This window comes from Poeciliopsis prolifica, unplaced genomic scaffold (genome assembly GCF_027474105.1).
Source record: "Poeciliopsis prolifica strain line A6 unplaced genomic scaffold, Auburn_PproV2 SCAFFOLD013, whole genome shotgun sequence".
In the NCBI taxonomy this organism is placed as follows: domain Eukaryota; kingdom Metazoa; phylum Chordata; class Actinopteri; order Cyprinodontiformes; family Poeciliidae; genus Poeciliopsis; species Poeciliopsis prolifica.
This window is the reverse complement of record NW_026562388.1, coordinates 11,839,192-11,900,139: the sequence shown is the minus strand read 5'-3', so window position 1 is coordinate 11,900,139 and position 60,948 is coordinate 11,839,192. Positions and strand designations below refer to the sequence as shown.

The following is a 60,948-nucleotide window of genomic DNA, read 5'->3' as shown; positions in this document are numbered from 1 at the left end:
TCATCTCCATCATCCTCTAAATTAAAGGCTTCAAACTTTTTGACAAAGCATTTCAAAGCCAGAAGCCCTTTACGTTCCACATGTGCATTGTGCGTTTTTCTGTGTACCATAATGCTAAAAACAAAATGTGTTGCACACTCAGCTCAGGATCAAAATTAAACATAGATTCAAATATAAGCAAGCAAGTTGTGAAGACAACACACTTTCTATTGGCACAGTCCACAACAGGTACATTTTTGTTATGGTTGTCCTGGTGGAACACCAAACCAAGTTTCAACCATCTCACCCCAAACTATAATATAAAAAAATATGACATGACAAATATGACAAATCTTTGTTGTCTTATTTGTTAATTTCCTATTAATCTCAGGAGTCTTTTGTTTCTCATCCAGCTATTGTGGAATGTAAGTTGATTTATTCAGTTTAGAGAATGTGCATCAAAGTGTAGCAGCATTTCATAACTTAAATATTATGACAATTATTATTTTCATACCCACAAATAGTTTTGGTTGCATGATTAACTATTTTTCCATTTATCTTTGCCAAACCAATTGACAAAGTTAACCATTGGGCCTTGACTTAAGTCTTGATCTTGCTCTCTGTAGGTGTGGTCTTGGCTCCAGCCCTGTTTACAGATATCCTGGGTTGGACACGATGCTGTTAGGTACATCCTTATTGTGACATGACTACATTTTAAGTGTTATTTTCAAACCAAATTGGAGTCACTTTGGTATATTTGGTGGCTTTTGATTACATATAGGTCTGCTCTTCTGTGGTTTTGTGCTAATTCTTACTGCTGCTGTTAGATGGCTTTGATCAGTACTGAATTGGGCTTTAGATGTTTTTGCTTGCAGTTCAGTTTTGGAAGAGACTCTCCCACAGGCACTATTTACGATTTGCAGCCAGATGCTAAATTACCCTGGACAGTAAATCTGTCCCTGAGCCTTTGGAAGATGCTCTTTTTCTACCCAATCCTGACAGCCTGATGTGTCACCAATAAATCTATTCGCTGCAAATTCTCCCAGAGATGTGTTTTGTGAAGTTCATCTCAGTTTTTATGATGTGTGAATGAAAATAGCTTTTAGATGTACATCATAGGGTGATTAGTGAAAACGCAATCATTTAATTTAGGTTTAATGACCAAACTAAAACTCTAAAGAGAACCACAAAAACAATACATTTTACATATTCAAAAGTCAAGTTTGCAACATGTATTACTCATGCACAAATACAAATGTATAAAATGTTATTTTTATTCAGTTCTAAAGATTTTGAGAATATAAAGTCTGCATGATTTGTATTTTCATAATTTATAGGTGTACATCCTAAACAATCACGACCTTGGTGTTCGTTGTGACATGAATCATTTTTTAAAAACAGTGTTGTTTTCTAGTGGAGAGACCACAAAAACTCAGCTCTTCCTGAACCTTTTTGATCATGGCATTTCTTCCCCTTTGGACTTCACGCTCTTGTCTTCCACATCTTCAATTTTCTTCCCGTCTTCTACATTTTCCTCCCTAAGTCAGATATTTTGGGTTAGAAAATGCCTATATTATAATTACGTCGAACTTTTACTTGGCTCTGATGGGTTTTTTTTTTCTATTCTCTGGCGACTGCAGGGAGAGCTCAGAAAATTATGTAATGTAATATAACCAAACCACAGGAAGTCCTTGGCTCTCAGGCAGCAGTGCTATTCATATTTTTACCAGATACAGTTGTACTGCACAGTGGAGGAACAAAGTTTGTAAAAAAAAAAAACTCTTTTACCTGCTTTGAATTTCCTTTTAAGAGCTCGTATCAGCATCATCAAATCTGAATGATTCCCCAGTTTCTTCAACAAACTGCTCTTTTATCCCAGCTTTCTCCAGCTTTCTCCTGAAAGTCTGCTCAGCATGGGTCTTTGCATTATTCTGTCAAAACCACTCAAAGTTACATTGGAGAAGAGCCACATTATTGCACTTTGTAATAAAGTGTTAGCTATCAGTAACATACCTGTTTCACCTGTTCAAACAAATAAGGCCTCTCATGAACTCGGGCCTTCATGTCTCTTAATTCTCTCATGTAATCTTTCATTCTTTGCAGATCAGCTTCCCTTTAAGTAAAAAAAGATTAGTTTTAATTACCCGCATGTATAACTGTTGCAAGGTGACATTCAGAAGTTGAAAGTTGTGAAACTCACCTATGGCGCTGTGCATTTCCATTCCACACGTCTTTCAGGCTACTGTGGGGATCCAGCAACTTTGCATGAAGCACTACAGTCTTCTTCAAAGCTTGGGATCTCAACTGGTATCTTTTTAACCATTCTGCACTCTCTTGGTTTTTACTTTCTCTGATTTCCATTGATTTTCTGTATAGTTAATAATAACGAGATGTGATTTCAGATCTTTTCATGTGTTGAGCAACCCAGATTATAGATCTAATTTGGAGACAAAATGTCTGACAAAGATTGGAAAAGTCTAAAATTTGGTTTTTAACATTTCTAGGTCAGGATAAGTAACATTTAGTATGAAAACATGCTTAGTTATCCTAAATAAATAGTTTAGTTATCCTAACAAAAGTCCTGGCCCAGATTTTATTAGTTCTCCTCTTATTCCATTTTCTAAAATAACACATTTTCAGTGCCAGTATTTTCAATTTAGCTTAAAAAAATAAGGTTACATTCTTTCCAAAGTAAAAGATGAGTTATTTCTCTGATTTTTTTATGAAAAATGTTTTGTAACTATGAACAACGTGATGGGAATTATAGAACTTGAAAGATACATTTTCGTACTCAAATGTCCAAAATGTTCTAAAAAGTTTGGATAAATATGACACTTAAAAATGTGTAAGAACTCTGTTTGTAGTTAACTGCTTAGCAATGCAACTCACCTGATGGCGACACAGCGCTGCCTCACTGCATCTGTGATGTATGTGGGAAGAGTGTCTGTAGATACTCTTCCCAGGGCACCAAGTGACTTACTCCTACCGAGATTATTCATTTTAGGAACCTGTAGAAGAATCAGAAACAACAGGGTCTGTGATCAGCTGGCTGGAAACTAAATTAAAACTAAAAATTTTAATTGCTTCAGAAAACAAAAGATATCTAACCAGCGCTATGTTTTTGCTTTTATTTTTTTATGTTTGTTATTATTAACAACTAATCACTTTTAGAGCACTGTACATGAGAAATATGCAAAATTTAAAAGGATGTTTCCAAGAATCTTTTTTCCACTAATCCGAAACATTATCCACATTAAGTATAACGTCACTTTAAGATAATGTCAGACAATCTTTTTAGACCTCCTGAAATGTTTAGTATGTTACCTGTACTCTCTAATTGCAATTTCAGTGAATTCAATAAGATGCTTGATCGGCAGAAAAAGTTCAGTGATCACAAAGTTTAATCACTGATGCTATATGAAAACATTCTCCACACCATACCAATTACTCCAAAGAAATTATTTTTTGTGCAGATTTTTATCACTATGTGCATTTTGGCCTATTTCTTGTCAAGTAGTTAAAATTTGACATCCAAGACTTGACATATTCTTACTCTCAGCCTCACTACACATTATTTAGTGAACACAAAAATGTTTTTTAATTTAGTTAGAGAATAACAGTGCCACATTCATAAGGGAGATTCTTGTTACATAAAAGTGAAAGGCAAAGGAGGAGAACAAAACTGAAATGATTTGCTTCCAGAAATAATGACAAAGATTAAATAATGAATTTAAGGGACTAAATGATCCCAAAGTTAAGGAAATCTGAGGTCAGAAGCATGACATCTGAGAAGCTCCAAACTAACTGAAAATAAAAATGGTTCAGGCTTGATAACATGGTGGGTGGATATGTTTCAAACTATCCATCAAGCAGAGAAGGTGTGAGAGCCTTAAAAAAAAGTGGTGCAAAACTATAACATGAAACCATCTGGTGTGCTCAAGGTCTAAAAGTCCTCTGCTAATCCAGTTATTTTTATACATAAAACCTACAAGATGAAATTGATCATCTATAGTTACTTTAAAGGATTAAATGAATCACTATAATTTCTATGTAATCAGATTTTAAAAATATACTTTTAAATAATTCACTCCACATAAAACAGTTTTCTCTAAAAAAAAAAAAAATATATATATATATATATATAAAAAAAATTCCCTTCTCACCCACCGCGGGTGGTTCTTATCCTCTGAGCTCGGGTCCTCTACCAGAGGCCTGGGAGCTTGAGGGTCCTGCGCAGTATCTTGGCTGTGCCAAGGACTGCACATTTCTGGACTGAGATGTCTGATGTTGTTCCTGGGATCTGTTGTAGCCACTGCTCCAGTTTGGGGGTTACTGCCCGAGGGCCCCGATGACCACAGGCACCACTGTGGTCTTCACCTTCCAGGCCCTCTCCAGTTCCTCCCTGAGGCCCTGGTATTTCTCTAGTTTCTCGTGCTCCTTTTTCCTGATGTTGCAATCACTTGGTATTGCTACATCTACCACAACGGCTTTCCTCTGATGTTTATCCACTACGACAATGTCTGGTTGGTTCGCCATTACCATTTTGTCTGTCTGGATCTGGAAGTCCCACAGGATCTTAGCTCTGGCATTCTCCACCACCTTTGGGGGTGTTTCCCACTTTGATCTTGGGGTTTCCAGTCCATATTCTGCACAGATGTTTCTGTACACTATGCCTGCCACTTGGTTATGTCGCTCCATGTACGCTTTCCCTGCCAGTATCTTGCACCCTGCTGTGATGTGCTGGACTGTCTCAGGGGCCTCCTTGCACAACCTACACCTTGGGTCTTGTCTGGTGTGGTAGATCTGGGCCTCTATTGCTCTGGTGTTTAGGGCCTGTTCCTGGGCGGCCAGGATGAGGGCCTCTGTGCTGTCCTTGAGTCCAGCTTTTTCCAGCCATTGGTAGGATTTACTGATATCAGCCACTTGGGTTATTTGCTGGTGGTACATCCCATGTAGGGGTTTGTCCTCCCATGATGGTATCTCTGGCACCTCAACCTCCGTTCCCTGTTGTCTGAGACATTCACTGAGCACATTGTCTGTTGAGGCTTTGTCCCTGATGTATTTATGGATCTTAGTTGTTTCGTCCTGGACAGTGGTTCTCACACTCACTAGTCCTCTGCCTCCTTCCTTGCGGCTCGTGTACAGTCTCAGGGTGCTGGATTTGGGATGGAACCCTCCATGCATTGTTAGTAGCTTCTGGTCTTAATATCTGTGGCTTTTATCTCCTCCTTTGGCCAGCTAATTATTCCAGCAGGGTATCTGATTACTGGCAAGGCATAGCTGTTTATCGCACGGATTGTTCTTGCCATTGAGCTGGCTTCTCAGGACTTGCCTTATTCGTTGGAGGTATTTAGCTGTGGCTCCTTTCCTTGTGACCTCATCGAGGTTGCCATTTGCTTGTGGTATACCTAGGTACTGTAACTGTCCTCTATGTCTGCTATTGTTCCTTCTGGGAGTGAGACCCCTTCTGTGTGGATGACCTTCCCCCTCTTGTGACCAGCCGACCACATTTCTCTAGTCCGAATGACATCCCAATGTCAGTGCTGTAGATCCTGGTGGTGTGGATCAGTGAGTCGATGTCTCGCTCACACTTGGCGTACAGCTTGATGTCATCCATGTAGAGTAGGTGACTGATATTGGCCCCATTTTTGAGTCTGTATCCGTAGCCAGTCTTGTTGATAACTTGGCTGAGGGGGTTCAGGCCTATGCAGAACAGTAGCGGGGACAGAGCATCTCCTTAGTAATGCCACATTTGATGGACACTTGTGCAAGTGGTTTGCAGTTGGCTTCAAGGGTGGTTTTCCACAGCCTCATCGAGTTTGCAATGAAGGCTCTCAGAGTCCTGTTGATGTTATACATCTCTAAGCATTCAATGATCCAAGTATGCGGCATTGAGTCATAGGCTTTCTTGTAATCAATCCAAGCCATGCACAGTTGGTGTGTCGGGTTTTGCAGTCTCGGGCAACTGTGCGGTATACGAGGTTGGTGTTTGGCTCCTCTATTTACACCGATACCCTTCTGTGCCGTGCTCATGTGTTATCCATGTTTTGCTTATCTTGGCCGCTATGATGCCTGACATGAGCTTCCAGGTTGTGGAGAGGCAGGTATGGTCGGTAGTTGGGTGGGACTGGACCCTTTGATGGATCCTTCTGGATTAGGATTGTCCGCCCTTCAGTTAACCATTCAGGGTGAGTCCCACTTTGTAGCAGCTGGTTCATTTGGGCTGCCATTCGCTCATGGAGAGCAGTGAGTTTCTTTAGCCAGTAGGCATGGATCATGTCAGGCCCTGGTGCTGTCCAGTTTTTCATACCTGAGACTCTTTCTTGGACATCTGTCACAGTGATGGTTACCGGGGCTTGCTCAGGGAGGTTGCTGTGGTCCTCTCGTAGAGAGATCAGCCACTGTGCATTGCTGTTGTGGGACGCCTCCCTTTCCCATATGCATTTCCAGTATTGTTCCGTCTCCAGCCTTGGTGGGTCTGCTCTGTTGTTATTGTTACCCTGCCATTGAGAGTACACCTTAGCTGGTTGAGTGGAGAAGAGCCGGTTAATCCTTCTGGATTCATTCTCCTTGTGTATCTCTTTAGGCGGCTGGACAAGGCTTGGAGCCTCTGTTTGGCAGTCTCGAGTGCTTCAGGTATGGGCATCTGCCTGTACTTTCTGGGTACTGGTCTTTTCATTGCACCCTTGTGAGCTCTGACAGTTGGCTCACTTCCCTCCTTGTTACCTTGATTTAGCCTCTAACCGTCTTTTCCATGGTGGGTATTGGGTTCATGGTTGCTCTTATAGCCAAGTATCTCAAGGATCACTGATGCTGAGTTGTAGATCAGCTCATTGGTTTCTGTTATGGTGATGGTAGGGATCGTTCTCAATGCTGCATTCACATTCTCAATGAGACTTTCAGATGGTACTTCACTCAGCCGTTGTAATTGGCGCCGGGGAGGCCTGGTTGTCATTCGGGTCATGATTCTCTCTCAGGTCAGCAGCTGTCTCGTTCAGCTCTGTTTCGCTCATTGGGGCCGTGTATCCCCTCACTGGGTGGGGACTTGTAGTTAAGTCCCCACAGTCTGACATCGGGTTCCTCCTTTTGCCGTAGCATTTGTGTTGTATCTCGTCAATCTCAAGTTGTGATAGCAGTTGCCGTTTGCGGATGTTGGAACACTGAGCTACTAGTTGTTTAGCGCTTAGTGTTGACTGGGGATGTCGAAGTAACCATTCCTTCCCAGTCTTTGCATGTAAACCTCTCTCACTAGGGTTACTTGAGTAGTAGCATTCCAACAGATCCACATTTTCATCTCTCGCCCATTTCCGTCTTGTTCCAGTAGCCCATTTGTCATCAAGGTGCTCTGGTTCCCCAACACCTGACGCAGACCTTGTTTGGCCGGGCGACGTCTGAGCCGGCATGTTATGCAACTTAGTATCTCTCATGGTATGAGGTAGGCAGTAGCTTGAAGGGTCTTGCCTAAGGACCCAGACTGGATTCGAACCCTGCCTCTCGGGTGATATACTGATGCCTTATGTATTGAGCTATCCAGTCAGCTATATTATATATATATATATGTATATATATATATATATATATATATATATATATATATATATATATATATATATATATATATATATATATATATATATATATATATATAAAATAAGCATTCCTGGTTTATGAAATTGTCTCAATTAACAGAATTTCTCATCTTCTTAAAAAAGGTTCACCTGTGAGGTTTCTGTGGGGGGTTTATGTTTCCTTGCAGGTAGAGCTGATGTCCTCAAGAAGAAGGGCTGACATCTTATCACATCTTGACTCTGCTTTTTCTCCAGTGCTTCGCTTTGCAAAGCCTTGTGCAGACTTTTAAAATCTGGGACCTCAGGTAGAATTTTCGGCTTGAAGCTCGGCTTCACATCCAAGAAACCCAGCTTTTTTTTTCTGGTATGATCGGCGCTGCGAAGTTTCAGGCAGCCAGCCTGAGCCGGATTCTGTTGTTTCGAAGCTATTTGTGTCTGGACGTTTCTGCAAACGTCCTGCTGATCTGTGCAGAGATATGAGCCCCATTACCTGCATGTCTTTGTCAAATGTTAATTAAAAGGTACTGAATAATTGTTACATTTTTTTGTCATTTAAAAAGGGATCTCAGCAGGAAACCACTAAGTGATTCCCAGAAGGGAAACCTTATTTCATCCCAAACCAAACTTATTACCAGAAGGTGGCATTATGTTATGATAATCTTCAGTTAAAACTTTCCTGTTTCACGGTATCTCCTCGATTGCAATTTTTTAAAATAAAATGTAAAATATAATAGATTTTATTAGAAGTAGATATGAAATAACTATTTCTATTGTTAATAAAATGATACACCACGTTCATTATTAATGTTGTGCTATAAATTTTGGATTTACTGCAACAAATGTAGCTGACTCAATATAGACTGAAAAAGCATGGAAAATTTTGAGTAACTCCAGGCATTTTTGGCCTCTCATCAAAAGAAACGTTTACTACAAGATTGGTATGACGGAAAAATCATCTGGTTTTAAATTGGTACTTTTTGTTGATCGAGAACACGATGCATCTCATCGCTGTGCTCAAACAACTTTACCTTGTTTGGTATTGGCATAATGCCAAGGCTCTTTTCGGACTTATTACTCCTGGGATTTTATGTGTGAAACTAAACAGGCCAGAGCTATGCTTCCTCATTTTCATGGAATTTTTATGCATGGAAAAATGCAAAATGCAAAAACAATGGAAAATAGGACAAATCAGGCCAATCAGTGTGACGATACGTCTTAAAAAAACGAGGCCTAAATTGCATCCAGCTTCCATCTATCTGGATAATATTCAATCAGGCCAACGTTATGAATTTGTCTGATTACAAAAATGCATGTCTTATGACCTACAGAGAAACTTGGCTCAAAGCTGATGATTTTGATTCTGACCCGGCTAAAACTGGCTTTGGAGAACCTGTCCATTCAGACAGAGATGCAACAAATATGGGAAAAGTTCAGGGCGGAGAGGTCCATCTGTATATAAATCAAAGGTGGTGCAACCTTTAACAGTGGTGTATAATCATCCTAAGGTTAATGTCAAAAACCCTGCTGAAGTAATACCCACAGTTCTAAACAAGTTATACTCTTACCTCAGATGACTCAAACTTTATTATGGCATACTTTAATCACTGTAACGGGAAGAAGACTTTTAATGTTTTTTTAGCAATATATCACTTGCCCAACAAGAGGAAATAAGATCCTAGATCTAGTATATGGAAAACCACCATTAGGAGCATCAAACCACAATACTATTCACTTAGTCCTGGTATGTAGACCAGTCTTGAAGAGAGAGAAAAAGACTTTCCAAAACAGTCAAGGTTTGGACTGAGGAAGCTGTGAGCTGCCTCTGGAGTCAGGACTGATGTCATTTCAAACTATGTTGTATTTTGTTAAAATGCCATGGTCTCGACGAAGAAAGTGAAGCTGTATGCAAATAGTAGGCCATGGGTCACTATTACTAACAATGTAAAACAGCTTTTAGTAAAGAAACATAAAATGTATCAAAATGGTACAGAAATAGAGAAAGAAAACATAATGAAAGAAGTTGGATCAGAAATAAGGAAAGCAAAATTTACATATAAAACTACATGCACTGGCATGAAATCTATGGCACACTGTAAAGGAAAAAGAGAAAGTCCAATTAGGCTGAATACTTTTAGTTCTGACTAAAAAACTTGGCAGAGGCACTTGATCACTTTTATCTGAGATATGAGAAACCAATCTCTCCCCTTTCTGGGCCTTCAACTGTCAGTGAGACAGTCAATATATTATTTGATTCAGCTGATATGAAAAATTTCCTCGGGAAAAGCAAACCCCATAAAAGTCCCGGCCCAGATTTTATTTTATTTTATTATTTTAAATTTTCTCGAAATCAAGCCAATTTCAGGACTGATTTCAGGCCTGAGACGCACCATCATTCTCCTGAATCTACTCTATAAACATCTGGAAGATTCAAAGACTCATGCAAGACTTTTGTTCAAGGACTTCTCAACTGCTCTCAATACAGTAACACTCTAAATTCTGCAACATAAACATTTAACTCAATTAAACATTGGTCCTGGTTTAGCAAGATGGATTATGGATTATGCTGAGGTATGCATAGACCTCAGCAGTTCAAAGTAAATGGTCATATATCTCTGTCTCTAGGGAATAGGAGAAGGGTGTGTTTTGTCCCTTCTCTTATATGTTCTCTACACTGTATTAGCACCTACCAAAACAGACATATTCTGAAATTTGCTGACGACGCAGTATTTGTTATTCTGTTGCAGAATATAGAAGCCCTGCTGTCGATGACTTTGTTTAGTGGTCCATTTAAATGAATTTAAAACTGAACATTACAAAAGCAAAAGATATGAACATTGTCCTCCGTAAAGCACATTAGCCCCCATTCCTGGGACCTTTAATATGAGCACTGTTCAAATCTGTAAAAAGGGGCAGGAGAGACCAGACTTTTTAAGGACGCTAAATATTTTTAGAAGGATTATAAGCCTTTTTTATAAGTCTTTTATTGAGTCCCTTTTTGGAAACTTAAATGTCCAAAATAAAAACTGTCTACACAAAATCGTTACTGTGGCAAACAAGATAATTGGGATAGCCCAACCTCTCCTGAATGACATGATTTGTCATACTGCTCCTAAGGCAAGGCTCATCCTACACTGTCCAGACAATCCTTTAGATTTGGACTTTCAGCTTCTTCCCACTGGATGAAGGTCCAGGCTTCCCAGGATTAAAAGCAACAGATGGAAGAACTCCTTTGTACCCGCAGCAATCAGGCCCCTAAATTTGTGAGTTATAATTTCATTTTACATATTTATGAATTGGTGCTTGTATCCTTTGCCTGTTTTTAACATTGTCTATGTATGTTTTGTTGTTTTGTATGTTTGAAATATCTGGCTGCAAAACAAATTTCCCCTTTGGAGGGATAACAATAACACAATTGAAAATCGTTCTGTATGTTGATACAGGTCACCGACCCAGGCCTGCTGATAGGGAATTTATTGTTAATCTCTTAGAGTTTAGAAGGCAACAAAGTACAAGTCAAAGTCAAGGATAAAAACACTAAAAAATTTGGTCCAAATGAGCTACTTGCACTATTTCTTCCGGCGATTATCAGTATGTACCTGAAAACAATAGAACCCAGTGAAAATGAAGGCCCACCTTTCTGCTGTCTTGAACTCTTCATGTTTCTGTGGAATGTTTTCTGAACACGAACACTGTTTTTTGGATCCTCAGAGACTCGATTTATCACTGCCGTGTCCTTCTCTCTTCTGTTTTTCTCTCTTTCCTCAAAACTGAAAGGTTTCTGAATGGAGAGCAGGAACTCCTTTCTCTGCTCATGGCCTTGTTTCCTCTCCTTCTCTCTAACCTCCATCATCTCCTGGTAGATGGGCTGAATAAGATTGCCTGGAACAGGAAGAGCGCCAAACTTCTTCTTACACTCAGCCTCTTCCTCCTCTTCTTTCTTTTGCAGTGTTGTTTTAGATGAAGGACACCTTTCACAATGCTGCGCTCTAACAGAACAGTGCTTTGAGTTTGTTGAAGGTACCAGAGATAGAGAAAACATATTAGGTTTTTGTTTGTGATACTGAAAAGCCTTTTTGTCTGACTTAAGAGCAGATGCAGGGGTGGCTTTCCTTTCTACAAATCTGAAAAACAGTAAGCACATTTTAACGAGATAGATTATTATTTAATAAAACAAAATAGACAACTGTGTGCTTCACGTGCTCTAACCTTTCATCATCATACTTCTGATTTTTGTCTTTTGACAAGAGAGTGTTCTGATGAATTCTTTTATCAAGCTCTTCTGCCTGTCTGCTCTTTGTTTCCTGCAGCTGCAGCTGAAGGGTCGTTCTCAAAGCCTTGAGGTCAGCCTTGAGCATCAGCTCTGTTCGAAGTCTTTCCACAAGCAAAGTGTCACATTCTGACATTTTTATTTTTCTGTTTTATAGCACAAAAACAAACAGATAAAAACAGACAGAAAAATATAGTGAGACAAAGCCTAAATAAATGTTAAGTTGGATTACTGACTGAAAAAATAGAAAATAACAAAAATAAATAGGGTTGAAAAAAAGAACAGAAGGTTAGAAATAATTAGCCCATAGCTTTCAGAGTCAGATCTAACCGTTACTCAAGACAACCTTCACATTTTGTTAGTACCAAATTGTTGAAGAAAGAATCATTGTGATTTGCATTCTGTCACATTCAAACCCCAATGAGTTTTGCTGGGATTTTAAGTGTTGCAGACTAACACAAACTACCAAAACGTTGTGAATGAGACAGAAAAGATACGTGTTGTTCAGCAATATAAAGCATCTGTGCACATATACATAAGTAAGGGGTCTATGCCTGGGTTAGAAGAGTAGGTGATTGCAGTAAGAGAGTTATGAGTTTGACTTCAGCCTCTTCCTGCTGGCATGTGTCAAGCCCTTGAAGGTGCAAACCAATCTTTGTATCAGTGTAGCAATGTGTGTGCAGCTCAAGGATAAAAACACTAAATAAAGACCATACAACTGCCTTCATGAGAGGAAAAAAGTAAACAATCAACTACTGCCTAATTCACTTTTCAAATTAGTAAACAATCAATAAAATATGTTTTGAACCACTGGCTAATCCAAAGAATAATAATCAAAATGGGGAGCATATTCTTTTCTTAAGATTTTGGAAAATTAAATTAAGGTGCACTGGACCAAAATTAAACTGTTTGGCCTAAATAAGCTGAAATCTAAATTATGCCCTACCTTGTGTCGAATAGGTTTGTTTGCAGTGCTCTACGTCATTTTTTTCTCAGTTTGATTGCTCTAAATTGTTTAATTGTCTAAGTGTCGTCGTTGGAGCCACGTGACTAACAAAACAAGAAGATAAACAGGCAACGTGTAAAATATTACAACAGACAGGACTCTGAAAAAAAGTCCAGCGCCATTTCTGTGTACGCTGCCATGGCAACAACACATAGGCGTTCTCAGCTGAATAGAATAAATTCGGGTCAGAGAAGCTGGGTTTTTCTGTATTTATGCATAGGCTACATGTGTGGAAACTTTTTCCTATAAGTTTCAACGCTCTTAGGCGGAAAATAAGCAAAACTAGTCGATTGTATTTACAAACCAACAATGAGCCACTAACCTGGAAACAGATGACTTTCAGGAAGTGTTTTCCTCTTTCCAAACGTATTCCAAACCTCATGTAAAGCATATCAGTTGAGTCATAAAATACATTTATTTTTAACACTCTTGAAGCGAGCCAAATGCGTGTTTTGGCAGCATTAGCGCTGCCTGTGGACAAAAGTGAAACGTCGCTTATTGGAGACGTAAATTACGTCGATTGTGATTGGACGGCAAGCCGGAAGCAGTTCTTTTTGGAGCGCTTGCTTGTCAATAAACATGGCTGGATTACAGAGAGGACACAGCTGTCTTTATTAGGACATATTCAAGGAGAGCCTTTCTCTCTGGTTGCTCTATGACGGCGTTCAGACGCCCGAACTGTTCTTTTTACTTTTCTTTAATGTGAAATCAGACCGAAGAGAAAATAATGCACAAGCTCACAAAGGCGCCTCTAGCCCTAAACGGACTGGGTCGATGTCTTATAACAGAGAAGCATTTATCAGCTGTAAATATCATCAGGAGAGGATTGGTGTGTTCAGAAAATAGGACAGATTCTTCTAAAACTGAGGTATATGATGTGATTATATCCGGGGGAGGGATGGTTGGATCTGCAATGGCTTGCTCCCTAGGTGAGTCTGACTTGTTATTAAACTAATTTAGGCTATTTGCTTTTAAATGCTCATTAAAGATCTACAAAATAATGACCGCATTGGGAAAAGTTTCTGCACCACATAATCAAACAGACTTAAGCAAATGTGAAGGCTGTTATTTTCATGCAGGCTCTATAATTAATATGTTACAATTCTCATAGGCATGGATCCCAACTTGTCAGGAAAGAAAATTCTGCTCCTAGAAGCTGGCCACAAGAAAGTAATGGACAGAGTTCCGGACACTTACAGCACCAGAGTCAGCTCCATCAGTCCAGGATCAGCCACACTCCTCAGCGGTACAGTAGACAGTTTAAAAGATTCAACCAAACCTGATATTTTATATCTTATTTGTCTTATTCTAAATATGTTGTATGCTGTGGGTGTGTGTGTGACCTTTAAATGGCCCCACATGGTAAGTTAGGGATCAGACATTCGGTTACTCAGGCTTAGCAGGGATCAGCCTCCTGACAGCCAAGGCAATAAAAGCAATAAAAGATGTGCAGTTCCTTCAGTGCATTTAGGCCTACCCTTTAGTCTCCTCAAATACAAAATATTCTAATATAATTATATAATAATAATGAATGTGTTCAATTTTTATGTTTTAATTGAAACAATTAGACTGTTTTAGACAGTTTTATAAATTATTGTGGTAATACTGTGATAACTTGAAAATGTGATAAATTTACAAAAGGTTATCATCAACATGTGAGAGTCCCATATCAACCAATGAATCTTAAACAATCTCCACATTTCTCCAGTATATTAAACATTTAATGCAGCATTTTCTTTTCCCAAAATGATCCTTTAAAGGGTTGTTGGCATCATATTTGATTTGTTTTGGACTACAAAATGTCACTACAATATTTGGCATAAGCAGAGTTCTACAAGGTGGAGGAATAAATACAAAACATTGTGTTTAGCTTTGACCTCAATCCCTCCACTGGCATTTTTGCAAAATGTAAAAGGTTAACCAATAAATTGTTTATGGAGCCACTATTCTTCTGGCTTTTTACTATGAACATCATAAAGTAATTATGAATACAATTTAGATGTTCTGCATCACCACTTCTTTATGATGTAGCAAAAGAAAACTTTATAACTGTTATAAAGTTTTCAACAAGGTTGTAGAGTTTTGGTATCAAATTTAAACTTAACCCTGTGGCCCTACTGTTACATTTTTATTTCTTTTTGATAGGTCTCATATTTTTAGTTACAGATATTTTCAGGAGTACTTTCTAATGTAAAAAAATGTGTTGCAGGTATTGGAGCATGGGAGCAAATCACAAGGATGAGATGCAAACCCTATAAAAGAATGCAGGTACATTTATATGTTAATTACGAGAAAACATTGTTGATTTTATTTATGGAAGAAAATGTTGGAGGCAGTGTCCTGGAAAAGTGCTTATTTTCTTGAAGTCTTTCTCATTTTATTACTCTAAAATTACATGTTTCTTTGTATTTCACTGCAATAGACCAGAGATCTGTGGAGCCTTTTGGTCCAAAATGACATAGCATTGAGCACTTAAATCTAAAAGTAGTAAAAATGGAAATTTTCACAGCCTTGCAATGTATTTTAATAGTGTAAAGTCATACAAATTTAAGATAAAGGTGAAGAACTTCTCTTTTGCACAAGTTTAATATGTTTCTACGTTCTGGAACTTCAAAACAGAAATAAAGTTATGACTCTTTACCAATATTAAATATTATATGTTGTAAGTATTTATAAAACATAATATTTTTACATTTTTTATATTACATTTGTTTGTCAAATGGTCGTGTTGGACCATTTGCAGCTCAAGGTACATTTATTTAGCATGAGTAATAGCATAAATGGCTCTTTGGATACTAGAGGTTGCTGATTCATGGAACAGAAGAACACAATGAAACATATAATTGTGAAGTGGAGAGAAAATGACATTGTTTTTCAAATAAAAAAAGCTGTGGTGTCATTTGTTTTTAACTCTTTACCCTGATACCCATAAAATCCAATGCAATCAACATCCTGCTGTGTAATTAATAAATAAAGTTCTTCTGTGCAATTTAATCCAAGTACAAATCCAACTCTCGGTAAAGATCTCAGAGTTTTATAGAGAACATCATGGAACAAACAGCAACATGAAGACCAAGGAAAACACTAGGCACATTAGGGCCAGAGTCAGGGCCACAGTGAAATGCTTAAAGGATGGTTGAGTTATAAAATAATATCCCAAGCTTTGAAAATCCCACAAAGCTTGTATTATGCCACCATGTGAGAATGTAAACACTGTGACACAATTCCAAAGCCCATGAGACATCTGTGAGTGGTAGATAACTAACCATGTACTGAAGTTACCACCTTGTAACATGGTGGTAGGAGAATGATACTGTGGGGAAGCTGGTTAGGGAGGTAATGCTGGACGAAAACAAGATCCGCCCTCTAAAACACATTTTGTCTGTAGAGACTCAGATGGAGGTTCACTTTCGAGCTGGACAATGGCCCTAAACATACAGCCAAAGTAACACTATGGCTTTATGTGTCACAGCCACAGTAACATATGGGGAGTGGGGACGTTATATGTTACCAAGACTGTAACATATAACACATGGTACATGTGTTTAGTAATCACAAAATACTATCTGGGAAAGTTGCAGCCAAATGTAGAAATGCTGAACACAAGAAATGATTATAATATTAGGTTATAGTCATAACGGATTGGTGTACAAAACTACAGTTTTGAGCACAAGCCTGTGTGAGACAGACTTTATTTTCAAATAATGTAATGTTAAATTAATATGCTCCTTGGTATTCAATTTAGTGCTATTTTATCTTGCCGTAAAGTTACAGTGTGTAGCAGGTGTAACAGCCTTCAGTTATTTTTATAATATTAGAGAAACATTGCTTTGCTCAAATAGATGATTTATTTTTGATAGTGTAACCAAAGAAGTAACAGTAGTGAAATTCAGTTTTTCTTACTTGAAGAAGCCACTTTGATGGATATAGGATTACTATTGGCATATTTCTGTTTTTGTATAAACAGTATATTCCATAAAAGAGTGAAAATACATCTCTGCCTGAGATTTCCTGATATTCCCTTTCACTTCAGGATGACTACTCTGTTCATCTCTCCTGAAATGAACGGAGTAGTAAAAGAACATGTCAATTTTTTTAATTTTTTTTACACAGTCAGTCTCCTCCTTGTAAGCTGCTGTGCTTTATTTTGACTTTCAAAACAACACATCGTGTGAATATATCCTCTGGTACGTTGTGTACCTTTGCATGTCGTATAAATAATTATGGTGGGGCGCCATAGCCAAAAATCACAAAGCGTTTTTCGTTCCAGTTCAGTCCTAGTTCCACCAAAACACCTGAAAAGGACTGAATTACCATTACCTTCTTGGTATGTCAACAAGTTTCCCAAAAATTTGTTCATTAACAGTTCTTTAGATTCTGGTATAGTAGATCTGGGATGCATCCAGTTGTTTCAAGAATATTCATAAATATGCAATTTCAATACACATATTCATGTTTTGAAATGGTACAGTCAATGTTCAGTACTAAATCAAACTGGGCCTCTGCAAAACACACAAATGTAAAAGAAGCACAAATGTAAAATTTGTGTGTTTTGCACTTTAGTGAACACAATGAAGAAATAACATAGCTTTTGTGACTGAACAAAAATTTATGTTTGCAATGCATTGACTCAGGGGAGCTCACATACCTTTCAGCTTTTTATATTTCTAAAATAATAATGATTTCCTTCCACTTCACCACTATGCAGTACTTTGTGAAGGTTTATAACAAGATTCCCCCAATATACATTAAAGTTTATGATTACAACTTTACAAAATATAAACAAAAAAATAAAGGAATATAAATACTTTTATATTATGCTACTGTTGTTATATATGTTTAGAAAAGATTCATCTCTAGTTGAAAATATCTCTGTAATCCAAAATATCTCAAATTCCCTTGTTATGCAACTTAAAATTTCCTTAATGTCTCCTCCAGACTCTGTTTTATTGGTAAACTATATGTATTTCTGTCATCCATAAGTTGCAGCACTGTACAATTAGTGGAGAGAAAAATCTGTGACATTCAACTTGCACTCATTCATCCAGATTAATCAGCAGGCAACACAATGAAGCATTGTATAATCATGTAGACGATATGTAATTGTTCACATTAAAATAGCAAAAGGTGGTTTCATGTACCAAGCATTTCACTCATTCCTTTGTGCAATTTATGCCCCTTTTCAGGAGCTTTGCTGTGCCTGTGGCATCCTAAATGCCAACAAATCTGAGTTATATTTAAAGAAGGCCAATGTCGGCCACATGGTTCTCTGACTGCGCAAGTTTTATTTATTAAAGCCATGTTTTCTATGAAGAGTAACTCATTTTGATGTTTCAAATTGTTACCTCCTTTCCAAATCTTCTAATTATGAAGATTCATGTGAACAACGACGAGAAGATGAAAGATTAGGAGAGTGGTTGTTTGCTGCAAAGTTAACCCACTTTACGGCTGCGGGCGCAGCCTCAGTGCATCTTGTCAGATGTGGTCGCTGTGTACCAAACACTTGACCGCAGGGTTTCTCTTTGGGCCCAAGATGTCATCATGCATTGCCTTACAGTTATTATAGTAGCGTACCTCTCCCATTATACCTTCACTCTTCTACCACTGTTTTGGCTTGTTTGCCACTCAAATTTCGGTCATATACATGTCAACCATACAGCTGGAAAATATGCAGAGAAGGTCAGCTCTAAATAGTATGCTTTCCCGCTAGTAAAGTCTTCCTTGAATGTCCACAAGGCACTGAGAATTTTACACAAGATGCAAGCGTTTTCCCACATTTTGTTCCATAATGTTCTAAGGGAGAAAATTCTCTAAAGCTTAGACAAAAAGCAATAACTTATTCAGACCCAAAGCTCCATCATTTCACCAGCATTTAACAAAACCAAAACAATTTTTGGGCTGGTCTCAGTAAATCTTTCCTCCCAGCCACTTATCACAAGTTGCAAACCAACTACGATTAGTGGTTTTACTGTGGGGTATATCCCCCTACTTTATGGCAAGTTGAAAAAAAAAGTAAAAGCAGTGCAGCAGCATATTACTGCAGAATGATGGGTTTTGTCACCATAGTCACCATCCAGCAGGGGATAACCTCGTGCAAACACTTTTCACACCCTCATGTTTGACTCTACTGGGGTTGGAGTGACATTAGCTTAAAATTATAACTCATTATGCTGCTTTTGGGTTGTGAATAAATATTGACTTACTCTGTCACGTCAACAAACATGTCATTTTTTATTTGTATTTCCCAGTTTGTGTTTGACAAAAACAAATCCACACCAGAAATGTAATTTGGGTCCTTGGTCCCACAGAGCTCCATTAAGATGTAGACAGCTTCCCATCTTTGTGACAAATGCTAACTTAGACCTCCAGCTTTTATGTTTTTAGCCTAACCTAATGAAGTGTCGCATCTGCCACTCCAGCTATAACTAGAGAAAAGAAAGGATGCGTTCAGTTTTTAGACTTGCAGACCAAAGACATAATGAGTCTCTCATTTAGGTTTGGGATGCCTGTTCTGATGCCCTGATCACGTTCGATAAAGAGGATCTGCTGGACGAGATGGCATACATTGTGGAGAATGACATTGTTGTGGCTGCGATCACCAGACAGCTGGATGCAATGCCTGGTGAGTATAGATTGCAGTGGGAAAAATAAGTATAAAAAACGTTAACATTTTTCCCATGTTGACTTTAAATTCACATAGGTCTGTAAGAATCGACATAATCCATACTAAGGCAGCAACACAAATAAGTCCAAAATGAAAAAGCAGATTGATACAGGGAGTAAATATTAAGCACATGAAGAAAGGTAAAGGAAGCTGAAGCACTTTTTCCATAAAAATATATTATGCTGTTGACCACCGTAGCTACACATGCTACTATTAAAGTTTTCTGTAGTACATTTAGGCAAATCAACAAAATACTGGTAGAATAACTCCCCTGAAGAGGTTTTTAGTATTAGAAACTCTTCAAACAAAGCTGCTGGTATTTCAAACTGAACCATACAATGTAGTTAAAAAATAAACATTCACAGGAAGATGCCTTTTAATGTCCGAAGAGGTTGAAAGGTTGTTTTAATTGATTGATTATCTTCCCTCCCACTTCTTACTTATCCCCTGGTCCTTATTTTATCCCCTCAGTCCTTAATTACTTAGTGTGTTTGTTACTTATTGTAGTTTGTTGTTTGTGACTGTACTGTGATTACAATGGGAGTGATGGAAATGGAAGTCAAATTCCTTGTTTCTACCAACAGACTGCTTGATTCTGATTCTAATGGCCTAAATAAATCTGACTACAAATATCTTTCTTTTGTTTAAATATGAACCTGCAAGCAACAAAATGTGCATTTTTAATGGATTTTTCTGGGCTATATCAAAATGAGAATTGATCAACATTAATAAAAGATGAGATGTAAAGTGTTCAGGCAATATTCTGGTGAGATGAGACCAAAACTGAATTCTGCACACATTGTTTGGAGAAGGAATGACAGGGTACATCACCACAAAAACCAACCAACAGAGGTTTGGAAATGGGGACATTATGGTCTGGGGTTGCAATTTACAATAATGTACTCACAGACTTGACATAACGTAGACCTTTTTGGTAAGACTTTGCAGATAAAACCTGGGTGGAAGCTGAGCAGAGTCCCAAAACTAATGTCTAAGAAAGTAAATCTGCTAGAATTACCTGACTTTAACCCAGTTTAAACTCGAGGAATAATTAAAAATAGACCTCAAGAAGATTAAGACTTTCAAGAATTTATTTTTTGTTGTTGTTTTTTGTTTTGTAGAAGAATGCATCAAAATTACACTAGTAATTGATGAGACTAATTTCTCCAGGCAGGAAATTTATGTAAGCTGACTTACAAAGTGTTTCCTAATAAATACTTATTATGCTGCCTAATAAGTATTTAGCCAATGGAGACATGTTTAGTACCTTTTTTTCTACAATAAATTTGAATAAAACATGAAATACCACAGAGTAGCAAGATTTTCTCTCCAGTTTACTTAATGAGCATTGAACTTGGCACCAACTGCATCCCTTCCTGCCCTCAGGTTTTATTTGTCTTCTTTCTCTATGAGTGTTTTTAAAGACAAGCTCCTGGAGCCATCCATGTTTTTCCTTCAAATTCAATAAAAACTCTCTGAGGACACGTGCATTGGTCCAGTGACCTATTTAAAGTTGCCATGTGCTCCTAAGCTCTGCCATCCTTCACGACCCACACAGTCACTTACAGTGTGTGGCTCTGTTGACATCTGAGCAAATAAAAACTCTTTGCCTGATGCTTGACAGTTTATATGACATATTTATAAACAGTTTTCAACATTTCACACCAAACGGCGGGCATGTGGTCGCGGCACGTTTTCTGCCTCATGTGCCTCGCATGTGTCCCTGCTCTCATTTTAGCCGTCACAATGTTATGCTGAAGATGCAGTTACATGCTGAAAAAAAAATAAAAAAATGCGGTCCCCCCGCCAGCTGTTTTCAATGTAACCATGCGTTCCGATCAGAGAAAACCCATATTTGACAACCGTGTTGCAGGAACCAGTCGCTGCTCTGCGGATGGGTCCCGCTCCAAGTCAGCACGAGCCAGAATCCTTCCATGTGTGGGATGTCCAGATGCTGATATTTTGGGAAAAGTGGCAGCTTTAGTGTAAAAATCTAAGACGCTGGCAGCATTTCCAAAGTGCAGAGTGGCGTGCTTGTAGGTAAACACTATTAGTCAGTGTAATGCGGCAGGCCAAGGCCATTAAGGAGATTGTCAAATGAAAAGCTTGGCAGTTACCACGTGCCAGCGAGGAAAACCAGTAGTGTTTTATGGGGTGGTTTATAGATCTTTCCCCACTTTGGCAGCAAGATAGCCATCCTTTCCTTTCCCTTTGCTTTTTTTTTTTCTTTTCAGTAGCAAATTACTGATTTAGTAAGATGATGCATTCACAAAGCCAATTTTACCCCTTTTGATGTGAGAAACTCACACATTTTGTAGCTGTATTTTCAGTAACAGTTTTCTTTTGGCTCCTTGTGAATATCCATATAGAAGTCACATGTCCTGTGTTCTTGTTGTTGTCAGAAAACGTGCAAGTTAAGTACAAGTCTAAAGTGGTGAAGTACACATGGCCAATGCCTCATCACGCAGCCGAGTCCATCCCCTGGGTGAAGGTCACTTTGGCTAATGGAGAAACTCTTCAAACAAAGCTGCTGGTATTTCAAACTGAACCATACAAACAATTACTATTCCTATGTCCTTTCCTTCTGTAATTTTTTTTACTCTTCTTGTGCTTTGCAGATCGGTGCTGATGGGCCAAATTCAATGGTGAGACAGAAACTAGGAATACCCACAGTCAAATGGAACTATGACCAGTCTGCTGTGGTTGCAGTGCTACATCTGTCAGAGGTATTATTACTTTTTTAAGGTTTGTTGTAATAGGCCAACATAAAGCTTCAAAATAGTATAATACATGGCTTAAAGGGGACTTGTTATGCAAATTCACAATTTGCAGGTTTTCATGCTTCCATGTGGCTCTCTACTGCTTCTAAAAACAGTCCAAGTGCCAAAAAAACAGGAAACCGCTTTTTGGCAAGATGTTAAAGATTTTGGTGTCTGGAAAGTGACCCGTTTCAAAAGCCTCCCAATAAGTTACATTCAACAGGCACTGTGCTGTTTCATAGCTACCCCAGTCGAGCACATTTCATTGATCAGCAACCTGGACTCCCTAATTGAAGCATAATAAATCTAATAATCCTTTAAGTAAAACTGAAAATGCTAAAAGTGTTGTGTGCATAAATATCCATAATATTACTTTTTATAATCGTAAATAAAATTCAGTCCCATCCAGAGGTCATCTAATTAGTAAATAAAATCTACATCATTTTAAACTGTTTAGTCCATCTTCTGAAAATTGCAAGAGTTTTTTTTCCCACAATTTAGATAGGAGATCCAAACATCTGGAAGGACGCCCAGTCAAAATCCAGAACCAATTTCAATTAAAAATTTGTGGCAAAACTTGAAGTGCTTGCAACAAACCTCAACTTTTGACATTGTTTGTGGTTACAATATCCTGAAATGTGTCAAATACTTTGGTTTATGTGTTTCAGCCCACAGAGAACAACGTTGCGTGGCAAAGGTTTCTCCCAACTGGACCCATCGCTATGTTACCGGTAATCTTTCTAATTTTTCACAGTCGTAGATATTTCTTGTAAAGTATGCACCTGTTGCAGAAGTATTTGATGATGATGCTGGTTGTGTGTAGCTTTCTGACACAGAGAGCTCACTGGTGTGGTCAACCAGCCATCACCTTGCAGAGGAGCTGCTGGAGCTGGACGAGGAGAGCTTCATCGACGCCATCAACTCAGCCTTTGTGAGTCACAAAGGCTTTACTTTGATTACAAGAGGAAATTGCTAATTTGTTAAATATTAGTGAATACAATAAGCGATATAAAACTTCAAAAAAATATATTTATAGGTGTGATTTTGTAATTTAAGTATGACTAAATATAAAAATAAAGAATCAAAATAAAATTATAAGAAGCATTCACATGGAAATATGTTAATTTATAAATAAATCTATGAATTTGTCCAGAGAAAACTTGGACCTAACAGTCTCAGTTCTGTTTTATTTATAGACAGTATTGAGGTCAGTCAGTAAGGTGTTGCGACATTTCTTTGTGTGCAGGGATTCTCCAAACACCTGCATGTTGACCTCTTTTTGAGTGACTCACACAAACATCTTTGTTGGAGTTTGGGCCAAAACCAAATACAATAATAATAATAATTTCCCTGCAGGAATGATATACCTTTGTGTGTTTTTTCTGCGTTTGGGAGAACCTCCGTTTTCCCAAGGTGGCTATTTTTACTCGCCCAGCTGATGGATGGGGTCACCACGACTGAGTCACGCTTGGTTTTAAGCCTGGTTTGCTAATTAAACCTGTGGTCTTCCAGTGTCGACCATTACTGCATGGAATGTTTTTCAAACAGAGCTAATTCAACTGCATTGCCTGGCCGGCATCTTCTTTCAATTAGCCGAGCTCCTGAGGCCCTGCCAAACCAGTTAGTTAGAAAGGAGGGGGTGGGAGCTATTTTGCTGGCCTCAAGTTTTTTTTTACTCCCTGTGTCAACTGGATTCTCTGTCCACTCATGAGAATAATGCCTTTTTTCTGTCTCTTGTGTGAATATGTCTATGACAGTGGAGCAATGAGAACCACTCAGACCTAATTGAGACAGCCGGCGCTTTGTTCCGGGGCGCCCTGTCGGCCATCATGCCGTCAGCCGGCTCACCACGGCAGCTTCCACCGAGTGTGGCGGGGATCGGCCCGAAAAGCAGAGTCATGTTCCCCCTGGGAGTCGGTCACGCATCAGAGTACATCAGGCACAGAGTGGCGCTCATCGGGTAAGATGAGAACACTCTGCACATCACAGCTTCACACCCCCAAAAAATCTGCTCTTTAAACGTTGTGCCTGTTTTTAGCTTCTTTCTTGTATGAAAGCATGAAATATTGACAGCATAATGTCCATGATGGTATGTTTGTGTTTTCAGAGATGCAGCACATCGTGTCCACCCGCTGGCAGGTCAGGGAGTCAACTTAGGTTTCGGGGATGTGGCTTGCCTTACCCATATCTTGAGCCAGGCAGCTTTTAACGGGAAGGACCTGGGTCAGTGAGAACTTTAAACAGACAACAAGTGGTTTGCTCTGAGCTCGTTTCCATGGCCTCTGTTCCAACACAACTTGTAGTACTAATCTTTAAAAAGAAGCATGATTTCTGGCTTTTTCATTTTTGTCCTGTTACCACCACTAGAGCCGATATATTGGATTGAGAATTTATTAAGTAGATCAATACAAAGTGGGGTGTAACTCTGAAGGTGAAGAATTTCTAGTTTCCAAAAGTTGGTGCAAATAAAAATATGAATTCTCTGGCATGCATTTGTAATCAACCCCCTTTACTCTAATACCCCTAAATAAAACCCACTACATCAAAATACCGTTGGAAGTTACAATAGAACATTAGTGAACACAATGAATAAATAACACGGAAGATGGATCATTTATAAAGTTGTGGAGAAGTTTTAAGGTACACATAGGTCGCAAAATAATATCCCAAACCTTAAACATCTCACAGAGCGCTGGAAGAACTGCACAAATCGTAACTCAGGTGGAAGAATCTGTTGACAGGACACCTATTAGTTTGCATTCTGCAGACCTGTTTTTATGGAAGAGATGCTAATAGAAAAAAAAATAGAAAGTTGTTGACAGAAAGCATCCTGCTGGGAAGCTTCAGTAAAGATGGATGGGGCTAAATACAGGGTTATCCTCAAAGAAAACATGTCTGACACGGCAAAAGTCTTGAGACACGGGTGCTGCGTGTCTCAAGACACCAAATGTGCTGCGAGAGCTACAGTAGAGTGGTTTACGTCAAACCATATTTATGTTATAGAGCAGTCCACTCAAAGTCCACTCTTAATTTCAATTGCAATTATTTTTGCAATATTCTGAATCGTGATATTAGTCCAACTGATCTGAAAAGTTTAGTCTCTATAGTCTGTCTGCAACTTTTACAATCCAAAGATCTTTTTTCACCCTCTGTCCAGTGAAATAAAACTCATTTAGCGCCAGAAATTTATGAGAAAAGATATATATCTACTATATAAATGTTGTAATTTATTAAAGAACCACCATTTCATCCCTTTATTTTAGGAGACAAGACGAGAAAAAAATAGATCTAAAAATTATCTTTTGTTTTGGAAGCCTCAGGTTGCAGAACCCTGCTCCAGATGTACAAAGCTGACAGACATACCTAAAAAGACTTGCTGATGAAATTGCAATAAAAGTTGGTTCTATAAAATATTGACTGAAAGTGCGTAATACATTTTAAAACCAATTTATTTTTTTTCCATTTTACAATTATATTCTATTTTTTGTTAGACTATCACATAAAATCCCAATAAAACAGTCTGAAGACTGTAGTTATAAGGTTAACAGTCGTTAATAAATTCAGGGTGTGTGAATGTTTTTGCAAGGTGCTAATAATAACAAAGGAACAAAATGCTCTGGAAGGTATTTCACTATGGAGCCCCCACTTTTAAAAGCACAGGCAAAAATGCCAAAAGTCAATAAAAGCAAACAAACAATCATCATATACCAAAGCATAACAATTCTGCAGGCTTCCACCTGACTGACAACTATAATATAAGCAAGGTTTATTCTCTAAAGTGTTTTAACTCTGAGATTTTCTGCACACAGGAGCGATACAGCACTTGTTAGAATATGAGACGGAACGTCAGCGGCACAATTTGCCCATGATGACTGCCATTGACCTCATGAAGCGTCTTTACTCCACCAACGCAGCTCCTGCGGTTCTCCTACGCACCTTCGGTCTGCAGGCCACCAACATGCTCCCGACTCTAAAAGTAAGCTTCCATTTCTTCTGAGCCAACCTGAGAACATCAACCACCTGTCAAGCCAAAAGCTCCGCCCACTCTGTGGCCCCACCCTCTCCTCTGATTACATGGAGCTTTACTGTAGCCGTGTCTATAATTTTAAGGGCTCTGAACCTACTACTATAGCATCTAAGTTTAGCCCCAAATTTAGTGTTACCAAAAGTGTGTGGGTGGGGTGCACTGTTGGCCCCGGGGCAGCGGACAGTGGTGTTGGCTTGCGTTTTCACACTCCTTTTTATTAGTGACCGCTCATGTGAAACGGCTTTATTTCCTACTAAGTGATTCAGACCGACACGACTGTAACTGCTCAGGAAGGCATTTCACTATGGAGCTGCTAAATTAAAAGTGACATTTTTTCCATATTAAATCCTCCGAGTTCACAAGTTTATAGTCAGCGCAACGCTATCCTAACGCAGTATGTTGTTTGTAAAATTGTGCCTCATCTCCTCTTTCAGGAGCAGATCATGGCATACGCAAGCAAATGATGCACCTGGAGGGACATTGTCATCTTCTCTGAACTTTGAGCTTTAAAAGCTGTAAAGATTAATGTAAAAATAAAATAACAGCCTCATTATTTATGTCGTCTATGTGTGTGTGATGTTAAAGAAAATGAATCATACTCCAGGGTCTTCACATCAAATTAGTTATAATTTAGTTCAAAATGCAAAGCTCATATTGAACATTGTAATACAGAGTGATACATTTTGAGTGTTCATTTCTGACTTCACTTTCTCCGAACATTAGAACATACAAAAGGGTTTCTAGTACACAGCCCACTGAAGATTCTAGCAATACATATAGGCAGTATATACACGCACCAATTTTTTGAGGCTCCCTTTCCACACGTTACTGCATCAGTGTGGCGTGGCATGGAAGCATTTGGTCTATGAACCTGCTGAGGTATTTAGGAAGCCTACGTTGTTTTAAAAGCAACGTAGTCACTGGACATGTTAGGTCCAGTGACTCATCTTCCTCTTGATGGCATGAGCAGATGACATGGCTCCCCAAATCATTTCTGACAATGGAAACTTCCTGCTGGACCTCAAGCAGTTTGGATACGTGCCTCTCCACTCTTCCTCCAGACTCTCAGACCATAATTTCCCAATGAAATGCAAAATTGACTTTCCTCTCAAAACAGGGCTTTAAATAACTGAACAACTTTCCAGTCCCTGTTCTCCTGTGTCCTGAATATGTCTGTGTAGTGGCTCTTGAAACACTATCTCCTGTCTATGCTTTAAACATCTCTTGAATATGAATAGGTTTTGCTTCCCAAGCTTCCTGAAGTCAACAGTTATGTTACATTTGCAATTATTTTCTTCCACCTGTTCAGTGCCTTATCATTGATCTTCAGTGGCCTTTTCTGTGTGGAGGCTATCAGTAACTGGTAATAAATAAAACTGCCTCTCAGTTTTAACAATCCCTTTTGGTTATTATGTTCTTGTCTTTTTCACTAGCTATATGCCAAAACTAACAATGATAAATGCCTAAAAAGCATTTATAATTATATGAAATGAATCTGTTACAGAAGTTTTATTTTTTGAACATTTTGATGATGTAGCAATTTTCTAGCACACACCAGCATGACACTAAGCACATTTTCATGTTTTATTAAAACATACCTGTTTGGTTATTGTCACAACATTTATTTAAAACAATGTACAAATGATCAGACATCAGACTTTTCATACTGACAAATATTTCTCTGAAATTGTGCGGCATGACAATTTATTTTGTAAATATTGAAAAACATTTTCACTAAGTTTACATTGTGTATGTACAGCAGTAGTAACTGAATATGGTGAATAATGAAAATGGAATATTGTCAGAAGAGCAGTAACATGTTGAGTACAGATAATAAAAAATAATAAACTTTCAACTATTTAAATATTTGTACAATTCACAAAACGTAAAGAAAGCATACTTTCCAGACATGTTTTATATAACTTGGGTTTATGTATCATTAAATGACTGCAGATAATGCTGCTGGATCCTTGAGTGGCTTCCCAAGTCCCAATAAAATAAGATTAAAAAAAACATATTTTTTTTCTCTCCTGCTCTTGCTGGGACAGACTATACTGGTTCACTCAATGTGAGAGGCATATTTCTACAGCATTTGTCTTTTTAAGAAAAAACCCAAATAATGATAAATATATACAACTCTGTAGAGGAAGTCAAAGCAAATTAGTCATGTCTCGGCTACAATAACTGCAGTTAAAGTGTTTTGTGCGATGTTGAGGAAAAAGAAGCTGTCTGGTAGTCAACTGCTCTATTTCCAATGATGTCTTATTTATCTAATGGCAAGAGCAAATTAACTGGGCATCTGTATATATAAATATAAAATAAGATTTACAGCTATAATAAAAAGAGAACAGATTTACAAGCATCTAGAAAGACAATTGTGGTTGAGGCTCCGGCAACTATTGTCTAAATTTATTCCACTGCTCTGCACAGCGCACACCAGGACCACAGTAAGCACCAAAATACCATGGCTCCTATCACTGCCTCCAAAGTTCCCCTCTTCACCCTTTACAGGTTGGCCAGAAAGACATTAGGAAACATGTAAACGTTTTATAAAAATAAAGTCAACCCACCAACGATGAGCTTGATATACAGTAGAAAAAGCTGGCCTTATAAAAATATAGTGATTTATTCTTTTTTTTCTTCTTAACAAAAGAGTTCATTTAGTGTTTGCAGGATGATGAGGTTTTAGTAAGAATTGAGGAGGTTGGGTGGTCAGAGGAAAGGAGGCCCCACAGTGACAGACTGTCCCTCTCAGTGCCAGCGACAGCGACTGCAGCTAGTTTTGGTGGATGTTGAAGTTTCTGAAGAAATCAAAGGTCGCCCCCAGAGCCCAGCTGGTCTCCACATTGTTCACCTTCTTGGCCAGCTGAGGAAAAAAAACATAAGGTAAGAATCTCCATCTAAATACAGACACTTTTCTCAATGTTGGAATCAAGGAACATTGTGGCTCCCACATGCATTGCAATTGGTAACCTGAGTCACTTACATGCAGCACAGTGCTGTCCTTGAAGCCAAAGCCCTCCTTTAGCAGGCAAGTAATATACGTCATGTCCATGCAGAGGAAAGGGCTAATGGCACGGTATTTGGTCATTTTGTTGCACACTGCAAATACAGAAAAAACACAAACATACATCAAAACAATATTTCAGTGACAATCCATAAAGAAGTACAGGGGGAAGTACAGAAGTACTTCTTTATGTACAGAAGTACATAAAGAAGTAGTGGGATCTTTTCTGACCCATGACAGAATGACCTTTCTGTTATGTGTGTCTGCGTACGCAGGGAGGTGTGAGGAGTATGGCTGAGGGTCAGCACAAGGCTGCGGGTGGGTGGTGGTGTTAAGCAGCCAGGCATGTGTTTATGTGTGTGTCAGCGTTTTCCAGCATCCAGGTGGTGTGTATCTGCCAGGTGCCCTCCTGCCTGGGACCTGCAGACACCTTCAGCTCGCCCGCCAGCCGAGCTTGAGTGAGATTCATTTCTTGAGACCGTGTGACAGTGTTCTCACAACACAAACAGGGTTATGTAACTCACCAACTCATTCCTGTTGGCTATAAGCGAGGTTCTACATTATGGTGGTCAGAAAGTTAAATTGATAACCATAGCATGTGGAAGTCTTTCTTCTCGGAGAAATTGAGCTATTTGGCTGACATTTGAGGCACAAAAATGCCTCTTCAGTTTTCTTTTGTGTGACATTTTGAATCTGAAACATAGATTTCACCCTCTAAAGCAGTGGTTCCTAAACTTTTCAGCTTCAAAGCCACAAAATTTCTGTGGCAGAGACTTGTGGCCCCTTATACTGGGGGCTGTCATCTGCAAGCACTGCTTCTGCTACATTGTGACTTGGGTATGATATTGTAGTACTGTGGTTGCTTTAGATCAGTGATATTTGGCAATAAAAAATCTTAGTGATCAAAAATCACATGCGGGGTTCTCCAAGTCTCTGTTCTCTTGCTACTTACAATTCTTCATATATGCAAATTAAATACAACTTTATATTTCCATCCCAACTTATCACTCCATTCTACTATAACCACTGATTCAATGTTTATATGTTGTCACTGAAGGTGTTAATTTTACTTCCAACTTAACACAGGAAAGACATAAATCATTATTCTTGGACCCTCAAATCAAACCAAGAAGAAATCTAAGTCTTTATGTATGTAAAATTTAACATCCACATAAAGTCCATTACCAATTCACCCTGCTTGTGTTTTAAGAACACGGGGATAATAGTTTTCTTTCAGAACAGGACACCAGTGCATGCTGTTTTTAGTAGGTTAGGATATTTTAATGGGGACTTTGCTGATATAAAATGATGCTGCCAAAGTCTTGACCACCAACAGGAAAGTGTATGACAGTAGAGTTCATAAATCACTCCATTGTCTTTATCTTAAAAGTATTGAATTTAAAGCAGTTTTATTGATCTACATACTGAATGATCCTTGGTCTAAATATATTTCAGTTGTCATGTATGTGAACAATCTGGACCTCTAAGATCATCAATGACTTGTTTACTTAATGTTCTCTGGACCATACCTAAGCAAGGTGATATGGCCATAACTTTTTATACCCATCAGCTCTCAGTTTAACTCTCTGACATTCTGAGATGCACAAACTGTTGGCTCCTTTGGATCAGGACTGTTTCATTTGTAAAGATCAACTCAACCTTCCCAACCCCTTTGACTGCTTTAAGGAGGTTACGATGTAACTCTTACCTTCTTTGGCTTTCTTCTTAAAGTCTCTTACTTCAACCGCACCACCTAGACTGCCTGGTGTGGAACAAAAACAAACATGCAATTTGAATACCAACCTTGAGCAAGAGATTATAATTAGCATAAAAGATAATGACGCTGGAAGGTGGCTCAAATATCTATTCTCACTTACTGATAAGGCCGGTCTGCACAGCTCTGTCATAGTAGTGGGAAAAAGCATAGAAGACGCTGCTGCTTTTCACTTCGTACGGTTGGTGAAAATTTCCCTTGACGACCCTCATGACCTCATAGTAGCACAGTTTATAGCCTGCATATCCTGTAACAAGACAAGACAGCAGAGGTTTAAAGATTGGTCTTGCTTAGCATTAAGGGAAGTGAAGAAAAGAGGGAGTTTTGGAAAGCAAAGATGGATGGAATGCAACTAGGAGAGCTGGAAGCCGCACTCCGAGGTCAGCGGGCGGGTGAAACTCAGGGCTCACTAGACGTTAACTAAAGGAAAGCCCCAGAAGGACAACTTTCACACGGCCCCATGAGAACAGTTGGTGCAATTGTGCCGGCAAAACCATGTGCTGACAGGAGTGACAGCTCACACAGCCCAGTTGTGCCGCCTATTTCGAAACACACAATTGTGACCAGGCCAAGATCAAAATGATCTCTCTGCAATGAAAAATATAACAACTCAGGGATGATCTGGCAACATTTGGCTGCTTGGCTGTGGTATGGGAGTGACTCGCTTATTTGTGAAGTCAACTGACAGTCTTCACTCTCACCTAAATACAAGGTTGACGACAGTTTAATTTTCCAAGTGGGAACAATAAGAGAGAGAGAACGATAAAACATGTGTTTGGTGCCAAGATTATACGAGCACTGGCTGATATGTGCTCTCCTGTGAGACTGTATTGTACTGTACTCTGTCGGGTTCCAGACTTTAGAGAGAGGAATGTATGGATTGTTGGAGTCAGGACAATGGGAGAGCATTCAAAACCTCAGGAGGCTTTTATCTTACCGCCTGGAATCCCGCTAACTTTATAGATGTCCCCTCCAAATTTCACTTCTTCTCTGTATTTTTTCGGGAGACAGGAACTAGTGAAGACTTTCCAATCCAGTCCTGGGAAAGCATAAACAATAAACATTTTGCCTGACACTGAGCATTTCCCAGAGCAAATGCACAAGGCATACATAGTTAAATGAATATGACTTACCATCGGCTCCTAGTGCTCCAAGTGTTGCAAGGCGGGCGGCAACTAGTCCATTTCCAAGGTAGCTATGTAAATATGGCACATATTTAGAATAAAATATCCATGCTTTACTTTTTAGTGCCACACTTGCCAAGTCATTTACCTGTGTGTGTAGAGTTCATATGTATGGTTGAACAGGTTGAATTTGGCTGTGAAACTTCTTGGAGCAACTTCAATTGTTTTCTGGTGGATCAAAGACAAGTGTTAGTAAGTTCTAAAAGACTTGAACTTGTTTAATTTGCATATGAAAGACTTCATTCACCTTTGATTTAGGAAGGAAAGTGATTTGAGTTGATCCTCCACCCAAATCCAGAATCCCCACTGTCCTCCTGGTGTTGGAATACAAATGGCCTATTGAAAAACAAGAACAAGGAGGCAGAAATCAAGTTAGACGAAGGTTAATGGGGCATTGTATTGAATGTTGAAAGTGTAGCAATAAATGAGGAAGGCATTTTTTTAGACCATTGGTGATTTTGCTTGTTTGGAAACAAGAAATTCTACAAGTCCTAGGTTGAGACTTTGACTTGCAAAGTAAAGCTCGCAACACTCTTCACAATAAGATTCCCACTCTTTTATAAGGAAAGTGACAATTACAGAAGTACTCACATTCCTAAAGAGTTTAAATCAGCAATGCAATGCTTGCTTTATTTTAACTAAAGCAAGCAGACACTTCAAAAAAGGAGAAATTATATGTTGGAATATTACAAGAGTAGGTTTTACATACATAATTGGTCTAAAGCAGAAATCAACATGGTTAGCTTTGTTGTGTTTGGGTTTTTTTTTAATATGCAAAACTTGCCAAGCTTTTCAAAATGCATATGTTACATTACTGAAGTTCTGAAAAAAATTACATTGGTACACCGTTAATAAAAGGCTTAAAAATACTTTTCCAAATTTAAGTCTTGCTTTTTATGGATACAATTATTGCAATTGGGATTTAATGCTAAAACGTGATTTAACTCAACAATAAAAAGGCATCAAGATGTTTGACAGTACACACCAAGTGGCAACTACCATCAGATCTTCTTCAGGAATGTTCTAATTTTAGTCAGGATTTTAATTATAGTCACTAGTATCTTCATACTGCTTAAAAGTGTGTCCAACAAGGAAGAGAACATATATTTATTTTAGATAAATGTGATTAAACCACAGCACTGTAATAATATAATCCATATTTTGCTGTTCATTTGGGGTTTAGGATACAGGACTGAGAATCTAAGTGCCTCCTGCAACTTCTAACACCAGTATAGAAAACTTCACAAATGCCTTACCTGTGAGGAAGTTCACTGTAACCCAGGCAAGGACTCCTAAACTCACATGCAGAAAAATAATTACATTAATCACCCTATTTTTTATTGGGAATTAAGTACAGAATAACCTAAAGATGCTTATTGGTCACTGGTCTTAATGCTTTAGCAAAAGTTTACTCACCTTCATTCGCTCCATTCATGATGGAAACGCTGTTCTCTGGCACATAGAAAGGTGACTCTTCAAAAACCTCTCGTACCTGCAGGATTGATTCATCATAGCTTCAGCAAAGCTGTATGCTTTATGAGAGCAATAATTACCTGAGTAATCTAATTTTGTCTGGAATGAAAAAGTAAGCATAACCTGATTTACAAACAGTGCAGTCTGGTAGACTGTTTTAGAGTGACACACAACTGAACCACAAACATGGCTGGAACAGAAGCCTGGATAATACTTAAAATGCCAAATATGGTTGCTCCACACAACCCAACAACAGCTGTTCTTTGCAACATGATAACCACCAAATGGGCAGACTTGCTGCTGTTTCGTTCAGTGTCACTTGTAAGCACTTAGTGGTTTTCTCATCCCTATCCCTGGTGGGACGGCTGGGGTTTGCGCTAAGCAGTCTGATGGCAGAGTAAAAATGTGCCTCACCTCTTTCAGCAGGGCATTGGCCTTCTCCAGGGGCAGCAGGCGCAGACCCGCTGTGGCCTTCAGGACCACTGGCGTCCTCCTCCACTCCTCCTCTGGCACTGTCTTCTTGGCAATCTTCAGCAGCTGGCGGATGGTGTTCCCACCCTGCGGAAGACAACAATATTTTTTGTTCTTTTAATTAGTGCACATTAAAAAAACAAAACACTAGAGAAGAGAGCAGCAGCAGCTATTTTTGAAGGTGTAGTGAGTTTACATCACATAAAACAAACCCAATGGAAACCTGAGTGGTTCGGTGACAATGAGCAAAGCTCTGTGTAATGGAGCTTTACTGCTGTTTATAAATTAAGTTCTACATTTACAATGTTAGCTAATAACTATAGAGTGCATTTTCTCTCTCTCTGGCAGTTAATAGCTGATCTTGTTTGTTTATTTATTTTAAATTTTTTACAAAGAAAGTAATTCTCAAACTTTTCAAAGTACTCATGGTAGGAATGTGTGACTCCTCATATTGAGGCTCATAAGCCAGTAAACTAAGTGGTGTGTTGAATTGGTTCTGATCTTATTTGGCTGAAACAGACCCCTTTATGTGATACACCAAATATAAATCTTAGCAAACAAAGATCGATTGTGGGGTTCCTCCAAGTTCCGTTCTCGGATTCCTTTTATTCATCGTTTGTATGCTCCCCCTAGCTGAGACTTTGGAGCGTTACAATATCGCCTTAACTAATTTCTGTAAAGAAACAACATGACTACAATTCCTTAAAGTGACAGAGTGAGTGTGTTCATGGCATCCGTGTGTGAATGGGTCGAAAATTTCTTTCTGCCCTAAGAATGCAAGGTTTGAGAGCAGCAACTTTCCATGCAGAAATTAAAAGAAAAATCATTAGACATGGAGCTGAAGCGGCAGTTTTGGAATTACAAAGGGTTTTACGTCACTTAAATCTAACCCGATGAAAATCCAAGTGGTTTAGTGGTAGTGACAGTGAGCAACTCCCTATAAAAAGATGAAGTAATGGTGCCAACATGCATACATACCTCCTCAGGGTTGTCCTTATATTCAGACAATCCAGGTTTCACTGCATGGAACATTTCATTGTCCAGAACAGGCAGCTCAACTACAAAAAAAGTCACAAAACAGATAACACAAGTTAGAGGGGTTTTCTTAATTTGCATTTTTTTGCAGCTCTGCCTTCTAATTACATGGACTTTCATCTGCATTCAGGCTCATTTTTAATTATTTAAAGTTTCCTACAGTTGACTCACACAAGTTCACCTCCTGCCTATTTTAAATTGCCCATGCACTCTGCTGGTGCATGTTGGTCCTGACACCACACAGCGAATGACCTAACAGCAAACAGAGTGGGAGTCAGCTGTTCTGAGAGGGCAGTGCACTCACCGGGATCCTTCTGAATGAACTTGTAGATGTGGATCCTGGTGCCGGTGCTCCCAGCATCAAACATGACTCCGTAAAAAACCCGACTGTCACGATTTCTGTCGGGGACCTGCAGCACGTGATGGGTCTCAGGTGCCGGATGCACGACTTCGGGCACCGGGTGGAAAGCCTCTGGGATAGTGTGGACAACTTCGGGCGGCGGGTGGAACACCTCGGGGACCTCGGGGTAGGTCGGGTTGCCGGACTGCGAAACTTCGGGCGCCGGGTTTGCGACGTCGGGAAGGAGGTTTTCTGTGTTGGTGGAGGGCTCCCTGTAGCGGAAGAAGTGTGGGATGTAGCGGTGGTGGCGGTAGTAGGTCGCCTCGGTGAAGAGGCTCCCAGCCAGGAGCCACAGACAGAGGATGAAGGTCTGCTTGGCCATTGTGTTCAGAGTCTGGGGTGCAGAGGAGACCTGTGGATGCTGGAGACCAGGGGAGCTGCAGGAAAGACGCAGAGTGGGTGCGATGCTCACTCAGGGCTGTCCCCTCATCTGATTACAGTATATAAAGACATAAGGGCTTGGCATGGAGCCACATCTGGAGCAGCCATCCACCAATCCTGTGCCGGTACATCCCAACTCCATCAGGAGTCCCCAACCCTCCCCCTCCATGAGAGCAGAGCTGAGGACTCTACCTGCTTACCAAGCTGTATTTCCCTCTTTTCTTTCATTTTTTTTATATGAAACATTACTGTTGGCTGCATTTTCTTCTGCTCATACTTACTGACTGCACTGAAGCCAAAGAAAATCGCCATGTGAAAGGGGAAGGGGTTTCTCAAGGTGTAAAAAATGAATTGCTCTCACTGATAAAGTCAAAAGAAATGGTCTTAAAATACTTAATGCCTGCAGAAATTCCTTCATGCTTTTTGAACTTTTGTAATTTTATAAGTGCTTAATTTTTGCTTAAATTATATTTGATGTATTTTTTCTGGCTGATACAAAAGCGAAGCTGATTGCTTCCACATTTATACAAATTAGCAGCACCAGTGTTAGTCTTTTAAAATTTGCACACATATTGGGATTATGAATTTATTTCTTGTGGCTTGTGGAGAAATTTCCTCTGAAAGACCACAACTGAGCTTCTTTAATGATGTATTTTTATATTATTGGTGGTTTTTGCTCAGGGAGGCATGGTCCAGGGGGCGCTGCAAGACATTAAAAAAAGTTAAACAAGTTTTCTCAAGTGGAATTACCACCAGCAGGATTGTGTGTGGTAAAAGCACGTTGAAAACATTACTGCTAAGTTGATGAGGTGGAAGACTGCATTTTTATTCAGATTCTTTAAAATACAGTTAATCGTCGTATGTACCAATAATATTCTTGTCTTACCAAAATAAAACAATTAAAAAAGAAACGTGATTCTTTGTTGTCTGAAAAATTGATGGACACTACCATCAACAATCATTTTTCTTTAGTTCTTAATGTTTCTGATATTTTATATAGCTTAAACAAAAAGGTGTTTTTTACTTTACAAATGTCTTCATCATGCAAAAAGAAAAGAAGAAAAAGACCTAAGATGTTGAGGCCTGCTTTATGCAATATTCAAGAACAAACAAAAAGATAGGCACCGGGTATGAGCTTAAAGCTTTTAATTTTAATGAATGAGGAGGAGGAGGGTTAGATCTGAGGCAGGAGAATGACATCATCTTTTTCAAATGCAGGAAAATCCCACTGATTTAAACTCATCATCTAATTTGGACTTTGGAGCTCTCTTTGAAAATGCATAAAATATAATGTTTACAAAACTAAAACAACAACTTTAAGGCTAACGCTCTAATGAGCAAGTTGTGCAGCATGAATCATCACCGAAAAATTCTTAGCCTTCTTCACACAATCTATTAGAGTTATTTCATCAACTTTCAAAAATGCAAATTCAACGCGCTCACTCCAGTGGGCATAAAAGTTACAAGAATGTTACAGCAATCATCTCACTCCTACTCATCTCTGTGTTAACCACAGGGTTTCCAAGGGAAAAATGTTTAGGCTGCGAGGCACGTTTCAAGAGAGAATGCATGAAAAGCATGAGTAGCTGTTTCTCCAGTTTAGGTGGGAGTTTGGCATGGCACAAGCTAATTCTGTCCCTCTCAAGCACAGCTCGTTGTAGCAGGATGCAGATTCATCAAGTATGCCTCACACCAGAGCAAAAAGTCCTCATTTGAAGTGAAATTTGTGCACTGTGCATGAGCAGAAAGATGACAAAATACAGATCCCTGGTAAACTGACCCTGTTTCAACCCTGGTCCCCTTTCAGCTCCAGCAATAACTTTGCCAGAAATGATGCTGTTCGCATGAGATGCTGGGAGGGTATGAGAAGGACAAGTGTGCTGTTAGAGAGCAGGAACTCCACGGTGAGGACAATGTGGGGAGGGTGGGGCCTGGCACCAGTGTTCGCCCATCATGCCATTCCACTCCCTGGACACTCAACTGTGCAAAGCACTGTTCCAACACTGTAATTTAGACTAAAAATATTGGACTTTCTTTCCTCCTTCCTTTTTTGTAAATACTGCGGCTACTTTTTTCAATCTTGAGGTTTACCAGAATGGTCGTTTGCCCCTATCAAAGTGTGCATGTGCAGAACTTCTTGCTGTCTTGTGCTGGTGGATGTCCTGGTTTTCCAGTTGTGTGAGGGGAGATTAATAAAAGCCAGAAATAAAAATATTCTGTGAGGATTTACTGAGCTCTTGATCTGCCATGTGACCTCATTTTAAAACCATTTAAAGTATGTTCAGACAGATCCTATGTGTCATACTGCGAGTAATATTTGTAATGTGCAATATTTGGACAGCCATAATCCACCTAAGTACAGTGAGGGTTTCTGTGGTGAATCACACACACACCTACGTTTATTTTGCAACTGTAAAACAATGCTGCAGCAGCAGCAATATCTCTCTAAAACAGATATCCAATCAAACAAGAGAAACTTATATGTACTCAAAGATATTGTAAATTTAATGCTGAAAAGTCCTGTTGAGATGGTGAAATATGCACTGCTGTGAGAGCTTATACCTAAGACATGACACAGCACATTACACACACACACAGTGTAAAACAAGCAGTCGTTTCAAGGTCTGGTATTTCGTTTCAAGTTAACTGAAACCTTAAAGCACGAGAAGGGACCCCAGCTTTGTAATCTACACTAGGCTATATATCATTAATATGCTGCAATGTTGCCCTCAGGAATGCCATGTTTGTGGGTGTCCTACCCCAACAAGTCCATTGAAGAGACCCAAACCTTGTCATTATAATTCCAGTGATAATGACAGCTTTGAAAAGCTCCGGGTTATTTCAGTTTTCTCTCCTCACTGTCATAGTAATTACCTTTAAATTTAGTCTTCAAACTCTCGTCGTGATGCCAGAGCGCAGAGCGACCCTATATGATTCAGTTTACAGTAGCTACACCCAACATGCTCTCAGTTTCTACCTCGTTTTGTACGTGTGTGTTTGATAAATAATCAGCTCTGGACATTCAGGCTCCAGCTTGCAGGATCCTGAACACGATGACGGAGAAAATCCAGCGGTTTTCAGCCTGAATTATAACCTGCCTTGACATTGTTTCTGTTGGAAGAGCTTCCTTAAAGATGTGAGCAAACTATCTCAGCGGTTTTCCCATAACTGCAGCAGAAAACAACGGCAGGGATGGCAGTGGAAAAACACATAGTTCTTTTTAGGACAACACAAACAATACTGCTGACAGGAGCCAAATGTACCTCATGTCAACTTGTGGGAAGAGATCATGTGCAAACAGATCCTGTGCGATTGAGCCCAGCGTGAGAAAACTGTAATTACATGACGAGTGACATACTCAGTCGGCTGCTCCAGGGAACATGCATCTGAGTCTCGTGATGCACACTGATTGGTTTATTGATTCATTCACTCATTTTTCTCATGATAAGGTTGAGTTGGAGTGAAGTTAGAATTGGTGGTGGGAGGATAAGATGAGGTAAGACTGACGTGAGGATCAGGTTAAAGGTGTGAAACCGTTGAGGTCGGGATGAAGTTGGAGAATCCTGCGGTGGATCTGGCAGGAGGATTGATGATGCTGCAAACACCGATTGCAGTAAGCCTAAAGAAGCGGGACGTGTCCAAATGTATTCATGGAAAATTTAGTGGAAGGAAAAAAAACTGGTAAGGGCTCAACCTACCAGATACCGTTAAGAGGATTGTGAAGCAAAGACCATTCAAGATTTTAGGGGGAAATTGACAGGCTTGTGTTTTTTTTCTTAGTTAACAACAAATGAAAAACAACATTAGAAATTATCTTCCAAAACACATAAAACAATTTCCTTTTTGACATTGACTAAATGGATTCAAATTTTAGAAGCATGAGGTAAGAGACTTTTTTTTTTATTATCTGCTTAATATTTTCTATAATAGCAGCTTTTATGTCTAAAAAAATAGAAGAATGTAAAACCACACAGACAGGTTCCTGTTGTTGACCCAGTCATAGCCACAACAACACATAATCATGTTGGTGCAAAACAATAGAGATTCAAGAAAGAAACACCCTCAAAACAACATCATAATTATTCTGTTGTCCAAGATTCACCAAAAAATAAAAAATAATTGCAAAACCTTGTAGGCATGATTGAAATTCAGGCCTCATGCAGTTAGCACAAGTTAAGGACTTGCCACAAAACATTACATGTTTCTCACTTATAGTTGTTGACGGTGGGAATATTGAAACAAGTGAAATTATTGCTTGTATCATTACAGCCATTTACATGTCATAATATTTAATAGCAAAAATAGAGGATATTTTATTTCAGTACTTAATCTGTGTTTTAAAGATTTGTCTGCATCCCAACAACTGGCAAAAACGTTTTTGTTGAGGGAAAATAAAAACATCCTATAAAAGAACATCAAGAACCTGTTTTGTTTCTTTTTTATTCATTTTGGGATTTTTTTTTCTTTTTTTGGTGAGCCACTATATACTCCTCACTGACCTAGAAACCTATTTCACTCACGATAGCTTTGTGAGCTAGAAACCACAGCAACAATGGAGCAGCTTTCAACTTTTCCTTTTGATCTTTTTTGTCTCTTCATCTGATGAATGATCACATAACCAAAAATTGCAATGTTTTCTTCCATTTTTTTTTTTTTTTTACCAAAAACTAGGTTAACATTTCATTTATTACGTGTTTAATCTTGGACAGTGAAAGATACCCAGGCTAAAATTAGATCTCAAGATATGAAGAGCATAATGAATAAAATCTATTCTTCTTCTTCTTCTTCTTCTTATTATTATTATTATTATTATTATTATTAGTAGTAGTAGTAGTAGTAGTAGTAGTAGTAGTAGTAGTAGTAGTAGTTATATTCAGTAAAATCTTTCAATTAGTGCTGCTAAATGATCAGAAACAGGGATGTCCAAAGTGCAGTCTGTGTGCCGTTTGTGGTCCTTCCAATGTTTCTGCACAGCCTGAATCTGATCCTTAAATAACAGGTGCTGAAGTTGATTTTTAAAGTAAAAATTTTATCTTCTTAAATAGAAAAGGTCAGATACAATAGGTCTGTTTTTGCGGGTATGTTTCAGTTTTATAATGCGGTCAGTAGGGCCACAAAACCTTTTCCTAAAATAGATATATGGGCTCACTCATTCATTAACTTTGGCTAAATACAGGGAGAAAAAAATCCTCGTTTTTGTTGCTGCAAAATACTAAAAATGTCTTCTAGACTGGTTCAGTTCAAAGACCCAGATGTTATACTTACTGAATGAAAAAATTACAATTATTCTGAAAGTTAAGACAATTGCAATTATGTTTATTAAAGAAAAAAAGATGTTTGCAGACTGAGCCCTGATTTATGCTAGTAAGGAAATTAAAGATATATAGGTACCCCACATGAAAGTTTCAGGATGAAAAAAAGTTTTCTACTATCTGGGCACTTCTGTTGCGGTAGAGCCAAAAAGCCACATATGGCTCTGGGTTTGCATATCCCATTTTTAGACCAACAAAATAGAAAACACTTGACCCTAAAAGTTAGAAAACTGACCACTTATCTTCATGTTAAGGCAAACATTTTACGTGCTATAAAATATTGCCCTTCAAATCGTCACAAGAGAATAAGTTTGTGTTTTTGTTTTGAAACTGCTGATGTTGGCCCATGTGTAAGAGGTTGGGCCTTTTTCCATGTTAGTGAAGATGTATGTATATATTTATGAATGCATGTATATTTTTTTTATGCTGTGTGGACACAGATAGATTTTAATTTGTGCAACAAATTCTTGGTTTTAAAACAGTGATGTTGTCTGTTGTATGGTCATTCTACTATGAAAGAAGAGCAGTTCACATAAATAAATAAAAATCCATAATAAATGTTCCATTCATGTTCAAAGCAAATATAAAGTATTTTTGTATAGATTTGTGTCATTTCCAAATGTGTGACAAAACCAATATGAAGTTATTTTATATATATTATGTTATTACAACCTTGTCATAAACCCTAAATTTCTGTTTTATGATTGGTCTGACGTAATATTCTATTCTTAAATGTTTTCATTAACTATTATGAGAAAAGGTTCTCATATAACCAAAACAAAAGCCTGAAAACATCAGTCTGTGGGTGATCTATATCATGTATCTCACTTATTAAATATGACACATATTTATAGTCTTTAGTCAACAGTTAAATGTATGAACTTCACCTGTATGAGATTGAATTTGTTGTGCTTTATAAGTAAAATTAATTTAATTTAGGAGTAAAAAGGTCAGTGGGAGGGATTATCCATGCTTCAGTTAAGATGATTGGTCTAAAGAAGGTGTCTGTTGAACTTAGCCAATCAAATGTTAGAGAGTATTTTAATGAATAAAAGTTTAAGTGTTTTTTTTTTTTTTTTTTTTTACTCATGCATGTGAATCACATTATAATAAAAGAACATATTATGCATCTCATATACCGGAGTTAAAATTAATTTGTAGATTTCACTGTGACTTATTTAATTATGGATCAAATTGTGCATTGGCACACTTAAATGATAATGGATTCATCATTGTGAATCTGACTTCACAATGATAATATCCAGTGATTTGTTTCTTATTTACTGGACTGAGACACTACCAGGATACCCTGTATAATTTATTAAGAGTCACCATAGCCACAGCCCAACAAATAGGCCAACTTACAGCAGCCATTCTTCACTACCAACAGGTACCAGGTTTGTTGGGCCCCATCAGTCATGCCTACAACCAAAGCCTCCAAATCTAAGCGGGAGAAACGCGGGTAAGTGCGGTTATTTGCTGCGTTTACGTGCAAATAGGAAATTACAGCCCCGTTGCGGGATTTATTCTGTCACAGGAAAGGAAAGAAAAGCTCCAAGCATGAGCCAAAAACCGAGAAAGAGCCGGACTTGGAGACGGCCAGAGCCAACGCCGCGCTGTGGGAACTGAAGCTGAAGATCACCGAGCAGGATCTGTCCGACTACCGGGGCGCCCACCACAACATGGCCTGCATGAACGAGCAGCTCACCAATCAGCTGCTCCGCTGTGAGCAGAACAATGTGGACATGACCGGGTACTGGCAGAAAGAAGTAGAGGCCAGGGAGGAGAAGGTCAGGAGGCGATGAGGCCAATAGAAATGATCAGACTGTAATGTAAAGCTGAACTGAAATTCTAATCCCACAGATCAGGATGCTTGAAGACAAACTTAGAAAACAAGAGGCCATTGCACTTCTAGAGAGAAGCAAACAGGTTGGTGTAAAGCATTAGGTTTTTTTATTATTTTTTTTATATTTACAGACATAAAAATGTTATGCAATTAAATGCATCAATTTGCAAAATTACAAATTCTAGTATAAGTGCAGTCAGGTGGACACTTCTTTTAAACTATAGGCACTTCTAGCACTACATTTTATTTAGAGTTCTTAAGATAAAGCGGGCTGAATATATATATATATATATATATATATATATATATATATATATATATATATATATATATATATATATACACTAGTTTGTATTAAGATCCCACCATAACATGGCCTGCTCGTATAAGTATAACTAGTTTAAGTGTGTGTGAATGACTGAATGTAGTGTTTTGGTGTTTTCTGAACTGGGGCAGTCATCATTACCATTTTAAACAATAAAAATATTTAAAATTGTACTAAAATATGATTTGTATACTAGGATTTGAGCTCTCAGGGGACATGCCTCTGGTCTGTGGTGTACTGAATCTGGGGCCAAGGACATGTTGTCCTCATGTGTACTACTGGACTTTCTGACTGGAATACATTTGTTAATCTGGATTGGGAACAGTGTCTCCCAAAACACTGCACTGATCACTGACGTCCCCCAAGGTTATGTGCTCAGTCCACTAATGTTGCTTCTGGTTAATTACTGTGCAGACGCACTATTTTAAAATTATTTTGGAATAAACAAGAGTAGAAAAGCACAGAAAGCTCTTTGAATTCTGGTACATGGTTGAACCAGCAACTGGATGGATGTTATTCTTTCACCATGGTGTTTATTATTAGGTAAAGGGAAGGTTTGGAAAAGCATGCATAGTATTCCCAAATTTAGTATTTGAAAAATATATTGTGTTTTAGTATTATTTATTATTTTTAATATTATATATAGCTTTAAAAAATATGAATACCAAAATTAAGGTTGGGGCCAACTTAGATTGGTGCCATCTTTTCTTATTTATTGTTGGAAGGTGTGTCGCAATATCAATCCAATTTTTCCCAGTTGTATTTTCTATTGTAATCAATCATGAATGATGTTTATCTAAAAAAACACACATATCTCCAAACACTGCATGTTAAAAGTAGTTTCCATTCCAGGAGCTGCCGTTGGTCTGATTTACTGTGTACATCTTAAACCTGTAGCATGTCAAAAATGCGCTGCGCTGTCTGCTAACAGCTGGTGTTGTGTGTAATTATGCTGGCATTCACCATGTTACAAAAACAACAACCAAACAAAGGCACAATAAAATACAATAAAATAAACACAAAGCCTTGCATTCCAAGTGATGGTCTAATGTTATTTTAATCTACTCCACCAGCCACAGTGAAAAAGCATAATTTAAAAGTGCTTGGTCGGGAAAATGCAGACACGCTGCTGGTCTTGATGTGTTAACCAGACTTCCATTGTCACACAAGATCCTCAGTCTAGAAAGGCCCCTTTATGTTACATAACGCACACCAAAGGAACTTATTTATATTCATACCCTCTCTGACCTCTGTTTCCCACCATAAAGTCCAAGCTTTCAAGCTCACATGACAAAGTCAAGTGACAGAAAAAATATTCTTTGGATGGCAGCTGTTTTCCATCTTCCAATTCTTACTTCATGATAGTAAAACCCAACTTCAGAGGATGAAAAAGGACGCATGGTCTGGACCAACTTAAAATGTACAAGGCTCTCCCATATGTCCCCTTTTTATAAGAGCTGCAGTTCACTCCTAAAGATGAGACTTTGATGGGGCCTCAAACTCTGCAAGGCGATAAAATGGTTGTATGTAAAAGCGACGAACATGCAAAGCGGTTTGGTCGGGCGAATAATTATTCTGTGCAGCGCGAGGGAAATGTTGATCACTTAACTTTAAAGCGGTGAATATTTTTGGAAACCTTACCATAGGATGGGTTACATAGGGGAAAATTAGAAGATGCAGACCAGCTTGTGTAAATACTGCAGCGATGATGTAGATGAACGTTTAGAGAGTTATCTGAAGAATAACGATTAGGCTCCAAGCTGTAATCAGATGGTTGATAACCTCTCATTTAGTCGTCATGTCCATGTTTGTGGGCGCGCGTGTTTTCAGTCCCTCATGATTTTGGTCACTTTGTCACATTTTTTCTCAGACTGACTTCTCCACAGTAGCATCTTAAGACATTTAAGATGAATGCGAGAAACTTGGGTTGTGAAGTCTTATTACTGTCTCCAATTTGCATCATCTAACATTGTATAAAACTTGATGCTAGTAATTCATTATATGTAACGGCTTATGTTCTGTTTTGTCGTGTCTCAAAAGGCTGAAGATTTTAAAGCGCTCCAGGACGAAATGAGAAAAATGGAGGAAAGTGAAGCCCGGCTGGAGGAAGAACTCAGTGATGTGAGGAGGTGGAAAACAGGATTAAATATTTTCAATTTGGAAGTCATCGTGATGAAACTGACATTTTTTGCTCTGCTTGTAGATGAGAAAAACCATGGATTTCACACAGAAAGAGCATGAGGAAACGCTGAGGAAAACTGAGGACAGTTTCCAAAGGGATCAGGTTTAAACACTACAAAGAACTGTATTTACTGAATATGCAGTGCTTTGCAAACGTTTGCAAATATTGAACTTTTACAACCACAAACATCTGAATATTTTATTGAGATTTTATGTGGGATGTTAATACAAACTATGTTTATTTATCTAACCCGCTTTATTGTGATACCTCTAAATAAAATCTAGTGCCAGAAGTGCCTCAGTTAAAAAAAGTGTCCAAACAACATAAGTGAACGAAAAGCATCATGAAGAGCGAGAAACACTTCAGACATGAGTCATGCGATAGCATTCTTTGAAAACGTCATGGAGAATCATTCAATCTTTCATTTGAACATGGAAAGAGTTTGGCATAACTGCAATTCTACAAAGACGTGTGTCCCTCTCAGCTCACTGGCCAGTCAAAGAGAGCATTAATCAACAAAGCAGCCAAGAGATCAGTGGTTAGTGTAGAGGAGCCTCAAAGAGTAAAAAACTATACATTTTTCCACAAATCTGGTATTTTTGGAAGTGTGGCAAGAAGAAAGTCATGAGAAGTTCAATATGCAGTTTACAACAAGCCATGTAGGGGACACAGCAAACAAGTGAAAGAAAGAATGATCAAATAAGATTAAAATGTGTCTCTTTGGGAAATGCTATGTGTGGCATCTCCCTGAAAACATCATCCTCACCTTAAGACATGGCAGTGGCTGCATCATGCTGAGGGACGGTACGCTTTTCTTCAGTTGGGAGAAGGAAGTGGTTAGAATTGACTGTTATTACTGGAAAAGACTTTAAATTGGTGCAGAGGGTCAAAATATTATTTGGACCTTTCACAATGGCTTATAAGATCTTTGGCTGAAAATTAAAATTAATATTTTGATATAAAAATAAATGCAAATGTTGGCTATTTTTTCATGGAATGTATTGAATTACCACCACAGGTCTTTTTTTTTTGTCATTAAGAGGGAATAACAAGAAAATGATTAATTGATATCATTTTCCTATAATATCGACATCCCATAGAATAAAATCTATTCATCCTTTTCTTGAGTTTTATGTTATCCTTAAAAAATAAATGTTCTGTTCTTTAGACATTACAACCAATTTTCCATTAAAATGATACATTTTCATTTTAAGAAAACATCATGTCACATATGCAGCTCTAAAGTTTTATTCAGTTGGACTGAGGAAAAAAAAAATATTGTTAATCTGTCAGAACGGCCTAGTCAAAGATCAGACCAAAAGCCAATCATTTGAAGTCACTTCATCCAATCTGACAGAAAGTTATTGTGATGTTCAAAGCTGGTAAAAACTTATATCAAAACTGACTCTACAAAGTAGAGAGGGGTGAATGCAATGCCACACAACTCATTTCAGATTTATAGAAAAAAACTGAAAACCATCTATCGTTGCTTTTCTGGTTGTTGACAAAATGTGAAGACATTCAAGGGAAATTAACACTTCTTCAAGACATTCTTGCAGGGCCCATCTATACTTGTTGGATGAAAACAGACAGTGGCAAACCTCAAATATCCCAAGTTACGTGAAGTTATGTAATTTTTCTCCGCAGGCAAACCTAAAGAGAGAGATGAGGCTCATGTGCAATCAAGAGATAGCAAAGATGAAGCTGGACCACCATGAAGCTATTGTGTGAGTGTGTTTTCACGGCTGTGATACTGAATTTAAATCTTTTAAAATGCTCTACCAAGCAGAACGTGAAGAAAAAATAATTTCTGTGTAGATATGTGACCAGAATTAATGTTATTTTTTGGATTTGCCATGTTCATGACAGTGTATACTTCCTGAGTCAACTATCACATCTTCATCCATCCCAGAAACGCCTGCAGGAAGCAGAGCATGTGTGGATGACCATAGTTTACTTTTGAGGCTATAGGTTGTGTGTCCTACTCTGGCGGTGATGTTTTCACAGCTCATGAAACATCAACGTTGATCCGGATGTGGCGCTGCCGGCGTGGTCTGACTGTCCATAATTGATTTAATTTTGAGCCTCGAAGTTAAACAAACCAACTGTTTCCCATCCGGTTTCCAGAGAAGGACTTCTTCAAACCAAGAACAGAAATCTGTGACCCTAAAGTTAACGTTTCTGTTTGATTTGGTCTTCTTAACTAACGCTATGTGTATCATGCTGAGATAAAATCAGAAAGTAAAACAACGGGACAACAGGACTGATTCACAGGGTTTTTCTGCATCCTGGAAACATTTGGAAAAGTATGGAATTAAATTTATATATTTTCTGGGTCTGGATAAATATGAAGCTATAGAAAATGGAAACATGTCTTAAAGGTTGTGTCCTTTTCCTTATTATATCATCCCCATCTCCCTTGCTCATATAGTTATTTCTGTCTTAGCTTCTTTCTTTTGTCCTTTCTTTTTTGTTTGTCTTTCATTCTATCCTTCCTTGTCTCCTCTCTTCTTTCTTGAGTTCTCCCTCCCCTCCCTTTGTTCTTCTTCACTTGCTTAAATCCGCCCTACCTTCTTCCTCGTGTCCTTCTCTCCTGTTTTTCCTTTCTTGTGGCCTTGTTTTTCTTTCCTTGTGTTTCCTGCTCCTCCTCCCTTCTTTTGTGTCCTTCTTTGTGTCCTACCTTCCTTTGCTGTCTTATATTCTCTTTTTTTATCTACCTCCTGTGACCACATCTATCCTCCCTACCTTCCTTCTTTCTTTGAGTCCTCATCCCTTCACTTCTCATCACATCCTTTTCATTTCTGTCTCCCTCCTCTCTTGCATCCTTCCTTTTGTCACTTGCTTGCTCTCCCTTTCCTGTTTTACTCTTTTTGTGTCCTTCCTTCCTTTCTTTCCCTGGAAGGTTTTCTACCTTCCTCCTGTCCTACAATGTGATCTCCTCTCTCCTCCTTCCCTACTGTCCTTTTTTATGTCCTCCCCTCCTTGTGTCTTCCCTTTTTTCACTGCCACCTCACTTCCTCTCTAGTCCCCTCTGGAAAGTGTGAGAAAATGTCGTGTCTGCATCTGTATGTCTGGAAACAAATTTCTCAGGAGTCTTCTTTGCTTGATTTTTTTTCTTTCCTTTAGCAAGATGGAAAGTGCGTTAACTTCTGCTTTCAAGGAGCAAGATCGCTTGAATGAAACCCTGAAAACTACCATTCAAGAAGCAGAGGGCCTGAAGAAACTGACGCATTCACTGGCGAAGGAAAAGCTCTCAGTCATGCTGCAGAAGGTATGTTTCACCCAAAAGACAGCAAACACCAATGTGACTTTTAAGTAGTGGTCCTTGGAAAGAGACCATTTATGCCCTGAAAGTAATTTTCAGTTATGAAAGTGTTTGTCAGATCTGTCCGGAATATATTTCAGGTGGGTTTTTTTCCCCCTTATGTTGTTTATGTGTGCTGACCCTGTGTATTTTGCTTGTGGTCCAACTCGCACTGACCTCCTGACTGCTCTCCAGGCTCTCAGTGGTCAGTGGTTGCGGCGAGTTTCCACTGGTGTCTGAGTTGTAATTGAATTATCCTTTGGAGCTTCCTGGCACCAATTCGTTTGGATAAATAAGTATTGGGCGCATTAATCTTACCTCTAATGATGACAGCAAATCACGAGGAGTAAATCCGTTTCCCTGATGCTTTCACAAGTTACAGCATAAGTAAAAAATATCTAAAGTTAGGACTCCTGGTCAGAGGTTTTTATTAACTCATCATTGACATGAATGTTGCATTAATTTGGGGCGGTATGTAAAATCTACAACAGGTATTTAAGAAACTTCAATATATTTCAAAAATAAGAATCTTCTCTAATCCAAATGGATTAGAGAAATAAAAACAGCCCCACCAATGTTCAGCTGAATGTGCTCAGCACCTCAACCGCAACCTTTTAGTCGTCATCAACAAGCTGCTTGGCCAGCTGAATATTTGACCACTTTTCTCATCAGACATTCATTGGTTTTCTTACACAAATTGTGCTTTTAAGCACAATCCAACAATCATCAATAGGTTAATTTAGGAACCCATTGAGAAGCTTAACTTAAAAGGGCAGTATTATATATTTTCCAGGGAAATAGTGACATTGTCTAGCACAGTCAATGAACTATTTTACCTTTTGTTGCTTTAAGAATGCTATATCCGGGGAGGAGCTTTGTGGAAAAGGCGCCGTTTGGGATGTTTTTTGAACAGCTGAATGATTGCAATGGGAGAGCCAAGAATTTCTCAAACATTCATGAAAGAATAAAACTAACACGTGACATCAGATATGTTTTCAACGAGGGAATAACATTATAGCATGTTATAATGCTCAAGAATGTCAATTTTACATGTCACACCACCTTAAAGATGACTTCCTCCAATCCTAAACCTGCTTTGATGTGTGACTGAGATCATTTTTATGCTGAAACAAGAAACTGTGTTAAAGTTTCATCACTCTGACCCAACGTATTTCATCTATTCTTTGTTTAACTGCTTATCCCTGCAAGATCACAGACACATTGGATCATTGGTTCTCTCCACTGGGTGAGAGGCAGGGTACATCCTGGACACACACTCAATTCAGAGAGATCAATTGACCTCACAGTCATGTTTTTGGACTGTGGGAGGAAGGTGGAGTATCCTGAGAGAATCCAAAGAGTCAAAATGTAAAAGGGAAGCAAGGAGGAGTAAACACAAGCAAAGGAGATGGGAAAACAATGACAAAAATGAAGCAAACACAATAAACAAATAAATAATAAAGACCTAATTGAAATACTAAGAATTGATTGACCTGATATAAAACAGAAACAAGCCTGATCTAATCAAGGCAAAGAACGGCGAAGGATAAACACAGATAAAGTAACAAAACTATAAAACCAGAAAAAACAAAGATCCTGACATAAAGCTTCTTGATTGACCACTGATGCCAGAAGCAGATTAATAGCTGCAGAAAGCTTGTAGATGAGGCACAACATGCTAAGGGATATTTAGCCAAATAGTACATGGATAAAATTGAGTGTATGTGTCATTTTTAACCTGTTTTCATGAGTGAAATCCCCCCCAAAAAAGAAAAAAAATGTTTTACTCCCTGTTCTTAGAAGAAGCCTAAAATTAATGTAACAATCATAGTTTTGATGAGTGCATGTACTGCAAATTGGCACAGGACTTTCTCTTCTTTATGCACTCTCACCCAGGATATGCTCGAAGCGACCGTTAAGAAGGATACGGCAAAGATGGAAGTGAAAGAAAAGAAGCTCTCTGAAGTCATGGCCAAAGCTGCTTCACTGGAGCTGGCCCTGGCAGAAATCTCCAGAAAATCTGAGCAGCAGGAAGAGAAGGAGAAGAGGGATCTGGTTACCATCCAGGCCAGCCAGGTGGAGCTGGACAAACTGCAGAAGCTCCTCGCCATGCGAGAGAAGGAGCTGCAGCATGTCAAGCAGCTGGCGAAGACCATCGTAGATAAACGCAGAGAGGTGGAGGAATTCTTCCACGAAGCGCTGGATCACGTCAGGCAGGAGATCGTTGCCAGCAGGCTTCAGAATAGAAAAGAAGCCCTTCAGGATTATCGGCAGAAGTTTAGAGAGGCAACAGCTGGGATGATAAAGTTCCCACCCATCCGTTCTGTCAACAGAAGTCCCAACTACCTCTATGCAGCTGCACAATGGTACTTTCTCTTTTCTTTCAGTCATTTCTATAGTGTTATATTCCCCATGTATTCTAACACCAATTTCAATGTATTTTACACCAATTTCAATGTATTTTATTGGAATTGATTGAGCAGAAAGAAATAGTGTATATATGTGAAGTTGAAGTTTCCTTCTACATGTAAACTAAATCTATTGTTTTAAACCAAACAACTTACTGCTTTCAAAATAATTATCAAGGTTAGAATTGGTTATCCTGGAGTAACAATAAACTCAAAATGATCGTATTTGCACACTGCCAGAGGTAAAAAAAAAATTCTACCATAAGATCGAATAAGTTCTGCAGTTCTGCTGGTAAAAGATACATTTTAAATTTTAAGTCCATATCACTGATCACTTTCAACAATGGTTTTGTTTGCAATGCACTCAGTCAGAGCAGCAGAAAAAAGGGTAATTAAAAATGCATTAATCAGTTTTCAGATATTCATTTGCAAAATGTCTTAACAATAAACACTGCAAAAACTCAAAATCTTAGAAGGTATTTTTGGTCTAGTTTCTAGTGCGAATGACTTAGTACATTTGAAATGAGACAAAAATAACTTACAAGTAATAGTTCAACAAGATATAGGATCTTATTTTAAGTAGATCATTCCTTAATATTGATTGAGGAATTATTGCTGACTATTTCTCTTTTAATAAAATATTTTCTCCATGTTTTAAGTGAAATAATCAGCCAGTGAAACAAGTAATTTTTCCATCAGTCTAACAGATTTAAATCAAGTTCCTATATCTTACTAAAAAGTCACTTGTGAGTTAGTTTTATCTTATCTTTCAAATGTACAAAGATATTTGCACTAGACACAAGACAAACATATTTGGTAAGATTTTGTGTCCTTCCACTTCATAAACCGTCAGTGAAACTCATTAAAAGCTGTGATTGTAATGAGAGAAAATTAAAGGCGCATGACTTAATGAAACACATGTCTAATTTGCCTTCTGTTTTGTCTGAAGGTCCCATCCTCCTAGCGGTGAGGTCAACATGTCTCATCTCACTTGGGAGCAAAAGGAAAAAGTGCTTAGCCTCCTCTTTGCTAAAATGAATGGACAGACGGAAAGGTAATAAAACATCCCCCATAAGTGGCTTATGTTTCACACAGCTAAACTATAATTAGGATTTGTGCTCACTGCCTACATTAAAATCCATTTGTTTTTGTCTAAAATGAACCAAAAACTTCTGCATCAATTAACTCAGAAGAACAAAGTGCAGTGACACCATGCAGTTAGCTCAAATTGAAAATGCTGACTCCTCCCTCACTTTAATGCCTTAAACAGCCATTTTCTCGGCAGAAGAGGATACCATAAAACATAAGTTAGGCTTCGACCAATTTTCTTTTCCATCCAGCTGCTTAAAAAGAATGAAGAAACAGTCTGGGCACAATAGTAAAAATAGGCCCGGCCACAGAGTCGTGTGCTTGGAAACAAACATCTGGTCACAACGATTTTTCTTCCAGCTCATTGGTCTCCTCTTCACGTGCACAAGCAGTTTATTTTGTCCTTTGAACGCTTGTGGTTGGAGAGCAGCTGGTAACATGATTTCCAGAGGATTGTGCAGGGAATCTGAACGTATGGGATAAAGCGGGAAAGACGGGAAGTATATTCATGTCAGTAGTGGTCTGGCATCCAGTCTGACCTTTTGATAAAATAAGACAATCAGTAAGCAGGATCCAAATCTACTTGACCCAGAATAACCGCATTAGGGGTAAAAAATAAAGTTAAAATAAAAAAACAAATGTGTTATAAAACATGACCTTTCATTTCTGTGTTCTGATAGGAAAGTCTGCAAGCATCAGGATCTCTGTGCTTCCAGCCAGGAACGGAAAGAGACTCTTTGACACCAACACTGCTGAGCTCAAACACACACACATAAAAATAAAAAAAAATGGCACAGAAATAAAAAATGAAAAAAGGTTTTACCTCATCCTTACAATTTAGAAAGCCTGCACAGATTTATCGGTCCCACATTGCATGTTTAGCAGAAAAAGCAGTGGCTGCGAGAACGTCAGTTCCTACATGTGATTTATCAAGACGGTTTGCATTTTAGCGATGCATAATGATGACTGTCCTCCAGATTAGAGAGAACTGGCGGGGCGCTCATCGGCCCCCAGGCGCCGGAGTCCATTCTGCCCTCAACCCCAAACAGCCTGTCGGATTCGCACCACACATGACCTCGGTGCAGCCTTTGCAGCTCTCATCTCATAGCTGTGCGCCTTCGCTCTGTGTGCTTCCCGAGGAGTGTCTGTCAGGAGTACAGCACAGTAGAAAATGTTGGTTTGTGTTCCTTTCAGCTGTTTTTACAATGCATGTGGTTTTTATTGTGTATTTTATGCATAAAACAAAAACAAACACTGGTTGCCTCCAAGAAAACACACAATCTTTAAGGAACCAACAAGATTTATTAGTGTTTCCTCTTCTGCACAGCTCTGCTGACATTCATTCAGCATTTAAGCACTGTTTACATACAACATCTTTAAAATGGGTGTTATTTCATGTCATTCATCTATCTATGAACATATACTGTAGTTTGTTTTCTTTCTGGAAGAAAACTTGAAGTTACATCAGAAGCACTTGAAGGATGAAGCATTCAGCGTCCCATTGTTGGCATGGTGACGGCAGGACTTTTCAAGGTAGCATCTTCAGCTTTCCATTGTGAGGTTATGGTTTTGATCTGCGTGTAGAACTGGATGCCCTGAAGAGACAAAATTACAATAATGACATACTCATCAAACTGATCATATCCACAAACTTCAGCATACTTTAAAGCAGCACAAAACTTAAAGGAAAATGATGCAGAATTTAGACTTTTACAGATAAAAGTTTGAAAACGTGTTTTGTGCATTTATATGCGACCTGACTCAAAACTCTGTGGAAGCATCTTTCGCTGCAATTTCAGCTGCAGGTCCTTTTGGATCAGCTTTCAGACCATTTTCAAGTAATGCCATAATAATGCAAGTACACCCTCTCACAAACTAATAAACTTTAATTTCTATACATTTATCATGGGAAGTGGAAGACATTTTAAGAACCTCAAAATAAAACAAAAAAATTAATAAAAATTAGTACTGAAATCTCTGTAAAAACAAAAAATTTTTTTAAAAAAGGGCAAGTTGAGACCAATGCACTAAAATGAAAACTTTTATCATCCAGTATTTGGTAAGTGAAACAAACGAAAACAAAGCAAATGGAAATCATTAAGATTGTTTAAATTTATTATGCTATTAATTGATTCAATGTTTTTTTTGCAACAAGCTTAGCTGTAAGTTTTGCATCGTTTTCCTGCTGGACAATGGATCAATATTTAGCTGCATTTGTCTTCCAATCATTTTCTACAAACTTCCTTGCTGAAGGGAAATATTTCCACAGAATGATGATGCCACTGCCATGCTTCACAGTGCATACTGTGTTTGTATATGCTAAAAAGTTTTTATTCTCATCTGATCAGAACACCTTCTTCCACACGTTTGCTGAAGCGTAAAGGGAGATAAATATATGTGTACATCTTATTAAGTCCCAATTAAATACATTGAAGTTTGTGATTGAAAAGTGATAAAAGCTCACAACAGGTGACCATATAAAACATCTTTTGCACAAAATAATTTTTATATAATCAGCTTTTAGTCTGCTAATTTCTTAAATATATTGAGGTCCTTTTCATAACAGGCCATTTTAGGGCCTCTTGTCTCTTTAAATCTACAGAAGCTGCTGTGGACCCGCCCCCTAACTCAACGTTTACACTCACATGTGACAATGGGCACACACTGATGTGTAATTATACAACCATACTTCTTTAAAAAGCAGAAGTGGAGCATCATGCACAACCAACAAGAATCCAGCAAGTGGTTTCTGGATAGCAACTCAACAACAAAACACTTGTCTTTTTCAGCAGCCTTTCTTCATCACATACAGCAATAAAACCATCTGGCCAAATGTGCAAGAGCTCTGCTGAGGTTGATTAAAAACAGGGTGAGCTTCGCTGTGGTTGCTAGGTGAGGGGCAGCGTTGATTCTTGAGGTTTTTGAAATGGCTCATTTTCCAGACACCAAAAACATTAACTTATTGCCAAAAACTGCCAGACCAATTGTTTCAAGTGATCGGACTGTTTTCAGAAGCAGTAGAAACCCAAACGGAAGTAAAAAAATATGCAAAAAAGGTTTTACCTGCTTCCCATAGAAGTTTGTGTCCCCTCTGAAGGATCCTCTTGACCCAGTGAAGGAGAACATTGGCAGCGGCACAGGGATGGGCACATTGACTCCAATCTGCACACAAACAGGCATTGTCCCTTTCATTTCCATAAGTGTAAGTTTTGTAAAACAATTCCAGGAACCCAAATTGCTGGGATGATTGAGATGCAGCGTACAAAAAGATGCGGTGCGTCCGTGCTTGTTAAAAAAACAAGCCTACATGGTCGCAATAAACAAAGCCGAACCTGTGGCCAAATGTGCTGCTTTTAAAGCGCAGCATGCCCTTATTAGAGGGATGAAAAGCTAAATAAAACATTCTGTTTTGAAAACTGCAGAGCCATGGTTGGTTTAAGATGTTTGAAAGAGCGGGAAGACGTTTTGACACACTAGGGCCTTTTGGCGAAGGTGCGCCGAGTGGAAAAGGAAAAAAAGAAAAACGAAAAGTAGATGTTTGTTGCACAGAGGTTTTGGAAAGGAGTGCAGCACATGGCTTGCACAACATTCCCCGACATGTGAACAGCAAACACAGGGCACAACCAGGCTCCACAGGCAAACAAACAGGGTGAAGGCTGGCCATCGTCTGCTGAACACAAACCCTGGAATCCCTTTTGAGTTTTAATTTGAGAATTCCCTGCTCCGGATGCTACCTGGAAATATGTTTCCATACCCTTCTGTTTTCCTGCAACACACACATGTTTGCCTTATCTATTTGGAGCCTCAGATGGCAGGAAAGTAGAGAAAACAGGGTTACCCGATGTGTGTATTTTAGGTGAGAAGCAAACAAGAAGATACGTGACATGGAATTTTTTTTTTCTCGTTTTTTTTTAAATATGTGAAGATTCTCAACCAGAATCGTGATGTGCTCCCCGCTGCTGGAGATGCAGGTCAGACATGACAGAGGGATGTGAATGCCTCCTTTCTCCCAGGACAGAGGGGCGCATTTGGAGGACACAGCCACCCACCTGGCCCACGTCCACCTCATGAGTGTATTTGCGCGCCGCGGCACCATTTGTGGTGAAGATGGCGGTGCCGTTGCCGTAGGGGTTGTTGTTGACCAGGCGGATGGCATCGTCGAGACTGTCTGCCTCGAGGACAATCAGGACGGGTCCGAAGATCTCCTCCTTGTAGCACTTCATCCTGGGCTGAGGAGAAATATTTCGAAAACATTTTAAAAATCAGACACAAAACAAAACGTTCAACATTTTCTCAATAAAACCTCATTCAGTTTATTTGAGTGGGATTTTCAAATTAATTTTTTTCTCCTTTAACAAAATTAATGATCTAAAAATTTTGCTGAGTATTTGTGTTCATCCCCCTTTACTCTGATACGCTTAAATTAAACTTAACGCAACCAACTTCCCTGAGAAGTTTCCATCTTTTGCTTTAAGTGGTATGAAACTGAGCAGTTTATAAATATATAAAGGTACTATGTTGGAGGAATGAGGGGAGAAATGGCTTTTTAGGATTCATTTGTTAGAAAGTCCCAGTCAAAGTCCTGGCATAAATCCCATTGAGAATCAGTTGCAAAACTTAAATACTGATGTTCACAGTTACTAAATTTATTGCAACTCCACATCACCTGTTTTGACTGAGACTGAACGATTTTGTTGGTCATAAAGCAAATAAAATCCAACTTAAATACACTGAAGTTTGGTTCTAATGGGAGAAAACGTTAATTGGTCTTTCCCCACATACTGTGACGTTGCCGATGATGGTGGGTCCAACAAAGTTGCCATTCTCATAACCTTTGACCTTGACGTTTCGGCCATCCAGGAGAAGTTGAGCTCCTTCATCCACGCCGCTCTGGATGAGACTGCAGACTCTGTCTCTGGCCTGAGGGGAGATCAGGGGTCCCACATCCGCACCAGGCTGGTCCCCTAGCCGGGGCCCAAACACAAGCAGGCGTAGTGTCACACATCACAGCACATCAGCTCCACTCACATTCGCACTCGTCCTCCAATGAGGAGGACCCCGGATACTTGTGGCTTTCCTGTTCCAAATTTACTGTGACTCCACTTTAAGCAGTCAAAGCCAATCTTCATTTCACCTCACATCAACTTTTTTCCTGAGAGGATCTGATGGCCAAAAACCGCCATTTAGGTCTGGTCCGCAGATCTGGCCACAAATTTGCAGCATGACTGCCTCGACAAGCCCTGCGCTCCCAGCTGACTCCAAATGGAAATTACAACAGAGCATCAGCCGAGAGGTGAGGTTAGGGCGGCGTGGGTGGCCCTGGCTCGGCTAACCCAAAGGGCCCCGAGCGAGAGCGGGCTTCTTGAAAGGCGGGGGTGACTTGCGGGTGTGGTACCTGCGTTCACGCGCAGAGCCTTGGCACGCTCTACCAGCTCCGGCAGCCAGCGCCGAGCCTCGCCCACCAGGATGGCCGTGGACAGGGCCATACAGCGCTGGCCCGCTGCCCCGAACGCCGCTCCCACAAGCTGGTTCAGAGTGTTCTCCTTGTTGGCATCGGGCATCACCACACCATGGTTCTTGGCGCCCTGCATTGCACCAGAAGTGGTTAACCTTCAGCTCTTTGATCTCCTGCTTGTTTATAACAAATAAGGTTATTGTTCTAAACAAACTGCGGGTTAAATTTTATAGTTGACATGCTGCACATTTTTGGTTCGTGTGTGGAATGAGGAGCACAAATAAAAATATCCCTTTTCCACGGTGACACACAGCTGCAATCGGCTTTCCACACGCATCAGTGCATTTGAAAGTCACTAATATGAACAGAGAGAGCAAAAACACAGGAAAGAGTCTGTTGGGCAATGCTGCCACCTTCTGGGGATTTGCAGCAATTGCAATGACTTTGTTGCACTCACCATGTTGGATTGGACCCTTTTGCCATTTTTAGATCCTCTTTCATAAATATACTCCCCAGCTTGGTTTGAGCCCACGAAGCTGATGGCCTTGATGGCGGGATGGTCACAAATGAAATTCACAGCTGAGGCAGAAAAATGTTGAATGAATAAACAAAAAATATTTCCTCCTTACAGATTTGTCCTGTTTGTTATAAAATGTTTCCAGGTCAAATGTGGAAACATAATTCCTCCATTCTGAATGTCTTGGTTTAATTTTCTCACCCAAATTCGGACTTGATTTCTGCCTACACTGTAAAAAACTTGAGATATAGACAGTTCTAGAAACAAAATTAAGAGATCACTGCACTGAACCTCATTGAAAATCTCATAATTATTTCACCAAGTATTGATTTCTGAACTCTTCCTGAGTTCATTTTTGTTCTAAATGAACATAAACTTGTTTTCTTTATGTTATTTGATGCCTGAAAGCACTACATCTTTTTTGTTATTTTGACCATTTCTCATTTTTTTCAAATAAATACAAAATTTTTTGCTCAGAATTTCAGATACATGTCAGTAGTTCATAGAATAAAAGGACAACGTTCATTTTACGCAAACATATTTCTAGTTTCCAATGCCAATATCTCAATACACTTGAAATAAGACAAAACAAACTTATAAATAACTTTGCAGAAAATTATAGGAACTTGCTTCATTTCTTAATATTGATAAAAATGTACTAGTTCCACTTATTACAAGACATTTTCCAGTGTTATAAGTAAAATAATCTGCCTGTGGAATTAGAAAACAGGTTAGGTGACACCAGCAGGGTGGCAGTATTTTAGATATTTAAAACAACCATTAAATGAAAAATGATTGATATTAAATGATATGAAACCCTCATATCGTGATACATTTATCAGCCATATCGTCCAGCCCCACATTCAAGTGTAATAAGCAAAAACAGAAAAAACCTGTAATCATTTTTCACAGTACAGCAGTATATCTAAAAACAAAAACTATAAAGAATAACTATGAATTAAAAGCATTGAAATAACTCATATTCAGTCATATTTCAGGTAACTCGAACCAACTCTCACCAGCATGCTGCCCATGTATGATGTTCAGTGTCCCGTCCGGAGCACCAGCGTCCTGCAGCATCTTGGCCAGCAGCATGGTGCAGGTCGGCACGCGCTCCGACGGCTTCAGCAGGTACGTGTTGCCGCACACCATCCCCATGGGGAACATCCACAGGGGGATCATGGCGGGGAAGTTGAAGGGGGCAATTCCGGCACACACGCCGATGGGAAGACGGTAGGTGTAGGTGTCCATGTCCTTGGTGATGGAGGGCAGAGTTTCTCCCAGCATTAGAGACGTGATGCTGCAGGCGTGCTCCACCACCTCTGAAATGGCAACACAATGGAAGATATTTCTTCCATGGCTGAAACGTGACCTAATGGTGGAAGGTTTTTTTGTTTTGTTTTTCTTTTTGCAAAACGCTCTAAACAGGCCTTACTAACTGACTAAGTGACCAACACTGAGATAGGGGTGGGCATTTATTGTATCATTTATCATGAACAAATTCCTATTATAATAATGTGTTGATTCATTAATGATAAATAATAAATGACAATGATAAATTCCAAATAATTGTTGTTCAAGGAATCTGCATGCATGTCACTGAAACTTACGCAACCCTCTGAACACGTCTCCTTCTGCGTCTGCCAGCGTTTTGCCCTGCTCCAACGTGATGGACTTGGCGAGTTCTTTCTGAAACAGAACCAGAGGTTCAGCTCAAGAAATAACCTCCACTGATGCTTGTGTCATCATTGAACACAAGCAGAACATTTAGACCTCTTGATCAGCAGGATGTTGCCAGTTTCAGGGCATCTCAGGCTGAGCAACCTTCTTAACTCACAATGTTGTCTTTGATAAGCTGCTGGTAGCGCAGGAAGATCTGCTGCCGGGACAAAATGGAGGTTTCAGACCAAGAGCGAAAAGCTCTAGAGCAGGAGTCTACAGCAGCCAGCATCTCCTCCTGGGTGGCTTTGGGAACTCTGGCAATCACTTCATTGGTAGCCTGCAAAAAACAAAAGAACAGGTAAAAATGAGATTAAAAACATAACTGAAACTTGGTTAACTGTGACTGGTGAACTTCACATGAAATACTGGAACCGCTACTGAAACTAAAAACTCCCCCCATTTTCCATTTATATACCGAACAGCAACCCCTTCTTTACACTGTTTTAATCAAATAAAGGTTAAGAATATTTGCTTTCTCCAGCTAATGTTTTTTTTATTATTATTTTTATGTGCTACAAAAATACAGAAAACAACAAAAAAATGATTCCAATCAAAGGTTACAAAAGGAAAACCAGAAATAATTCTGGCCGATATAAGTTAGGGTTAGTGCATTTCTAAAAATAATACACTGATAAACTTCTTCAGGTTTGGTACAACACTTACAGGATTGTGAATATCAAGCCATTCTGAGGATTTGGACTCTATAAATTTCCCATCGATGAAGAGTTTAACTGTAGACTGCAAGGAGACAAATAATATAAATCATATCCAAGCATAACACAATAGGACCAAA

The 60,948-nt window shown here is 38.9% G+C and overlaps 5 protein-coding genes across 7 annotated transcripts in view; 2 read left to right on the top strand and 3 right to left on the bottom strand.

The window, feature by feature from the left end:
* Positions 1-1,305: 1,305 nt before the first annotated feature.
* On the bottom strand, positions 1,306-13,308 carry fam161b (FAM161 centrosomal protein B). Of its 3 annotated transcripts, none has more exons than XM_055038550.1 (9): positions 13,143-13,308; positions 11,754-11,960; positions 11,181-11,668; positions 7,698-8,011; positions 2,869-2,987; positions 2,180-2,347; positions 1,993-2,092; positions 1,768-1,910; positions 1,306-1,517 (listed from the first exon to the last, which is right to left on the bottom strand). In XM_055038550.1, exons 2-8 carry the CDS (start codon positions 11,948-11,950, stop codon positions 1,785-1,787), a joined length of 1,512 nt encoding a protein of 503 aa, XP_054894525.1. In that variant the 5' UTR covers positions 11,951-11,960; positions 13,143-13,308; the 3' UTR covers positions 1,306-1,517; positions 1,768-1,784. The 3 variants fall into 3 exon arrangements, with proteins under 3 accessions (XP_054894525.1, XP_054894527.1, XP_054894526.1); XM_055038552.1 differs by having other exon boundaries at positions 11,769-11,960; XM_055038551.1 differs by lacking the exon at positions 13,143-13,308 and adding an exon at positions 12,761-12,941.
* Positions 13,309-13,373: 65 nt separating this feature from the next.
* coq6 (coenzyme Q6 monooxygenase) lies at positions 13,374-26,827 on the top strand. Its single transcript, XM_055038601.1, has 12 exons — positions 13,374-13,749; positions 13,932-14,066; positions 15,030-15,088; positions 19,316-19,442; positions 21,887-22,017; positions 22,103-22,210; positions 22,912-22,974; positions 23,067-23,174; positions 24,001-24,203; positions 24,351-24,466; positions 26,053-26,219; positions 26,705-26,827. The coding sequence occupies exons 1-12, from the start codon at positions 13,548-13,550 to the stop codon at positions 26,732-26,734; spliced, it is 1,449 nt and encodes a 482-aa protein (XP_054894576.1). The 5' UTR covers positions 13,374-13,547; the 3' UTR covers positions 26,735-26,827.
* Positions 26,828-27,841: 1,014 nt separating this feature from the next.
* entpd5a (ectonucleoside triphosphate diphosphohydrolase 5a) lies at positions 27,842-36,012 on the bottom strand. Its single transcript, XM_055038600.1, has 13 exons — positions 35,519-36,012; positions 35,158-35,237; positions 34,123-34,266; positions 33,652-33,727; positions 33,492-33,527; positions 32,483-32,571; positions 32,324-32,403; positions 32,185-32,246; positions 31,989-32,090; positions 31,155-31,298; positions 30,986-31,039; positions 29,257-29,372; positions 27,842-29,136 (listed from the first exon to the last, which is right to left on the bottom strand). The coding sequence occupies exons 1-13, from the start codon at positions 35,934-35,936 to the stop codon at positions 29,047-29,049; spliced, it is 1,491 nt and encodes a 496-aa protein (XP_054894575.1). The 5' UTR covers positions 35,937-36,012; the 3' UTR covers positions 27,842-29,046.
* A 6,698-nt stretch (positions 36,013-42,710) lies between these two features.
* LOC129365531 (basal body-orientation factor 1-like) lies at positions 42,711-53,505 on the top strand. The gene is made up of 10 exons (XM_055038779.1): positions 42,711-42,769; positions 42,845-43,097; positions 43,171-43,236; positions 45,519-45,599; positions 45,682-45,762; positions 47,308-47,387; positions 48,787-48,931; positions 50,861-51,330; positions 52,322-52,426; positions 53,142-53,505. The coding sequence occupies exons 1-10, from the start codon at positions 42,726-42,728 to the stop codon at positions 53,200-53,202; spliced, it is 1,386 nt and encodes a 461-aa protein (XP_054894754.1). The 5' UTR covers positions 42,711-42,725; the 3' UTR covers positions 53,203-53,505.
* A 238-nt stretch (positions 53,506-53,743) lies between these two features.
* Positions 53,744-60,948, bottom strand: part of aldh6a1 (aldehyde dehydrogenase 6 family, member A1) — an 8,843-nt gene continuing 1,638 nt past the window's right edge. Inside the window, exons 3-12 of the mRNA XM_055038778.1 lie at positions 60,819-60,893; positions 60,271-60,432; positions 60,044-60,122; positions 59,453-59,755; positions 58,374-58,495; positions 57,857-58,046; positions 57,244-57,425; positions 56,511-56,690; positions 55,525-55,623; positions 53,744-54,056 (exon numbers count right to left, since the gene is read on the bottom strand). Of these exons, the coding sequence (XP_054894753.1) occupies positions 53,952-54,056; positions 55,525-55,623; positions 56,511-56,690; positions 57,244-57,425; positions 57,857-58,046; positions 58,374-58,495; positions 59,453-59,755; positions 60,044-60,122; positions 60,271-60,432; positions 60,819-60,893 (1,497 nt within the window). The 3' untranslated portion in view covers positions 53,744-53,951. The remainder of the gene's footprint in view (positions 54,057-55,524; positions 55,624-56,510; positions 56,691-57,243; positions 57,426-57,856; positions 58,047-58,373; positions 58,496-59,452; positions 59,756-60,043; positions 60,123-60,270; positions 60,433-60,818; positions 60,894-60,948) is intronic.

Excerpts from the sequence above, each read along its gene's own strand:
- fam161b (XM_055038550.1), bottom strand. The coding sequence starts at position 11,950 with ATGTCAGAATGTGACACTTTGCTTGTGGAAAGACTTCGAACAGAGCTG. Across the intron at positions 11,669-11,753 it reads CAGAAGTATGATGATGAAAG|ATTTGTAGAAAGGAAAGCCA; the intron begins GTTAGAGCACGT and ends ACTGTTTTTCAG. Across the intron at positions 2,348-2,868 it reads CAGCGCTGTGTCGCCATCAG|AAAATCAATGGAAATCAGAG; the intron begins GTGAGTTGCATT and ends TTAACTATACAG.
- coq6 (XM_055038601.1), top strand. The coding sequence starts at position 13,548 with ATGCACAAGCTCACAAAGGCGCCTCTAGCCCTAAACGGACTGGGTCGA. Across the intron at positions 14,067-15,029 it reads ATCAGCCACACTCCTCAGCG|GTATTGGAGCATGGGAGCAA; the intron begins GTACAGTAGACA and ends AATGTGTTGCAG. Across the intron at positions 24,204-24,350 it reads CACAGAGTGGCGCTCATCGG|AGATGCAGCACATCGTGTCC; the intron begins GTAAGATGAGAA and ends TTGTGTTTTCAG.
- entpd5a (XM_055038600.1), bottom strand. The coding sequence starts at position 35,936 with ATGGCCAAGCAGACCTTCATCCTCTGTCTGTGGCTCCTGGCTGGGAGC. Across the intron at positions 32,572-33,491 it reads TACAGTGAACTTCCTCACAG|GCCATTTGTATTCCAACACC; the intron begins GTAAGGCATTTG and ends GTTTTTCAATAG. Across the intron at positions 29,137-29,256 it reads AGGACAGCACTGTGCTGCAT|CTGGCCAAGAAGGTGAACAA; the intron begins GTAAGTGACTCA and ends TTTTTTCCTCAG.
- LOC129365531 (XM_055038779.1), top strand. The coding sequence starts at position 42,726 with ATGCCTACAACCAAAGCCTCCAAATCTAAGCGGGAGAAACGCGG. Across the intron at positions 43,237-45,518 it reads TTCTAGAGAGAAGCAAACAG|GCTGAAGATTTTAAAGCGCT; the intron begins GTTGGTGTAAAG and ends GTGTCTCAAAAG. Across the intron at positions 45,763-47,307 it reads ACAGTTTCCAAAGGGATCAG|GCAAACCTAAAGAGAGAGAT; the intron begins GTTTAAACACTA and ends TTTTCTCCGCAG.